Source organism: Oncorhynchus tshawytscha, linkage group LG01, assembly GCF_018296145.1.
Source record: "Oncorhynchus tshawytscha isolate Ot180627B linkage group LG01, Otsh_v2.0, whole genome shotgun sequence".
Classification (NCBI taxonomy): Eukaryota; Metazoa; Chordata; class Actinopteri; order Salmoniformes; family Salmonidae; genus Oncorhynchus; species Oncorhynchus tshawytscha.
Genome location: NC_056429.1, coordinates 39,171,339 through 39,243,427, shown reverse-complemented (window position 1 = coordinate 39,243,427; position 72,089 = coordinate 39,171,339). Strand labels below are relative to the sequence as shown.

Genomic DNA, 72,089 nt, shown 5'->3' with positions numbered 1-72,089 from the left:
AGAGTAAATAACTCAGACACTAGAGAAGCTTAACCAAGTTGTATTCTTCCCAAAAGTTCGTTACAGCTGTAATTCAGACAAAAAAAAAAACATTTCACACGAGCACTGATATTTAACCCTTTCTCCTGTGCTGAGTCTCCTCCTCCACAACTGAACATCCAATGCATCTCTGTGGCTAGACAGAACCTTAGTGATATCTGTTCTTCCTCACTTCATCTAACCTGACCTTCACGCCAAAGTGCTCACTCCTCCCCAACTCAAGGCTGTCATCGTTATTGATACAAGACTGTGTCTCTTCTCCTCCCAGAGTATCCCTGATGGCAAACAATAACATATCCTGACAATGTAAACGTTATACTTTACCCTCTTTCCCTCAGTGACATTGTTAGTTTCCAAGATCTCCACCCAACACATTCCAAAGCCAAGAGATGGCGCGCAAGATGGCGGTCAGTGCAGATAATTTGGTTTTGGTAGGAATTATTGGATTTCCTTACCCAAACATGACCATTTGGTCATTTCTACAGTCATAAGACCCTGTATGAATATGGTTCAGTTTGTTTACCAGAGTAATTGATTACTTTCTGCAAGTTATTCACCTCTAAAACTAAGTTTGCGACAACACTAAAGCGAAGGCGAGCGAAAAATTGTGAATTCCTCATCAAGCTAAAATTGAAGTTCACGGAGGATCTGACCTCAGCCGTCACGTTCTGACCTTTATATCCTTTGTTTTGTCATTATTTAGTATGGTCAGGGCGTGAGTTGGGGTGGGCAGTCTGTTTGTTTTTCTATGATTTTGGGATTTCTATGTTTTTCTAGTATGGTTCTCAATCAGAGGCAGGAGTCATTAGTTGTCTCTGAGAATCATACTTAGGTAGCCTGGGTTTCACTGTTTGTTTGTGGGTGATTGTCTGTTAGTTGCTTGTGTCAGCACAGTTCTTATGATAGCTTCACGGTCGTTATTTGTTTATTGTTTTTGTACATTTTACTTTGTGTTTTTCGTAATCTATTAAATGATGCATTCACACCACGCTGCGCTTTGGTCCGCTTCTTACGACGATCGGAACATCAGCGGACAAAGTGACGAGAGAAACTGTGGCCGATGGTGGCTGCAGCTCGAAAGGCAGGGAAAACTGCATTTTTTTATCGGTGCAAGAGTGCTCATCGATGGGAAAGAAATGCGGCCAAATCAGAACATTTGAGAGAGAGCCAGAGTCTAACTCGGACAAAACTGTCAGGCCAAAAACTGATTGCCAGGTGAAAAGCAGCCTTTTATTATAAAAGAAATGTACACAAACACTTGAATGAGAAAAGGCTGACCTGAAAATTGGTTAACTAAACACTAACTATAGGTGAATAACTGCTTATTGTAAAGTCTACACAAAGTATCCACCTTGTGGAAGTAAGAATACTATGGTAACTTTATGACCAATATTTGTTTAGTTTTTGTTGTTGGAGAGGTTAATAATGGGATGGAAATCCTTTTAGAGTTACATATCCTTAGGATACTATTTTCCTGTATTGCAAACGGTTTAATGCAGACTTCTACTTTCTACAAGAGAATCATGCTTGTTCTTCCGATCTATCTTTTTGTAAAAATCAATGGGTTAACGATATGTGGTTATCATATGGCAACAACCACTCTGCAGGTGTAGCAGTTTTAAGAGGTGCATTTAAAGGGAAGGTCATCAGTAGTAAGACTCACCACTCTGCAGGTGTAGCAGTTTTAAGAGGTGCATTTAAAGGGAAGGTCATCAGTAGTAAGACTCACCACTCTGCAGGTGTAGCAGTTTTAAGAGGTGCATTTAAAGGGAAGGTCATCAGTTTGTGAGACTCACCACTCTGGACGTTGGTTAATTTTAACAGTGAATTTCAACAGTGAAATGTTTTTATTAGGGAATTTATATGCATCCAACAACAAACAAAACAACAGGATATTAATTGAAGAAGAGATTAATAGAGTTATAGGTGTATTTCAGGATATCAAAATTATCTTAGGTGGAGATTTTAATTCTGTATCTAATGTGATTGACAGATATCCCCCTCCTAACAGATCCAGCATTGTTAATCCTGAGTTTAATAACCTATGTCTTGGTCTTGGATTAGTAGATATTTGGAGATCTAAATATCCCAATTAAAAGGACTTCACTTGGCGTAACAAGGTCATGTCCAGACAGTCAAGAATTGACTTCTGGTTGATTTCTAATTCATTAGATAATACTGTAGTCAAGGTATCAATTGAACCATCAATTATTACTGTACATAAAGTTAAATTATCTTTGAATATGAATGGATCTGAAGTTAAACCAAATCGGAGTTATTGGAAACTCAATGGTAGACTGTTGGAAGATGATAATTTCAAGATGGATGCCAAAGATATTATACAAGACAATTGGAGGAAAGCCCAACTATTTAAGTCTTATGGGAAATATTGGGAATTAATGAAGTATGAAATAAGATAAACAGCCATGAAGAGAGGTATAGAAATGGCTGAACTTAACAAGTTTATCTTCCCTCAATCTTTTAAGGAAATACTTTCTCTAATCTCTATGGAGGACCTTGATGAAGAAGGAAAGGGTCCGTTTTTCTCTTTACAACTATAAATGGACTGAATGTATGAAGAGAGCAAAAGGGGCATTTGTAAGATCAAGAAGGAGATGGTTGGAGGAAGGTGAAAAGAAAATCGAAATACCTTTAGAATTTAAAGATTTACATTTTTTTACATCTATTCATGAGCTTAATATAGATGGCAAAAAAAATGAAAACCCCAAAGATATTTCAAAATATGTTTCTGAATGCTATGGTAACCTTTATACCAGTAATGCCTGTCCTACTAGCGACATATCTGCCTTTCTAGACTCTCAAAGACTGTGCAAAATTCACAGATGAAGACTTCCAAAAGTCTTGTGATGAAATTATTTCTATCAATGAAATAAAAAAATGCATCAGCAAGTTGAAAGAGAACAAATTTCCAGGGAATGATGGCATCCTTAGTGAATTCTATAAATATTTTCATGAGGATATTATTGAATTTATATGTAATGTTTTTAAGGAGACAATTTATTTAGGGGTCCTGCCTGTTTCTATGACAAGGCCTCATTTCTGTAATATCTAAACCAAACAAAGATTCTATGATGTTAGAAAATTGGAGACCAATCACATTAATGAACAATGATGGAAAGCTACTTGCATCCATCTTTGCACAAAAACTTAAAGGTCTTGACCAAATCATTGATGATACTCAGTCTGGTTTTATGAAGGGCAGACCTATATGTAATAATATTCGACTAGTATTGGACTTGATAGACTACGATGAGCACATTATGGAAGATAGCTTTATTTTATTTGTAGACTTTTACAAGCCTTTTGATACAGTTTAACATGATTTTCTTTTTGAGACTCTTCTATTTTGGGGTTTTGGTCAATATTTTCAAAGTGTAATTAAGACACTTTACAATAATAGTAACAGCCCATGGAACTTCAGAGATTCGACATTAGACGTGGAATTAAACAAGGATGCCCAATTTCTCCTTTCTTATTGTTATTGGTCACAAGTTATGGCACCTCATTCAAACAAGGATAGTTTTAGGGGTATTCAGACACAAGACAAAGAGAATGTTCACAATTGGCTGACGACACCACCATTTTTTTTTAAAGATCATAATGAAGTCAGGAAAGCTATTGAGTATATTAATGCCTTCTCACATGTATCAGGTTTATCTCTGAATATTAGGAAATGTGGATTATTTGCGTTGAAAAGATGTGACTTAAACCCAGTATGTAATATCCCTGTAAAAGATGTGATCACATATCTTGGTATTAAAGTCAGCAAAGATCAGACAAAGGGCCCATTTAAATGTCTCTCCTATTGTAGAGGACATTGGAAAGGGATTTAACTCCTGGTTATTAAGAGATCTTTCTTCATCTGGACGTGTACTTTTATCACAATCTGAAGGTCCAGATTAGTTTATACTTCCCTTGCCTTGGATGTTCCTCTGTCCGTAACTCAAATGGTTGATACTAAATTATTTAACTTCATATGGAGGAATAAACCTCATTATTTAAGAAAAGCGGTAATATGTCAAACCCAAAGTGAGGGAGGGTTAAAACCTCTAATATAATATTTAAGATCAAATGGATACAAAACTATTTAAGAAATAAGGATTGCATTTGGAATATCATCCCTAATGTAATATTCCAACAGATTGGGGGTCTAGAATTCTTACTAAAATGCTTTGATGTGGGTAAAATCTCTAAGCTTGCAAACTTTCATAAACAAGTACTTCTAACTTGGAACCTCAAACACATTTCCCCCCCACATAGGTATACAATCTGGAATAATAAAGACATAAAAATAAAAACTTTATTTTTCCAGAACTGGTTTGACAACATTATTTGGGTTAAACAATTATTAAATAATGATGGACAACTATATGATTATCCAGCATTATGATTATGTCACGTTCTGACCTTAGTTCCTTTGTTTTGTCTTTTGTTTTAGTATGGTCAGGGCGTGAGTTGGGTGGGTTGTCTATGTTAGTTTGTCTATGATTTTCTGTGTTTGGCCTGGTATGGTTCTCAATCAGAGGCAGCTGCCAATCGTTGTCCCTGATTGAGAACCATATTTAGGTAGCCTGTTTGCCATTGTGTTTTGTGGGTGGTTGTTTCCTGTTTAGTGTTTTTGTTGCACCTTTCAGAACTGTTTGTCATGTTTGTTGTTTTGTCTAGTGTTGCATATTTCATTAAATAATATGAACACTTACCACGCTGCACCTTGGTCCTCCTCTCCTTCCCCAGACGACAAGCGTTACAGATTATATGATTGTCCAGCATGAGAACACACAATGTTACATTCACTCCCGAGGAGTATCAAATTGTTGTTAGAGCTATCCCTGAAGGTGCTATTCTTCTTTTAGGAGAATATAACAGTACTCCAAGTGCAACTATTGAGGAATTTGTAGCTTCAAATACAATTAGAAGGAATTGACATTTTAAACTATAAATGTAACAACATATATATATAAGGAAACTATGTCAATACATTACTATTCCCTCTGCTAAAATGTACTGGAATGCAGCCCTAGGACAAGTGAACTGGAATGCAGCCCTAGGACAAGTGAACTGGAATGCAGCCCTAGGACAAGTGAACTGGAACAAAGTTGTGTGTCTGGTAAATATTGTATATCTAATAAGGTGAAATAAGTATCATACAAACTCATTCATAGAATCTACCCTGTAAAGACCTTTATTATACACAGATTTAAAATCGCTATTGATAACAAATGTGTATTTTGTGGTTGTGACCCAGAAACTCTTGACCATTTATTTTGGGACTGCTCTTATGTCAGAAGGTTTTGGAGTGACTCTATGTTTTATTTTGATCCAAATGATATGGACCCTGATTTAACTTTCATTGTTAATTTGTTTATCTTTCATGGAAGATTCTTTATCCTTAAAATGAAGTGGGTAGAGAACAAACCCCTCTTCACATTATTTAAGATAGAATTAAAATATTATTTTTAAATTATCAGTAAAAACAAAAAAGCAATACACACCATAAAAGTATTTAACAAATTGAAAATGAATCTTGATGTAATACCCCTGTCTGTTAGGTTTATGTACTCTTGTTTGCATATTTCTGTTTTTTTTTGTATTGTGTTCATAATAAAAAATAAAATAAACATTCCAAAGCCATCTGTCCTTCCACAGAAACCATTACCTTCTGACATAAAACCCAGTCTCTTTCACTCCTTACATTCCATGCTTCTGATCTATCATGTCTTTAATATCTCAATGTTCAAAGTAGACCCCGAATCCAACAGGCCTATATTATTTTATTTATTCGTTCTTTCAATTAGTTAATTCTATTCATTTAAATCTTTTGATTATTCATATCTTAATTTTTTCATATTTGTATATAGATTCGTCTCTTCTGATACGTGAGCCGGCTCCCAACGTTCACCTTCAAGACAGGCTCTTAGAGCCTGGTCGTTCGCGAACGACCAATCACTATTTCAGAGTGGGTTTCTTTACTTTTGCTGTGGTGGTGGACAGTTTGGTGCTCTTACGTCGTCTTAAGTACAGACGAAATAGTGGTGTTTATAAATCAAATCAAATGTATTTATATTGCCCTTCGTACATCAGCTGATATCTCAAAGTGCTGTACAGAAACCCAGCCTAAAACCCCAAACAGCAAGCAATGCAGGTGTAAAAGCACTGTGGCTAGGAAAAACTCCCTAGAAAGGCCAAAACCTAGGAAGAAACCTAGAGAGGAACCAGGCTGTGTGGGGTGGCCAGTCCTCTTCTGGCTGGGCCGGGTGGAGATTATAACAGAACATGGCCAAGATGTTCAAATGTTCATAAATGACCAGCATGGTCGATTATTATTATTATTATTATTATTATTATTATTATTAAGGCAGAACAGTTGAAACTGGAGCAGCAGCACGGCCAGGTGGACTGGGGACAGCAAGGAGTCATCATGTCAGGTAGTCCTGAGGCATGGTCCTAGGGCTCAGGTCCTCAGAGAGAGAGAGAGAGAGAGAGAATTAGAGAGAGCACACTTGAATTCACACAGGACACCAAATAGGACAGGAGAAGTACTCCAGATATAACAAACTGACCCTAGCACTGGAGTAATATGATCAAATTGTTTGGTTCTAGTCAGGATTCTAGCAGCCGTATTTAGCACTAACTGAAGTTTATTTAGTGCTTTATCCGGGTAGCCGGAAAGTAGAGCATTGCAGTAGTCTAACCTAGAAGTGACAAAATCATGGATGAATTTTTCTGCATCATTTTTGGACAGAAAGTTTCTGATTTTTGCAATGTTACGTAGATGGAAAAAAGCTGTCGTTGAAATGGTCTTGATATGTTCTTCAAAAGAGAGATCAGGGTCCAGAGTAACGCCGAGGTCCTTCCCAGTTTTATTTGAGACGACTGTACAACCATTAAGATTAATTGTCAGATTCAACAGTGTTTTACTTCGTTAGTAAACTAGCTAGCTACTTGAACACATTTCAAGCCGCAAGCTAGCTTCACAGTTTCTCATGTCATATTACCATAGAAACATACTCCTCCCATAACCTTTTATATTTGAACATCCATTGAAACTGATACGATCCTGATTGGTCAGGAAAGAGATGAATAACCTTGTTTTTGGACTCGTTTGCTTTTCTGGACTGTGTTTGTTTGTCCATAACATAACGTCATGCATTCTCTAAATTTTGAAAATCAAATTTTGGATTTTAAAAAATAACACATTTTTAGCTAACGATAGCTACTCCAGCACAGTAGGTGGCAGTACACTGGGAATAGTTATCCAGGGAGATCTACATTACTCTTAAGAGGAAGCATGGCTAGCATTCTTCTCTCGTGTAACTAATACACATCGTATGAATCAAAATACTAGGTCATTGTTTCACTTTCTTACGCAAGGTGAGTTGCTCTCTTACTTCCTCCCGAATTGCTTTGTAGAGCTTAGCTTGCTAACTTGCATGTTAGCTGTCTGTAACGCTAGTTAACGTTAGCCAGGCAGGTGTAACGTTAAGGTTGAATCAAAGATACTGGTTTGTGGTTTCCCATTTTATTTGAACGCATCTAGCTAGCAACCTGGTACTGTCAATGGTTAAATGTTTTACCATTGGAGGATGTAATGTTATGGTATTGCATTGCATTGCCCAACAAAATAAGTGTCATGGTGTAACAGGGTGGGTATAATTTGTGGAACGTTCCAACAGGAATATGTTCCAAGAACTTCTTAAAGTACAAGGTTGCTAACAAACAACGCATACAAAGTAGCATAATCAATTCTAGTTAACTAGCTGCCGAATAGGCATCAACTCACCACATAGCGTATTGTTAATGTTTGAGAGACATTTTTCGGAATTAACGTGATGAGTGAAAACTTAATGAAATAGCTAGCCCCCTCCCTACCCGGAATCTTATTCGGCCGCTAGACAACTTTGTATGCGTTGTTTGTTGGCAACCTTGTTATTTACAAAGTTTTTGGAACATATTCCTGTTGGAACGTTCCACAAATTATACCCACCGGTCAAGCAATTATATGTATTATTTTTCTTAATTCAAGGATATTGACACCAGTCTGCTACAATGGAAGTGTTGATGCATCACCTTTGGCAGAGAGTCTTGCCCCGCCTACCCAGAACCATGAGCACTCCCTGTAAAAGCGATTTGAGCTGTGCTGCTGGACATGCCCCCACTGACTCCATCTCCCGACCTAGCACACACCTTCCCCCTAGCACACACCTTCCCTTAGTATCCCATCTCTTCCAGCCCTCCAACCTGCGTGATGTGGGCCAGGAGAAGAGTGCTCAGGTGGATATGACCTGCAAGAGCCAGAGACTGATGCAGCAGGCAGGTCTCATTCACCCCTCCAACCCTGGCTGCTACTACTACCTCCCGGCCACCGTGCGCTCCATGGAGAAGCTGGTGATGCTGATCGACCAGGAGATGCAGGGGATCGGTGGGCAGAAGCTGGACATGCCCAGCTTGTGTTCGGCAGAGCTGTGGAGACGCAGTGAGCGCTGGGACCTGATGGGGGAAAGAGCTGTTCCGCCTGAGGGACCGCCACGGGGCGGAATACTGCCTGGGCCCCACCCATGAGGAGGCTGTGACAGAGCTACTGGCCCCTCAGGGAACCCTGTCCTACAGGCAGCTGCCTCTGCTACTCTACCAGGTATAGGACACAGTATGAAGCCTGATTAGTTAGTTTATTCAGAGTGTGGCTTCTTCTTTTCATACACTTGGGTTGATATTATAATGGTAATAAACTGATGTGTTTCATTTGTATATGCAGATCACCCGCGAGTTCCATGATGAGCCAAAGCCTCGGTTTGGGCTTCTACGCGGGCGGGAGTTCTACATGAAGGACATGTACACATTTGACATGAGCGAAGAAGCTGCATACCGCACATATGAATCTGTGTGTCAGGCTTACACCCGCCTTTTCTCTCAGTTAGGCCTGTGCATTGTCCAGGTCCACGCTGATACAGGAAACATTGGAGGTAAACTCTCCCATGAGTTCCAGCTCCCCGCAGACATCGGAGAGGACAGGTTACTGGTCTGTGGTAGCTGCTCCTTCTCTGCCAATGTGGAGACCATGGAACCAGGCCAGACAGACTGCCCACAGTGCCAGGAGGGAACGCTGGTGGAGTCTAAGGGCATAGCGGTAGGCCATACGTTCTACCTAGGCACCAAGTACTCCCACATATTCAACGCCACCTTCAACAACACCCAGAACAAGCCTGCTGTCACTGAGATGGGCTGCATCGGGCTGGGTGTGACCCAGATCCTCGCTGCTGCCATCGAGGTGATGTCCACGGAGGAGGCAATCTGCTGGCCTGGGCTGCTTGCCCCCTATCAGGTCTGTGTTCTGCCCCCTAAAAGGGGTAGTAAGGTGGATGAGGTGGCTGGTTTAGCTGAGGAGCTGGCCCTCAGTCTGGGGGAGGCTCTGCCTAGGCTAAAAGGTGAGGTGGTTCTGGATGACCGGACACAGATGACCATTGGTAAGAGGCTGAAGGACGCCAGTCAGCTTGGATACCCGTACGTGGTGGTAGTGGGGCAGAAGGCTGCCGAGGAGACGCCCAGGTTTGAGGTGATCTGTCAGCAGACTGGTGAGACAACGTTCCTCAGTAGGGATGGACTTGTAGACATACTCAGATGTGTGGAGACAGTCTGAGTTGCACTGATCTTGACATGGAACTGGACTACTGAGTGCACGAGAAAACCTTTTCCCCCTCAGGAGACTGAAAAGATTTGGCATGGGTCCCCAGATCCTCAAAAGGTTCTACAGCTGCACCATCGAGAGCATGGTTGCATCACCGCCCGGTATGGCAACTGCTCGGCATCTGACCGTAAGGCGCTACAGAGGGTAGTGCGAACGGCCCAGTACATCACTGGGGCCAAGCTTCCTGCTATCCAGGACCTATATAATAGGCGGTGTCAGAGGAAAGCCCATAAAATTGCCGGACACCCCAGTTATAGACTGTTTCCTCTGCTACCGCACGGCAAGTGGTACCGGAGCGCCAAGTCTAGGACCAATAGCTTCTACCTCCAAGCCACAAGACTGCTGAACAATTCATAAAAATCTCCACGGGACAATTTACATTGACCCCCCCCGTACACTGCTGCTGTTTGTTTGTTACCTATGTATAGTCACTTCACCCCCACCTACATGTACAGATTACCTAGCCTGTACCCCTGCACACTGACTCGGTACCGGTGCCCCCTGTATATAGCCTCGTTATTGTGTTCATTTTTATTATTACTTTTAATTTTAGCCTACTTGGTAAATATTTTCTTCTTGAACTGCACTATTGGTGACGGGCTTGTAAGTATTTCACGGTAAAGTCTACACTTGTTGTATTCGGCGCATGTGGCAAGTAAAGTTTGATTTGACTAAACTATTTAACTACATGGAAGTCTATTGGTCCTCTGAAATGGGCATGCTTGTGGTTGGGTGGGATGATGACAAGTAGCAAAGAGGCTAGTGTTCAACAGGCCTATACCTACTAGCACCAATCTTTGTCTGATACGAGCTGGACCGAAATATATTATTACACTGAGATGGACACGCAGGTGGTTGGGTAGATGTTTGATGTCTGTCGTGAAAATCAATGAACACATTTGTAATTCTTATTGCCTTGTATCAATGTTTCAACTGGACTCACAGAAAAATATAGTGCAAATTATGGATCTCTCCACTCGAGTCAGATACACACATTGCTACGGAACAATTTAGTCACATTTCTGTTCCCTCTACGGAAGCATTTTGATGTGGCACCGCAACATTCACGTGTAAACAACTTGTATGATTTTCATACGTGTCACTTCAGTAGTCATACTAAAACTGTAATTCAACTAGTTTAATCTTAAAACATATCCACCTTATTTGTAGCGAATATGGCTTCACTAGTACAACAGGGCGATGATAGCGACGACGGCATGGATGACTTTATGAAGAAATTCAAAAAAGAGAAATATAGCAATGCCTTTTCTGAAAATAACTGGGAAGAGGTAAGACGTAACGTTAACTGCATCTCTACACAAACGACTGATAGCACTGACAGCTATTGCTATATATGGCTAACCGTTATGCTGTTATACCGTATATGCTGGCTAACCGTTAGCCAGCAAGCTACAGTTGAAGTCGGAAGTTTACATACACCAGATACATTTAACCTCAGTTTTTCACAATTCCTGACATTTAATCCTAGTAAGAAATCCCTGTCTTAGGTCGGTTAGAATCACCACTTTATTTTAAGAATGTGAAATGTCAGAATAATAGTAGAGAATGAATTATTTCAGCTTTTATTTCTTTCATCACATTCCCAGTGGGTCAGAAGTTTACATACACTCAATTAGTATTTGGTAGTATTGCCTTTACATTGTTTAACTTGGGTCAAACGTTCCAGGTAGCCTTCCACAAGCTTCCCACAAGTTGGATGAATTTTGTCCCGTTCCTCCTGACAGAGCTGGTGTAACTGAGTCAGGTTTGTAGGCCTCCTTGCTCACACACGCTTTTTCAGTTCTGCCCATAAATTTTCTATAGGATTGAGGTCAGGGCTTTGTTATGGCCACTCCTATACCTTGACTTTGTGGTCCTTAATAAATCCTGTTGAGGATCTTGAGTCCCAATTGGGAACCAGCCCTCCCACCGTCAGCTGGAATGTGGCACATGGAACGCAAAAAATATTCTTACAAATATTTAACCTCCACACATTAACAAGTCCAATAGCTCAAATGAAAGATAAACAACTTGTTTATCTAGCCAGCAAGTCAGATTTCTAAAATGTTTTACGGCGAAAACATAGCACATATTTATGTCAAACCACCACCGAAGACACACCGAAGACCAAGCTAATTTCCATAGCCAAATTCAACAAAATATGCAATCACCAAATGCAGGATTAACCTCTTGAGCTTATGGCTCAATACTGCCCCCCGTTGGAGGAAGTGCGTGCCCATAGTAAACTGAAAATATTTTTTTCCAAAATTGCTAATATATGCATATAATAATAATTATTGAATAGAAAACACTCTAAAGTTTCTAAAACCGTTTAAATTATGTCTGTATGTAAAGCAGAACTCTCAGGGCAGCCTTTCTCCCAAACTCTCTCTTGTCAAGAGAAAAGTTGGTCAACTTTGACGTCATCGCCCCCACCCTTCCCAGGCAGCTACCGATCTGGGAACAGTATGTATTTGTTCAGCGCGATGTCTGCTTTCAATTGGCACGTTCATTGTTTGAATTTTGCGCTCCCTCATCCTTTGGCGGGCGAAAATGCCCGGTTCACTCTCACATACATGCACTCTATTGCGCGCGGCCGATTTGGGGAACGTTCTTTTCCAATAGACACCAGTTGAAGCCGGTTCGTTTGTTCGCGATGATCATTGTTTTACATGATAAAAACATCATTTTGCTCGATTCTGCACTTAGTTTGACCAGTTTAGTCAACATATAATATGTAATTTTGAAGTTTGATTGCGCAAGAGTGCGGGACCAGAAGGAGCAGAAGTTATTTTGGGTGCATTTCAGCTGAAGCTGTTAGCATATGCTAATACAAAGACGCACAACTTGAAACCAAACGATGTATTGGGTAAGTATGACTCCTACGTCTTCTGATCGAAGAACATCAAAGGTAAGGGAATATTTATGTGGTTATTTTGGGTTTCTGTGGACTCCAAACGTAGAGGAGACACTGCTAATATCTGAGCGCCGACTCATAGCATAGACTAGTGAACGAATTCTGTAACGTTAAAAATAAATGTAACACAGCGGTTGTATTAAGAAGAAGTGTATCTTTGTAACTATATGTAGAACATGTATATTTAGTCATGTTTATTGCTTGTTATCTGACGTTATCTGTCCGAGCTATCATAATTTCTCCGGACATTTTGAGTAGCATTTTTGAAATGTCGTCATTGTAAACAGAGATTTATGGATATTAATGGCATATTATTGAAAAAAAAAAAAATGTACTGTGTAACATGTAATATTACTGTCATCTGATGAAGATTTTCAAAAGGTTAGTGAATTATTTATTTTTTAATCCTACTTTTAAATTTTATATTTTCTGGGACAAAATGGCCGCCGCTTGCATTTTGTTTCGGTGGTGGTCTAATATAAATGTGTGCTATGTTTTCGCCGTAAAACATTTTAGAAATCTGACTTGCTGGGTAGATGAACAAGGTGTTTATCTTTCATTTGAGCTATTGGACTTGTGTAGGTGTGGAGGTTAAATATGTCTAAGAATATTTTTCACATTTTGCGTTATGCTAATGAGCTTGAGCCGTAGTCACGATCCCGGATCCGGGATGGGTAGCATCAAGAGGTTAAAATTAAAATAATTTCACTAACCTTTTGAAATCTTCATCAGATGACAGTAACATAACATGTTACACAGTACATTTATGTTTTTTTCAATAATATGCTATATATATCCATAAATCTCTGTTTACAATGACGCCATGTTCAAAAAAATGCTACTCGAATGCCCGGAGAAATGCGATAGCTCCGCCATATGCCGTCAGCTAACATGGAATACACAACATAAACTTAGACTAAATATGCATGTTCTACATATATATAGAAAGATACACTTCTTCTAAATGCAATCGCTGTGTTACATTTATTTTTAACGTTACAGATTTCGTTCACTAGGCTATAATATGAGTCGGCGCTCAGGAATTAGCATTTTGGCTCCTCTACTTCGGAGTCCACAGAAACCCATAATAAACACATAAATATTCCCTTACCTTTGCTGTTCTTCCATCAGAAGACCTGGAAGGGTTTATACTTACCAAAAACAGCTTTAGTTTGGAAGTCTGTGTCTTTCGGTGATCAAACACGACATATTCCGGTTGAAATGCAGCCAAAAAGTCAAGTGGGTGCGCACCAAAACGTCGAAATTACATATTATATGTCGACTAAACTTGTCAAACTATGTTCAGAACACAGCATTAGCATGTTATATAGCTTCACAGCAATTCTCAGGACGATCAGAAACACACGAGTCGTTTAATCAATCTTGGAAGAAAGACATCACCGGAGCAGAATGCGCATGAGAGTAACCTGTTTTCTCGCGTGACCGAAAGGTTTCGGCCCGCCAAAACTCTCGTGAGCGCGCGATTCTCACAATGAGAAGCCCCATTGAAAGCAGACATCGCGCTGAAGAGATAGAAACTGTTCCCAGGACTGTAGGTGCTTGGGAAGGGGGGGGGCAATGACGTCAAAGTTGGGCCAACTTTTATGATGACAAGAGAGAGTTTGGGAGAATGAGTGCCCTGAGAGTTCTGCTTTACATAGAGACATAATTTAAACGATTTTAGAAGCTTTAGAGTGTTTTCTATTCAATAATAATTTTTATATGCATATATTAGCAATTTTTGACAGATTTTCTTTCTGTTTACTATGGGCACGCAATCACCCCAAAGGGGGAGGTAATCAGATGAATTTTGTCCCGTTCCTCCTGACAGAGCTGGTGTAACTGAGTCAGGTTTGTAGGCCTCCTTGCTCACACACGCTTTTTCAGTTCTGCCCATAAATTTTCTATAGGATTGAGGTCAGGGCTTTGTTATGGCCACTCCTATACCTTGACTTTGTGGTCCTTAAGCCATTTTGCCACAACTTTGCTTGTAAGTATGCATGGGGTCGTCATTGACCATTTGGAAGACCCATTTGTGACCAAGCTTTAACTTCCTGACTGACGTCTTGAAGCATCTCCACAACATGATGCTGCCAGCCCCGTGCTTCACGGTTGGGATGGTGTTCTTCAGCTTGGAAGCATCCCCCATTTTCCTCCAAACATAACGATGGTCATTATGGCCAAACATTTCTATTTTTGTTTCATCAGACCAGAGGACAAAAAAAACGATCTTTGTCCCCATGTGCAGTTTCAAATAGTTGTCTGGCTTTTTTATGGTGGTTTTGGAGTAGTGGCTTCTTCCTTGCTGAGCGGCCTTTCAGGTTATGTCAATATAAGACTCGTTTTACTGTGGATATAGATACTTTTGTACCTGTTTCCTCCAGCATCTTCACAAGGTCCTTTGCTGTTCTGGGATTGATTTGCACTTTTTGCACAAAGTACGTTCATCTCTAGGAGACAGAATGTATCTCATTCCTGAGCGGTATGACGGCTGTGTGGTCCCGTGGTGTTTATACTTGCGTATTATTGTTTGTACAGATGAACATGGTACCTTCAGACGTTTGGAAATTGCTCCCAAGTATGAACCAGACTTGTGGAGGTCTACAATTTTTTTTCTGATGTCTTTCCTGATTTCTTTTGATTTTCCCATGATGTCAAGCAAAGAGGCACTGAGTTTGAAGGTAGGTCTTGAAATACATCCACAGGTACACCTCCAATTTACTCAAATGATGTCAATTAGCCTATGAGAAGTTTCTAAAGCCATGACATAATTTTCTGGAATTTTCCAAGCTGTTAAAAGGCACAGTCAACTTAGTGTATGTAAACTTCTGACCCACTGGAATTGTGATACAGTGAAATAATCTGTAAACAATTGTTGGAAAAATGTATTGTGTCATGCACAGAGTAGATGTCCTAACTGACTTGCCAAAACTATAGTTTGTTAACAAGAAATTTGTGGAGTGGTTGAAAAACTAGTTTTAATGACTCCAACCTAAGTGTATGTAAACTTCCGACTTCACCAGTATCTGTGGATGGGAGCTAACCACAAGAAATGTTAGCTAGCTAGAATACTACCAAAGATGTTTTAAATAGCCAAACCCTTTTTTTATATTTAAGTTAAAACACAGTTTTCTCTACAATTTGTGATACTGTTAAGTCTCATGTATTGGCTATATAACTAGCTAGTTGGTTATTAGTTAGGAAAAGGCCAGCAATGCCCATATCTGTGTGTAACGTTAACGTTTACTCAACTGAGTGCACACTGCTATGCCCAGAACTGTCCCCTTGGGTTTCAGGGGCCACAGGCTCCAATCTATTTCTAATTCAATTACATCATTTATTCCACTGCACTGCAGGAGTTTGATAAGGTGCCCATGTTCATGAAGACAGCCCCTGAGGAGATTGACCCCATGAAACACCCGGAGCTGGCTGCTATTCAGTCCATTATACACGACGATGACAGACCACTAGAAGGTATGACAGCCATTACTGTACTTTCTACCCAGTGCTGATGTAGGACCAGCAGTCCAGACCTTAGAATCAAGGGGAATGTTTTTCCTCAGAGCAAGCCGAGAGCTTGAAAGATGAGGGGAACGACTACTTCAAGGAGAACTACAAGAAGGCTATCGTGTCCTATACGGCTGGGCTGAAGAAGAACTGCAGTGACTATAATGTTAATGCCATCCTGCACACTAACCGGGCGGCGGCACACTTCCACCTGGGTACTGTTCTTAGAATCTTTCCATCGTTAGATCTCATGATATTTGTCCAGTACAGTGGTTCCCAACCTTTTTCAGTTACTGTACCACCAACTGAGTTTTGCTCTGCCCAGAGTACATTTTAGTGCATTTTACCAGTAGGCATATGGTCTCGTGACTCTTCTCAAGTACCCCTTGTGGATAGGACAAGTACCTCCAGGGGTCTTAGTACCCCTTGTTGGGAACCACTGGTCTTATAGTCTGTCTGAGTCTTTCAAAGCTTGTTCTGGGATGTTTGTTGCAATCCTTCACTCGCATACTCTTGCCTTGCGGGTAACATGCGTTCTGCACTGAATGATGCTGTCGCTGCAAAGAAGTTTAAAAACCAGACCACCTCAAAGCATTAATCAGAGGTTTGTCTATAGGATAAACATCACATTTGACTTTTCTACTGGAAGACAGTTTGGTGGATCTTTGTAATGGAGTCCATATTTTACATAAACCTATGCTGAAATTGTTGTATTTGTGGTTTAAGAGAGCGGCAGGGAGAGATGCAAGGAAGGCAAAGGTCAAAGAGAAGAAGGAGCACAGTGAGAGAGAGGCCCTACTGGCTGCCATCAAGGTGAGTAGGATGGTAGAAAGTAAAAATCACAAGACTTGCATCGTATCTCATCATTCCTGTATAAGTTGATGTTGATCATCATCGAGGTTAAAACCTCTTGCGTCGACCTGAGACGCAGACGTCCCATCTAGGCATCTGGAAAAGCAAATGCGCTACGCCAAATGCTAATAGCACTCGTTAAAACTCAAACGTTCATCAAAACACACATGTAGGGCACTGAATTAAAGCTACACTCGTTGTGAATCTAGCCAACAAGTCAGATTATTAAAATGCTTTTCGGCGAAAGCATGAGAAGCATGAGAAGCTATTATCTGATAGCATGCAACACCCCGAAATACCTGAAGGCGACGTAAACAAAATAATTAGCGTAGCCGGCGCTACACAAATAGCAGAAATAAAATATAAAACTTTCATTACCTTGGACGAGCTTCTTTGTTGGCACTCCTATATGTCCCATAAACATCACTTTTGGGTCTTTTTTTGGATTAAATCGGTCCATATATACCCAAAATATCCATCTATGGAAACTGTGTGATTCAGAAAAAAAGACCGTTTCAAAACGCTACGTCATTTTTTTAAATTAAAAAAGTCGACGATAAACTTTCACAAAACACTTCGAAATACTTTTGTAATCCAACTTTAGGTATTAGTAAACGTTAATAATCTATCAAATTGATCACGAGGCGATGTGTATTCAATAGCTCCACGTCTTCAAATCATCTTCCAAAATCTCTCTTCCAAACATCCTGTCGGAGACCGGATGGAAAGTGGTCTCTCTTCCTCGTTTGACCAAGGAACAACTCCCAGGCAATTGACAAGACTGGCGACATCGTGTGGAAGCTGTAGGACTTGCAATCTCGGCCCTATTTAATTTCGTGTCCCTTGAACAATACATGCAAGTGGCGCATGGATATTTTTTTCAGTTTTCAGTGATCAGTTTTTCTTGCGCTTTTCGACGAAACAGACGCTCTGTTATAGTCACAGCGGTGATTTAACCAGTTTTAGAAACGTGAGAGTGTTTTCTATCCACACATACTAATCATATCATCATGATGCATATACTATATTCCTGGCATGAGTAGCAGGACGCCGAAATGTTGCGCGATTTTTAACAGAATGTTCGAAAAAGTAGGGGGTAGGATCAACATTAACTTGCCTTGTATTTGCTTTACAGGAGCGTGGTATCCAGTTACTAATGACTCATCAGCGTCCCAAGCGCAGGTCTGACAGTGAGGATGATGGAGGCTCCTGTAGAGCCATGGCAGGGCTGGACCTGGATGGTCTGTGTTCTACCGAGGCCACAGGTGTGAAGGTGTTCCTGGACGAACAGGGAATCATGCACTGGCCAGTTCTCTTCCTGTACCCCGAATACCAACAAACAGACTTCATCTCAGCCTTCAGCGAATCCTCCAGGTATGATCCCCCCTTCGCTCTCTCTAAACAGAAGGTTGGGTTGGTAAGGTCTACATAAAAGCAGACATTACATGTAGGTGTGTTGGTTCTATAAATCATCCAATACTCTACAATCCCAACCCCAACTCAACCCAAATATGACTACAAGTAGTGTCTAAATGAGACCAGCATTACATTGCTAAGTAACAAATTACTCAATAATATGTAACGTAGCATAATGATGAACATGACATTTGCTTTTCAGCTTCCTAGATCACCTGACACTCATGTTTGGAGAGGAACTCCCACCCTGGGACATTAACAGGAAGTACTCTCCCCAAAACCTTCAGGTTAGTATATTTTACTTTGATGTGTTGGTTTCATTCAACAGTTTTTGGGTTATACTGTCTCTGAAATTGTTTCCCTTAGTTGGTTCCAACTATTTTGCCATTCTGAAACCTCTATTCCTTAGCTGTTCTTTGAAGACCATGAGAAAGAGTCATTACATCAAGTCAACCCTGAGAAGCCTCTCATTACAATTCTTCAGCATAAAAGGTACAGAATGTATTTTTTCTCAGTTGTTTGAACTCACTTGTATACTGTGACTTGCTGATTGTTTTCTCACGGCTCTTCCCTGCTTATTTGACAGGTGTTTTATAAAGGCAGGAACTCCCAGCTTCGTCATTCTGGTAAAGGGGTCACCGTTCTGCGAGAAGTTCTTATCAGAAAGGAAAACACAGCTTTTAACACATTCTCTACATCAGTCAACCTAGACCTGTCAATCAAATGAGCAATGAACTCTCTCTTTCACCAGTGAATACACAAATTGAGTTAAATTACATAGAACAAGAGACAGTGTTGCAAGCAGCATCCCCATGGGATTGAGAATGTTGCAATGCTCATTTTATTTTACCTTTAACTAGGCAAGTCAGTTAAGAACAAATTCTTATTTTCAATGACGGCCTAGGAACAGTGGGTTAACTGCCTGTTCAGGGGCAGAACGACAGATTTGTACCTTGTCAGTTCGGGGATTTGAACTTGCAACCTTCCAGTTACTAGCCCAACACTCTAACCACTAGGCTACCCTGCCGCCCCTCATGAGCTTTGCATACTCTACCTAGAGATCAAATTGTATTTTAGAGTGGGCGTAACCTGTCATACAATCTTGTAATATTGTCACTTTAACTAAAAGGCCTTAATGGAATGTACACAAAGTTTCTGGCTGTCGTTTTCTTCTCACTGTCACAACAACATGTAGTTGCACGTGCGCTTGTCAAACTTCAGTAGCAGTACGAACCAATAAACTGTCTGTCCTTGAAAATACTGTTATTGTTTTTTCCCCTTTACGTGATTACACAGAGAGGGGTAATAATCGAGTTTAATTGTCATGGGAAGATTTATTTATAGGTCTGTAAAAACCCCTGGGACAGATTAAATCAATAAACCATTGAATCGCCCAGCATTATCGTTGAGTCAAAATTAGCTGTGTGATTATCACCATTGTCGGGTATGGTTCATCACTAAAGTATTAAGTGTGTCCTCATTGCTTACTGAATGAATCAGATGTAATCAGCAGTTTGTCTTATAACTCCTTGAATGACTGAGTCATATTCAGTTTGTGGGTTGATTCAAGTAAGACAAAATAGATAGAAACAGGGGTTCCTGAAGAATATGAACATGGCATGTTTAGTGCAAAGTCTTTTGACACAAGCCAAAATCTTCATTGGAACAAGGAAACGGTAAAACGGCTCTCTCTTCTTGCAAGACTGGGAACACTTTAGAAAAGGAACCTGTCAGTTCCAATCAACGTTTGATCTTTGGTTCTCCATCGACATAGCTCCCACTTCCCAGGGACAGAGGCTAGACTTAGCCAGAGGTCTCTTCCTAGCCGTCCGGTTAGACTGCACTGTCACCTCCGGTGTAGGCCCTGCACAGGCTCTTCAGCTCAGGCCTGCACTTCATTCTCTGGGTACCTCTCCTGGGCCCTCTGTACCCACACCTCCAACTGACTGATGGCTGGTCCAGGGTTGGGGCCGCTCTGGGTGAACAGTCCCAGCAGGGACTTCAGAAGGCACCGTCAAGCCGCGGTGTCCCTGCTCCCAGGCCGCTCCAGCTCTAGTGCCCTCTTTAAGCAGTCAGCTGCATTCTGCTCATCGTCCAGGGTTGGGGCCGCTCTGGGAGACAGCACCCCCTGGTGCAGGAGACAGCACCCCCTGGTGGAGGTTTGGGAGGCTGTCCCCCAGGTCACACTACAGGGCCTTGACAGAGACACCAGGGCTCTGTTCAACGCCACCTCATCCACCATTCGGCTCTCCTGGAGGACACCCACACCCATGTAGTAATACACCTGGTAAGATACACACAGATTTGTTATACTTGTGTGGTGATGTACCTGTAGTAACACCTGCATTCATTCATGTTTGCCTATCGGAAACACAGTGAAACATTGTTTCACTAGACATTCTGTTTTTCCACCCACACACCGTATTTCTACACACCCGATGTGACAGCTGTCGTAGTGCTTGCAGTGTGTTGTCAAACAGCAGAAAGCCGGCAGAACAATCCCCACTCACCTGTCCCATCTCCAGGTGTGTGTAAACGGGTGAAAACTAAGCACCTTCTCCAAGTCCACCTTGGACTTATGTCTGTCAGGGAGCCCTCCCTGACCCTGTTTATCTCTCTCCAGGTCCCTCATATACAGTGGGGCAAAAAAGTATTTAATCAGCCACCAATTGTGCAAGTTCTCCCACTTAAAAAGATGAGAGGCCTGTAATTTTCATCATAGGTACACTTCAACTATGAAAGACAAAATGAGAAAAAAAATCCAGAAAATCACATTGTAGGATTTTTTATGAATTTATTTGCAAATTATGGTGGAAAATAAGTATTTGGTCACCTACAAACAAGCAAGATTTCTGGCTCTCACAGACCTGTAACTTCTTCTTTAAGAAGCTCCTCTGTCCTCCACTCGTTACCTGTATTAATGGCACCTGTTTGAACTTGTTATCAGTATAAAAGACACCTGTCCACAACCTCAAACAGTCACACTCCAAACTCCACTATGGCCAAGACCAAAGAGCTGTCAAAGGACACCAGAAACAAAATTGTAGACCTGCACCAGGCTGGGAAGACTGAATCTGCAATAGGTAAGCAGCTTGGTTTGAAGAAATCAACTGTGGGAGCAATTATTAGGAAATGGAAGACATACAAGACCACTGATCTCCCTCGATCTGGGGCTCCACGCAAGATCTCACCCCGTGGGGTCAAAATGATCACAAGAATGGTGAGCAAAAATCCCAGAACCACACGGGGGAACCTAGTGAATGGCCTGCAGAGAGCTGGGACCAAAGTAACAAAGCCTACCATCAGTAACACACTACGCCGCCAGGGACTCAAATCCTGCAGTGCCAGACATGTCCCCCTGCTTAAGCCAGTACATGTCCAGGCCCGTCTGAAGTTTGCTTGAGAGCATTTGGATGATCCAGAAGAAGATTGGGAGATTGTCATATGGTCAGATGAAACCAAATTAGATCTTTTTGGTAAAAACTCAACTCGTTGTGTTTGGAGGACGAAGAATGCTGAGTTGCATCCAAAGAACACCATTCCTACTGTGAAGCATGGGGATGGAAACATCATGCTTTGGGGCTGTTTTTCTGCAAAGGGACCAGGACGACTCATCCGTGTAAAGGAAAGAATGAATGGGGCCATGTATCGTGAGATTTTGAGTGAAAACCTTCCATCAGCAAGGGCATTGAAGATGAAACGTGGCTGGGTCTTTCAGCATGACAATGATCCCAAACACACCGCCCGGGCAACGAAGGAGTGGCTTCGTAAGAAGAATTTCAAGGTGCTGGAGTGGCCTAGCCAGTCTCCGGATCTCAACCCCATAGAAAATCTTTGGAGGGAGTTGAAAGTCCGTGTTGCCCAGCAACAGCCCCAAACATCACTGCTCTAGAGGAGATCTGCATGGAGGAATGGGCCAAAATACCAGCAACAGTGTGTGAAAACCTTGTGAAGACTTACAGAATGTTTGACCTCTGTCATTGACCACAAAGGGTATATAACAAAGTATTGAGAAACTTTTGTTATTGACCAAATACTGATTTTCCACCATAATTTGCAAATAAATTCATAAAAAATCCTACAATGTGATTTTGTGGATTTTTGTTTCTTGTCATTTTGTCTGTCATAGTTGGTGTACCTATGATGAAAATTACAGGCATCTCATCTTTTTAAGTGGGAGAACTTGCACAATTGGTGGCTGACTAAATACTTTTTTGCCCCACGGTATGCCATCGTGTATACTCTCAGATCAACATATGTCCTTTTCTGTACATTTTGTGTGTATCCTGTGATTGTCATGCATCTCTCCCTGAGAGTGTCATGTTCTCTTGGCTTAGATGAACTATTTGGTTTAGTGACATTGACATTAGTGAAGTGGCATTGCTTTGGAATAACAATAGTGTCAAGTGTATTAAACTAAGTTGAACATTGTGCTTAGACGTGTTAGGGTTACTGCTGTAGGCCTACTGTACCTTGGTGCGGGTTCAGTAGACCTGCCAGTTGAGTTCAGGGTCAGGCAGCAAGTTGAGAGCCATGTTACAGATCCCCGTGGACGTCTTTTGTTTCCTCAGCAGATAGAGAACCTTGGCCAGCCTGTTCAGGATGAACACATTGTCCGTGGCTAGTTTTATGCCCTGCAGTCAAACAGTCAATAATACGTTCTCTTTTACATTAACTTCAATAATGACCGGGGATGCTCTCTTGTAAAACCTGGCAGGTGCGTAAAAACCTACGAGACGCAACTAGAGGTTATGGAAAGTTTTCAACCCCACACAAGGGTGACTAGAATATAACCCCTCTCAGAAGCTGGCGCCAAGTCTATAGCCCTTTATATTTGTTCAGGAAGCAGGCAGATAAATGAGCTCTTATTTCAGCTAAGCATTATACAAATGTGTCATGAGGCTTTACTGCTGTGGCTTTACTGCTTGTTCTAGTGCTCGGTAACCACTCACGGTTAGGGCTGTGGGGGAAAGGGGGAGGCAGGTAGGAATATACTGAATGATGAATCCATACACTTAGACACATCACTCATCTTGTGGGTTCAGATAAAGAGTGAACGAGAGAGCAATAATCATTTATAAATGTTTTCCTTTCCTATACTGAACAAAAAATATAAATGCAACATGCAACAATTTCAATGATTTTATTGAGTTACAGTTACATATGAGGAAATCAGGCAATTGAATTGAATTCATTATGCCCTAATCTATGGGTTTCACATGGCTGGGAATACAGATATGCATCTGTTGGTCATAGATACCTTTAAAAAAAAAAGAAAAAAAAAAGGTCTGCACAATAGGCCTCAGGATCTCGTCACGATATTTCTGTGCATTCAAATTTCCATTGATAAAATGCAATTGTGTTGTCCGTCGCTTATTCCTGCCCATACCATAACCCCCCCGCCATCATGGGGCACTCTGTTCACATTAGCAAACCACTCGCCCACATGATGCCATACAAGTGGTCTGCTTTTGTGAGGCCAGTTGGACATACTGCCAAATTCTCTAAACTACATTGGAGGTGGCTTATGGTAGAGAAATTAACATTACATTTGCTGGCACCAGCTCTGGTGGACATTCCTGCAGTCAGCATGCCAATTGCACACTCCCTTAACTTGAGACATCTGTGGCATTGTGTTGTGTGACAAAACTACGCATTTTAGAGTGGCCTTTATTGTCCTCAGCACAAGGTGCACCTGTGTAATGATCTTTTTTAGTCAGCTTCTTGATATGCCACATCTGTCAGGTGGATGGATTATCTTGGCAATGGAGAAATGCTCACTAACAGGGATGTAAACAAATTTGTGCACCACATTTGAGAGAAATAAGCTTTTATGTGCATATGGAAAATGTCTGGGATCTTTTATTTCAGCTCATGTAACATGGGACCAACACTTTACATGTTGCGTTTATATTTCTGTTCAGTATACAGTATATGCATACCTTTCTGATATGTTTTCTCTGACTTCAGGGTCTCTGTGAGCAGCTTCAGTCCTTTATTGTAGTGAGACTGTCTGGAATCCTTGTCCTTTTCAATATCTAGTCTACAAGGAAAGATTGATTTGCTTTACATTGTTCTTACACATTAACTTGTGATATTATCGACTTTGAAGCATTCAGGACTCAAGACACAATTTCACTTATAGATTGTTGCCATTTTGAAATACCATCTCTTTTCTTCTGTGATATATGAATATCATATTATAGGGATGGGCATAGATAGGCCTGCCCTACCAGGCATCAGGCCGCAAAAAGCCTGGACTCTGCTTGAGTCGCCTCACCATAAGCTGGGACACCTTCTCTATGCACACCCCTGAATCCAGCATTCTCTGGTGCTCATGAAGGCCTCCTTGGCCTATTCCAGGTGGTTCAAATGGATGTCCAGGAGACCCAGGAGGTTACGGACACAATAATGGAGGTACCTGTAATGTTGTGTATTAATCATCGTACCAACTGAGGTACTTCATCATTCCAGTTCCATGTTTACTCCAGCACTACTTGAGGTAGTGAACAACAACATATGCGTACACCTATGCTTTTAGGGAAGTTCAATGAACAATATCAGACATCCCAACCTCCATTCTTAACCATAAGATTGTATGTTTACAGTACCCAGACTCTGCCTCGAGCTCTGCCCCCAGGGAGTCCACCTTCAACTGGGTATCCCTCCTCCGCAGCTCCCCCAGCCCACTGGGGTCACAGTTCAGGTTGAGGTCCAGGTGGAAGTGGCCTGGGATGTACTCCATGCCCTTGGTGAGGGACTTTATGTCCTCCTGTGTGTTGGCTTCCTCCATGGCTTCCTCCTATTTATTTATTTATTTAATATTTAACCAGGTATTTCATTGAGAATGGACTTCTGTCCCCTTACACTACTTCAAACTGGCAGAGTCAACTGACTGGCTGTCTTCTTCCCCCAGGGACAGACATGAAATACAGATTGGGTTAGGGACTAGGGAGGGCCTGGGAGGGGAAGGAATAAGGAATGGCATGCAGTTCTGTACTGTCTATCTCATACCTCACTCATTGGAATAGGACATATTTCAGATGCTTATGTATATATATATATATATACTATAACTCTGCCAGTTTAAGTGTTCCCTTCATTTTTTTGAGCAGTGTATGTGTATGTGTGGTTGTATGTAAGAGAGAGAATTTTCATGATTTCTTCATGATTTCATTAAGTGCATGAGAGTTATAGTTTGTAGTGTGATTTCCTTTACGGTCCATATTTAAAACTGTTAATCTCCCACCATAATAATAGTCTTGTGTTGCTTGTAGGTTTGATAAATAATTATATACATTTTCAAAGAAGCGTGGATCATCATTATTTGGACCGTGTAAGTTCGTAAGCCATATCTGTTTATAGTCCAATAACATATTTAAAATCATCCATCTACCTTGACGATCTGTTTGGACAATTTGGATCAAAATTACTGTTCATTAATATCATCACCCCTTTTGAATTTCTTTGCCCATGGCAAATTATAACAGGCTATACTTATTTCACCATTTATCATAATGAAATACAAGTTTAAAATCTATTTATCATCATATACACTACCATTCAAAAGTTTGGGGTCACTTAGAAATGTCCTTGTTTTTGAAAGAAAAGCAATTTTGTTTTGTCCATTAAAATAACATCAAATTCATCAGAAATACAGTGTAGACAATGTTGTAAATGACTATTGTAGCTGGCAGATTTTTTTCATGGAATATCTACATAGGCGTACAGAGGTCCATTATCAGCAACCATCACTCCTGTGTTCCAATGGCACGTTGTGTTAGCCTTTTAAAATGATACACTTGGATTGGCTAACTGATCATTAGAAAATCTTTTTGCAATTACGTTAGCACAGCTGAAAACTGTTCTGATTAAAGAAGCAATAAAACTGGCCTTCTTTATGTAAGCGATGTGAAATGGCTAGCTAGTTAGCGGGGTGCACGCTAATAGTGTTTCAATCGGTGACATCACTTGCTCTGAGACCTTGAAGTAGTTGTTCCCCTTGCTCTGCAAGGGCCGTGGCTTTTGTGGGACGATGGGTAACGATGCTTCGTGGGAGGCAGTTGTAGATGTGTGCAGAGGGTCCCTGGTTCGGTGCGAGGAGAGGGACGGAAGCTATACTGTTACATTTAGACTAGTTGAGTATCTGGAGCATCAGCATTTGTGGGTTCGATTACAGGCTCAAAATGGCCAGAAATAAATAACTTTCTTCTGAAACTCGTCAGTATTTGTTTTTTGAAATTTAGGCTATTCCCATGCAAAAAGTGCCAAGAAACTGAAGATCTCGTACAACGCTGTGTATTACTCCCTTCACAGAACAGCGCAAACTGGCTCTTACCAGAATAGAAAGAGTGGGAGGCCCCGGTGCACAACTGATGAAGAGGCCAAGTACATTAGTGTCTAGTTTGAGAAAAAGACACCTCAAACACCTGTCTCAACGTCAACAGTGAAGAGGCGACTCCGGGATGCTGGCCTTCTAGGCAGAGTTCCTCTGTCCAGTGTCTGTGTTCTTTTGCCCATCTTAATCTTTTATTTTTATTGGCCAGTCTGAGATATGGCTTTTTCTTTGTAACTCTGCCTAGAAGGCCAGCATCCTGGAGTCGCCTCTTCACTGTTGACGTTGAGACTGGTTTCTGTTTCTGGCCATTTTGAGCCTGTAATTGAACCCACAAATGCTGATGGTGCAGATACTCAACTAGTCTAAAGAAGGACAGTTTTATTGCATCTTTAATCAGTACAACATTTTTCAGCTGGCTAACATAATTGCAGAAGGGTTTTCTAATGATCAATTAGCCTTTTAAAATGCTAATCTTTTGGATTAGCTAATACAACGTGCCATTGGAACATAGGAGTGATGGTTGCTGATAATGGGCCTCTGTACGCCTATGTAGATATTCCATTAAAAAATCAGCTGTTTCCAGCTACAATAGTCATTTACAACATTAACAATGTCTACACTGTATTTATGATCAATTTGATGTTATTTTAATGGACAAAAAATGTGCTTTTTTTTAAAAAAACAAGGACATTTCTAAATGACCCCAAACTCTTGAACGGCAGTGTATGTTTGTAAACTCACCTTTTTAAAAGTACCATAGTGATTGAGTGTCCATATACCATGATATTTGCATTGCTACTAAGTTAAACTCCAATTGGTCCAAACTATTCCACCTCACCCCGAGTTGGGTTGTCATCCCAGCACCGGCAGACTACACGGGACCCATCCTTTGAAAAGAGCACACAGCTAGTGCCACCCACAGAATAGAAGCAGATCAGCTGCCAAAAGCATTTCCATCGCCCTCATTTAACAATTAATATTTGTAATAACGTAGGTAGTTTATGCAAAGGATTGATACCACTTACCAGTATTGCCGTTCCAAAAATTACATTTTGGCAAGCAATTATTATTTTAGCGAAAAATTGTTGTGATTCATCCTATACTGTTCTAAACATATTTACTCCCTAGCAACAGTTGTGGGATGCACACACACACACACACACACACACACACACACACACACACACACACACACACACACACACACACACACACACACACACATACATACACAAACACTCATACACACTCAACCCCTTTCCTCCACAAACAACCATACACTTCAGATGCTCAACAGTTGTTCCATCCCAGAGCCCAACTCAAGAAAGGCCTAGATTTACGACTGCATATACAGTTGCAGCTGTATGAGAAGGCATGAGAGTCTTGGCAAAGAGCCCTTCGACTTGGCACGTACACTGAGATCAAGAACAATGTGCAGATCCTCCAACTGTCAATAAACATGATAATCTCTCTCTCTCAACACTGATGATATTTTTTTGTTGTATTACGATCTGTCCAGTATAGATTAGGAGTTTTTTTCCTTCTTCTTATGATACCACCAGTTGTTTTCTCAACCATTTATGTGAGAGTCCTCTTCTCACCACCAGAGGGTGAACATGCATTAATATACTGTGTGACAAACTCAGATTGACTGTGTTCTGTGTTGACACAACACTGTTGACGTAAAACTGAAACATCTGACTATAGCGATGAATTAATGTCAAAAGTGATAAAATAGTTTAGATTATATTTTGGAAGTTCTCTTTTATCCTTTAATTGCTTCAAGAGCAGGAATTGTGATCTTTGCGAACCCTTTGAGACAATAGTACAATTTGTAATAGTACCATTTCTAAGAGGCCAAGGTTGTAAAGTGTGTTAACAGACATCACATCGGAGCCCTTTCTCTCCTGGTCAGACATTTTATCTTTCGTCAGACTCCCTCCACCTCTACCGCCAAATGGTTATGCTCACCTCAGCTGGAAAATCTGAGTCTATTGTGTTTTTTTCCCCATCTTATTTTTGCCTTCCCTTTTCTGTTCTTTTTCCCTCCATAAATGACTTTAACAGGAGGGAACCCACCATTGTGCTGTCTGCAGCTGCTTGGTGACGTCATCAGCCCAGAACAAGGACCAGGGAGAACACCAAGGTGAGTGTTGACAGAGAGAAAATCTCAATTGCATGCTCACGTCCTCTCTCTCTCCTCGGCCTCCATCTCAAAACCCATTTGGGATGAGAAAGTCAAAGTCCCCTCCAATGGTTTTGACAAGGAGGCGAGGAGAGAGGACGCAAGGAGTATGCAATTGAGATTCAGAGAGGATGAGCGGAAGGAGGAAGAGAAGGAAGAGGGATAGAAGGGATGGGGAAGGATGGGAACACACGTCCCACTGGGCACAGAAGTCAATTCGACGTCTATTCCACATTGCTTCAATGCCATTTCTTTGAAATTACGTGGAAATAACGTTGATTCAACCAGTGTTTGCCCAGAGGCATTTGTGCATGAAGTCATTCTGAAGTCAGTTTGATCCTTAGTCTGTCATGTAACTGTAGTCAGGATTTCATGGGGATCGTTTGTGTACTGTAGCGATCTGCTGTAATTTACCTGTTATTAGTCTGTTGAACAGATGTGCATGAAGTCATTTCTGTTCCTTACTTAGTCGTGTAATCTGACAGTCAGAGTTTTCTTGGGTTTCTAAATGTATGTCTGTGTTGTAAAACCTCAAAGGTACAGCTTTTTTGGTGGGCAGATTTGTAACTGTGACGGTGTGGGGTTGAATTGTACACTTTTACATGTTCTAATTTCTTTGTACTTTCCATCGTATTCACCCGTCCTCGAGTGCCAGTGCAATTACTAAAATTGCACATTATAGTTTTTGAGTCATCAGTACAGTTTTAACATTAGATTTTATACTTCATCAGCCCCAAAGAGGCCTCCTACAAACCGAGACAAATGGGAATGGCAGAGGATAGGAGAGATGGTAACCCAGAATTTTCCATACTCTGTCCTCGGTATCCCAACGGTTGTACGTTTTGGTTTTTGCCCTAGCACTACACAGCTGGTTGAAATGATCAAAGCTTGATGATTTTGATTATTTCAATCACCTGCGTAGTGCTAAGGCAATAACCAAACCGTCCACCCATTGGGGTCCCGAGGACCGAGTTTGGGAGACCCTGTGTTGACCCCTAATAATCCCAAGAGACTTTCCCAGTATTGGAGGATTATGACGTGTGTCCAACATACTGTAAATGTTAATGACCGATGTTGGGAAACTAAGCCCCAGTTAGCCCAGTTATCAATCGTAACTAGGTCTGTCCTGACACACACACACGGAGCTCTCCAGAGGTACTGGCTGACTGCAGATTACAGATCTAAAGATCTCTCTAGTGCCAACTGGCTCACTGCCTGTTCGTGGACTGGACCTTTAAGTATGGGACTACCTAAACTTGTCCATTAAGAAAGGCTTGTTATCACTTTCCATTGCAAAACATTTTGCTATGGTGTGCTCTAATGAATATGACTATGTTGAGGAATAGGCACTAAACTGCCTAAACACCTCACCCACAAAATGTTGGGCAGTGGGTGTTGTAGGAAGATATGTAGCTATAGCTAGTGGCATGAAGTCATCTGGCCAGCAGCTGTGTGTGTGTGTGTGTGTGTGTGTGCACAAATACTGCACATTTGTGGGTGTAGCCCATTTGTGTGAGTGCACACATTCTTGTGATTGAGAGATGTGATTTGATGGTACGATTTAGTATGGCATATCAGATGGTGAAGAGAAAGATAAACCAGATGAATGACTGAGTCAGTCTTAAATTACATTGAAATACTGTATGTCCCACTAGATTAGACCCAATCACCCTCTCTCCCACACTGTATCAAATTGCTGTACATTTTCAGCAAAACAATTAGTTAGCTACTGTAATTTGCTTGTTAACATATTTTGAGGTGTGCCTTGTAAATGGCTAGCTACAGTGCCTTGCGAAAGTATTCGGCCCCCTTGAACTTTGCGACCTTTTGCCACATTTCAGGCTTCAAACATGAAGATATAAAACTGTATTTTTTTGTGAAGAATCAACAACAAGTGGGACACAATCATGAAGTGGAACGACATTTATTGGATATTTCAAACTTTTTTAACAAATCAAAAACTGAAAAATTGGGCGTGCTAAATTATTAATGATCATCAGCATAGCTGTACAAACCTAGCTCTTACAAAGCTGGTTAGAAGGATTCAATACACATTGAAGATAAGAGGATCAAATGGGAAAAAAACACACTAAACTTTTGCACACTAAACTTAGTCAATGACTATGGATTTAAGGAGGGGTGGTTCTGCTCTCTCCTTTCCTTGCGATGTGGCGGAATAGGTCACTGGTAACTTGGCCAAGTACTTGCTATAGAGGTCATTGACATGTTTCAAGAACTGTAAGGAAAGAAACAAATCATGATTAACCATTACCTGAGGTCTTCACTAAGTCAGACTTAGCATAGCAAGGACATTGACTATGTTGCCCCTCAGCAATCTGGCAGTCAGGCTGACATTCGGAGAGATATAGACAGCAAAATACAGACTATTTACATTTCTTAGTCAGCAGGCTGGATAACTACTGTACTCCCATTTGTTCCCTCCTCCAATCTTCCATCCAAGCTAGAAGATCCCTGAAAAAAAAAGATTTGAAATTTTAAAAAGCAGTTGAGAGTTGTAATGTTAGAATTAATGTTGAATGAATGTTGGTGGGGAGCAGAGACAGGCAAAATGTATTGGATTGTCAAATACAAAATACACAAATATAAGGATCCAACCATCTCTCTCTCTCGCTTGCTCATTTACACACAAAACTAATAAATCAATCAATTGAATCAATGTTTCTCTCTCTCCATCCAGCCATCTTTCTCTCTCACACACACACACACACACTTACTGTCATTAACTAAACAGATATCAACATTTCAAAACGTTAGCTAGCTAGCTACAACAGGTAAAATTGAAAACGTATGTCCATGGAGAATTAGCCAGTGAGCTAACGTTAGCTAGATAAAATTAGCCCCCCCCCAAAATTCCTTGACGTTCTTCTCCCCAACAAAAAACCACCTTACTTACAAAAGTAAAACATGCAGGATGAATCTTTTCGAAGTTTAGAGAAATTGTCATTGTTTTCCAGCACTGTTGTTGTGTAGACTACTGGGCGCTCTGTCCAAACTGTTGTATGGTATTTTGACCAGTGCACTTGAACAAGCAGGCTGCCTGCACACAGATCTTATTGCTCTGTGTTTTCAATCCAAGTTTTAGCTGGAGCTGATATGCCTACCTCTTTATTTAGCTACTGAAATAAAAATACAATTACTACACACATTATGTTAGTTGCTTAAAGGCTTTAAGGGAAAATATACTGGTAATATTTTCACTGTAAAATTCAGGTGTAATAATTTTTGAATAATTATTGATGGAAATACATGTGATGAAAAATTGGGGTTTGTAAAACCTGATGGACTGTAATAGACTATTATAATAAATTACATACTGAAGGCCTACGTGGTATTTGTCAAATTCTCAAAACAAATTGAGTTAGTCATAGTAGAACATCAAACAAGCATTCAGTAGAACAGAAGAAAATGTGCAGCACAATAAACAGTGCAATTTACTAACACAGACGAATGATTACCATTAGAAGCAAACACACACAGCAAGCTACCAGATACCATTAACTAAACAACCATTATTTCATTGTACTGCAGTTTTATTTTGGATGATATTCTTACATTTTGGTAGCCTAGAACAAATGTTATGGAAGTGAATGTGCACTTTGCAATGGGGTGGACTGCAACAATGAAAAACACTGCCATAGCCTGTAGTAAAAGCAAAAGCATTTATAGCATCGGAGACACTCTAAATTAGGGACTATCTCTGATCTCTATAGGACCTCAGACTGTCACAGATTTGAGCTTTTATTGACCTAGCAAATTCGATGACTTGGAGGTGAAATAGATCAAATTCATTTATTTTTTTGAAATTGGTATTTCATCACCTGCCAAATAAAAACCTCAAATGGCCCTACTCCTGAAAAAGTTAAACAGCCAGACAGGGCCAGCTCTAGCCTTTAGAGGGCCCTAAGTGAGATTTGGTTGGCGGGGCCATGCCAAATAGTGTCCCCCTCTAAGTCACAATGGGATTCAATGAGTTCTAGCTTATGTTGCTAGAACTTGCAACATTCTGACCGGATTACGTAATGAACCAAACTGTCCGTTGCTATGCTGGTTGCTTGGCTCTATTTTACCTCATGGCGGTTGCGAAGGAAGGAGAATGAGGGCAGTTTTAGATCTATTTCACCCCATAAACGCTTGCTCAGTCCACACAAAATTATTACCTCAGAATTGCTCTCCAAGGACGGTGTTTTTGACAGTGACAACCTGCCTACTACCTGCTGCTTCAGAGGGCCGAAACAACTGAAAATATAACACTTTCTTTACCATTTGGGCAGACTTGATACATTTTGAACAGAAATACAATGGTTCATTGGTTCAGTCGGAAACTTTGCACATACATTGCTGCCATCTAGTGGCCAAAATATAACTTGTGCCTAAACTGAAATAATACATTGGCTTTTCTCTTGCATTTCAAAAGTTGATGGAACAAAAAAAAAACGCATTATCTTTTACCAGATCTAATGTGTTATATTCTCATACATTAATTTCACATTTCCACAAACTTCAAAGTGTTTCCTTTCAAATGGTATCAAGAATATACATATCCTTGCTTCAGGTCCTGAGCTACAGGCAGTTAGATTTGGGAATGTCATTTTATGTGAAAATTGAAAAAAAGGGTACGGTCCTTAAGAGGTTTTAAAGGCCAGTACCCTGTCTAGCCTGCCAGAAGTTTGAGAGGGTAAAGACTGGCTGAAGCCCATCAAAGTTGTTTCACCATGGCACATGATCGGTAAGTGTCCACATTAAAATGTTGTAGTGGTTTCTTTATTTGACCACAGCAGAGTTCAATATTATAGAATGTGTGTGTGTGTGTGTCAGTATCCGTACACACATGAAAATCTGCATACTATATGACACAGATACGGGTAAGAATAAAGTAATCTCTCTAACGCTGGAACAAGGTACGGATGTTATGTTATTCTGTCACCAATGGTTTTGTTTTATTTATTTTTTACAATTAGTTTTTCCATGGTACATAATCAGACATATTTCAATATCTTACATTGTTTATAAATATCACTTTTCTACCCCCTCCTCCAGATTTGGTGAATGGACCAACCAGACCCTCAAGACTGCCAATGGCAAGTCCCTTGATTGGTTCCAAGAAGGGTGGGAGAACTACCTGAAGGTAATTCTTTTTGCACACAACAGCAGAATCCATGCCGAGTACGGACGGGAGCCGCAGCTGTTGACCGAGGCAAAAAAAATGTGGTAGTATATACAATTATTGCATATACTGTAGTCTTTCAAATTTGTGATTGACTTAGTGTTTGTCTATTGCTATTTTTGTATAACGTACTTTCAGATCACTGAAACCCCACCTGATGTGGTGGAAGTTGTCAAACCAGATCAGAACACGTTCGAGTACTACCTTCAGGCACGGACTGAGAAGGATGTGGAGGTTTTTGACCAGGTAAAAATGATTGCCCGCTGTTCATTTATTTTCTTGCCCTCCAAGAGATATGTAAGAAATGTATTTGTAACATGAAATATAATTGCATGTATTCCTGTCATCAATCAAGTTGAGACTGAACATGGACAAGGCGCAGGAGAAACAGAAGGGGAGTTACCGGAGCAGAATCAAGAAGGGGACCAAGTGCTACGACATCCGAGCGAATTACTTGGTTTGGAAGAAGGATGAAAGGAAGGCGAGACCCGGGAAATCTCGCTGCTTTTTCTCTCCTAGCTGAGGTCACCATCTGTTAAAATGAATATAAAAAAATCTTGATAATAACTATATGCATTTGCACACAAAATAACCTGAAGCTAGTTTCAGTTTCATTGTCATTAACACTGATATTTTTCTTTGTCTTCCTAGGGTTACCTCGGTGGAAGCCAACAATCTTCTACAGTTGGAGCAGTTGGACGGTCGACCACTGGAAGCACTGACGCCCTACACTTCGGTGAAGCCCAATAGACAAAGTATGTTAAGCTTTGGTTGACATTTGAGAAAGTATACCTCTTCAATTTACTTCTCCAAATGACTTTAGGACCATCGACTATCCGAGCCCCCCAGGAGGTAACCCATCCACCAGAACCAGTGAGTTTGGATCAGTCTGATTCTCTGTGATCTGAGTCAGAGGGGGACCAGCTTGAGGTAGGCTATACCTTCCAAATGTGTTGAAAAGTACATATCTCCCATTTATAACACGGCACTAATCCATCAAATTTTCTCACAGTAAAGTGTAACCTGTGTGTTTCCTTGTTTACGTCTCTGTCTCCTACCCTGTTCCCTTTAACTCTGCTCCTGTTCTCCATGAGCTAGGGGTTCTGCCCAACACCCAGACGTGGATCCACCTGATGTCCTCCATTACCAACCACCCTCCAACTTTCATTACATCATGTACAGCTACTGTTGTCATTATCTGCTAAGTAAGAGCAAGAAAACTATCATACTGGGCACATAAAATTTGAGAAACACAGATTATCTAAAAACACTAGCACTGCAAACACTCAGAGCAAAGAGAGCAGCCGCGCCTGGACTCCCTGCAGTCTCCCTCTTCAAGTCCCCCTTCTGAGACTGGCTGCCTGTTGAGAACAAGTGACAGGCAGAACCTCCCACCCACACAGCACCCACCTCTTTATTCCACACACCAGAATTAAGTATTTTAGTCTATGATTGCCATGTGAGTGCACAGCAAATCTGTGAAAAAATATTAATGACACAACTGCACCAAAAACGATCAAAGTTTATGTATTTCAAATCTTAAATATTGTCAGGTTGGTTTCTCAGCTATTTCATAAGGTGTTCATTATTGTAAGTTGTATGGTATCCTTTGATGGTATTTATTTGTTCCACATTATTCATTGTTGTATCCTAGGACCTACAATAGATACATATATATTCAACCACAAGGTTCATACTAATGAGATATGCCAGACAGAAAAAAAATGATCATAATAGAGGACAACTGAATTTATATTATTTCAGTGTAGATAAGGGAAGGATAGGTTCGAATTAAAACATGGCCGCCAGACATGGATTTCATGTTGTAAGGTTCACAAGGTACTCCAAAGTTGTTCGAATTAATGTTTCCATTTTATTAGCTTAACAAAACTTGTTCAACAGCGAAATTGTCGCAGAAATCAGCCTTGTTTGCATAGTGACGATGAAAAGATCGTCATTTAGACTGAAATGATCTCCAAAATTTGAATCATTAGGTCATCCCACCGTTGATATAGCAATGGACGCTAACAGTTTATCGAAATCCATTGTGACGTAGAGGGGGCACTATTTGGCCTGGGGACATTATTTGGCATGACAGGCCCCCCACATCGCTACAAAACATTTTACTGGCCCCCATCTTGACAGTGGAGAGAGAATGTCATGTTTTAAAATACATTTCCTGCAATTCTACACATTTTGCCATGGGGCGTAGAGAATGTTGCAGTTTTAAAGGTCCAGTGCAGTCAAACTTGATTTTCTTGCATTTTAAATTTATTTCCACACTGAGGTTAGAATAATACTGCGCCACTCAGGAGGCCCCATCCACAAAGTTTTTAATGCTTATCAATTTGCCTTGCATAAAGTATCAAAATACTAAAATACTACTTAAACAGGACTCTTAATTTTTTATAGTTTTTATTTGATCACGAAAACAATGAGGAAAATATGGAAAAATAAATAAATAATGAAATGTTAATTATATAAAGCAGCCCTTGTAATCATCTGCCAGAGAGTAGCCACAATCGGCTCGAGGCTCAAGTAATACATTTGGGCCAGATAACTCACATCGGAATCGTCCCGAGCCCCTAGTAATACATCTGGGCCAGATAACTTACACCAGAATCATTCCGAGCTCATTCCCCGCATCCTAGCCGTAGGTAATACTGCCAAGGGTGGACAAGACTCGGGCCACATGACGTCGGCCGAGTGCCCTGACTCTCAGCCGGAATCGGCCCAGATCCACTGTGCTAGCTGGGTTCAGATCGACGGAGAGACCTAAGGTTAGCTAGTTCGCTACAAAGTCCAGATGGTAATTCTAGTAATTAAATGTATTTAAGGTAGCTAGCTAGGTAATTTGAAAAATTCTAAACAAGAATATACATAAGAAATACAGGATATCAAACTAAAAAGGCTATAATATCTACTTGACAGGTTACTGCATGGTGAAATATGCGACAGGATGTGTAGTTCTGTATGATAGCCACATTAGTGGCTCATTAGTGTTTCATTTTTGTGGGACAATTACAGACAAATATATTGATATAAGTTATCTTGTCCAAGAGAGCTTTGCACGGTTATCAATACATCACTCCAGGGTAAGCCTACACGAAACACAGACCTTATATGAAGTAGTTAAAAACCTCATACGCAAAAAAATGAATGGTGAAAAAACAATTGGAACTACTTCTGAGTTTTACCGCTAGGTTTTATGGGTATTATGACTCATACTGTGGTACTCAATAAAGATGTTTTACAGTAGGCTACTTATGGCAGCTAAGTTGTGCGCTCCCTTCTCTCTGCGGCTGTCAATGTCATCATGCAGGTGGAATCTGGACTCCTGGATTCAGCTCTCTGTTGCATATTTCATGAATAGCGTAACTAATTACTAGCCTTACCCAGAAAGGACTATTCCATAGTGAGAACTGAAGCAAAACCAATCGTCTGGACTACAGATAAGTGCATGCTATTATTTCATAGGTTTATGCAACTGTTTTTTTCTGAGAAAGCTTCACATTATTATAGATATACCTCCACCGAGAAGCAATGTACTTTTTGTCCAATTCCAGTGGGAATTTAACATAATACAGCCCAGTGAAAGTGTATTTATTTCAGCTGATGGGCACATCAATTCAACCCACTAAGCAATTGACTTCAGGCAACATCTTTTGGACATATTTTTGGGTGCGATTAGAACCGGCCTTGATTTAGGCCAAATATAGACATTATGTTTCACAAGTTTGGACAGCACAGTACAGTAGAGAACAGCAGATTACAGTAAAGTAAAGAAAAGTATAGAGTATAGTACAGTAGAGAACACTAGAGTACAGTAAAAAAAAGTAAAGTAGAGTTTACTGTACTGTACTCTTCTGAACAAAACTTTACTGTACTAAATTAAACTCAACTATACTGTACAATACTGTGCTCTAATGAATAAAACTACTGTCCTGTACCGTATCATACAGTGGTTCTTCCTGTAAAAGTTGCGTCATACTGCATCACAACTTGCGGGCTGCCGCAGAATTCTGTGGCACGTTGTTTAATTGTCAGCCATTGTTGCCATTAATGCTAGTTAGTGCTAGTTTGAACACCAGAGGGCATCTTTGAGAATCATTTGATAGTCTTCAATATTGGCTGTACTAGAAAATGTTTTTTTGTAAGAATGGGAATGATTTTAAGGGATTGACTTTAAGTAATGTAGCTTAATTAATTAGATTAATATTATGGTGTTTCTATTCCACGACAAACAAACCCCTCAGGGTTTCCGCTAGGAAAATATGGCGCTGTATAACATGACGGTCGGGAGTAGGCTACAGTACTAAGGGCATAACATTTCCACACCCTAATTGTAATCTAACCAATATCCAAACGGAGATTCAGTGAAAATAAAATCGAATTGATTTATCAAGACCAGTCCTCATGCTTCTCAAAGCAGCGTGAAACGGTGCTGAAATAGTTGACCCCACGCGGGTAGGCTATTGCTTCAAATCCTATTGCTTCTAACTTCAATATGCTTTTTAAATAAATAAGACCTACACCACTTTTAACAGCATATTACTCAACACTAGTGAGACTCATGTCGCCTACGGTAGGCTTACAGTATATGTACAAATATTTTTTTCAATGATGTGACTCTCCGCCAATAATTACATTTAGAGAATGGAGGATTCTAAATGAATATCTAAGGGGAATTTTTTGTAAGGGCAAATCTGATCTGTGACAATATCTAAGGCTTTTATATAATTCTAAATTAATTAATAATAATAATCACTTTGTTTAAAAAATGACGATATTTTGGAGATTTCATTTTCAAATAACCGAAAGTGAGCGATTGTAATCTGAATAAAGGCCAAAATAATATTTATAAAGGCCAAAATATTTATTTCCGTTTTTAGAGGGAGAGAAACCAAAAGCCCACCGTGCCTATTTTTTGGAAAAGGACATCCCGGCCAGCCAAACCCTCCCCTAACCCGGACTATTGTGCACTGCCCTATGGGACTCCCAAACATGGTCAGATGTGATACAGCCTGGATTCAAACCAGGCACTGTAGTGACGCCTCTTGCACTGAGATGCAGTGCCTTAGACCACTGTGCCAATCAGGAGCCATGACTAATATGACCAATATATATTGTCCTACTCCTAGAAATGTTTTTTTTTTCTTCAGAATTCACAGCCTACTATGCTTGTGAAAAACAGGGTTAATAATACTTTTCCCCCCTTCCACTTGTTAAAGGTTCCAATTTATATATTTTTTTAATCAACTTGTATATTTGAGTTTAACCACTACATTTGTTTATTATTTGTTCTGTCTTTTCTAATGGATTAAACTGAAATTGCAACCAACTTTCTATGGTTTGTTTAAAAAATAACGATATTTTGGAGATGATTTGGTTTTCAAATAACCGAATGTGAGTGAGAAAAAGGCCATTCTTAAACATGAAGTGAGACATTCTTACTAATAGTGTAAATAAAGTCCGTTTGTTATTTAGAATTATTTCTGTTTTTAGAGGGAGAGAAACCAAAAGCCCACCGTCGCTTCATAAACCCTTTTTGTAAGAACATAGTGTGTGGGATTGATTTGAAGAAATGTAGCTTAATAATTTGATTAATATTATGGTGTTTCTATTCCAAAAACAACTAAAAACGAAACCCTCAGATTTCTGTTAGGAAAATATAACTCTGTACAACATGACCTTTAGGCAAGTCAGTTAAGAAAAAAATCTTATTTACAATGACGGACTCTACACTGGCCAAACCTGGACAACGCTAGGCCAATTGTGTGCCGCCCTAAGGGACTCCCAATCATGCCCGGTTGTGATACAGCCAACCTAACTAAGACATACATTTTATGAGACAATTTTCCCCATACCCTCCTTCTTGGCAAGAGTCCATTGTCCTGCTAATAGCCCATAATGGCGCTGTACAATGTGACCGGTCGGGAGTAGGCTACAGTACTACAGTAAGACCAAAATAATCATAACATTTCCACACCCTAATTGTAGTCTAACCTATACCCAAACGGAGATTCAGTGAAAATAAAAGAAATCTGGTTAATTTATCAAGACCAGTACCCATGCTTGTCTCAGAACAGCGCTATCTTGACCTCTGAATGCTGTCTTTTCCCCCTTCCACTTGCCTCTTCCAATAAGTTTGAAAGAGTATTTTCCAGTAAGCAACCATTTGTTTACCTTCATTAGCCTACTTTGTTCCAATATTTCTGTCATTCAGGGATATTTATTCCCATAGTAATTCGTTATGGATCCATATGGAAAGTGACATGCGCAAGAGACGGTGGTAATATTTTTCCTTTTAGAGACATGGTGTCCAGGTCAGGATAACCAAAACATTTCTTTATTAAAGAATATCAGAAAGAATCTTTATCCTTATTTATTTTGATCCAAAGCAATGAATGAGTGAGTCACTCAGCTTTATGTAAGTGCCAAGGCTATTACTGCACCATCAACTATAAGAATATCATGGAATATAATTGAACATTTTAGTTTCTCTGGGTATAAAAACCTTAGTGTTACTGACGAGTAGAAAAAAAACCTGTGTATTTTTCCTGGGGTGTGCGTGCAGGACAGAGGAATAGCCATTCTTACACTGTTCTAAATTCAATCACCTTATTAATCCTCATCATTCAGTTCATGGAAATGATTATTTTTTTATTTTAATTTTTACCCCTTTTTCTCCCCAATTTCGTGGTGTCCAATTGTTTTAGTTGCTACTATCTTGTCTCTTCGCTACCACTCCCGTACGGGCTCGGGAGAGACGAAGGTTGAAAGTCATGCGTCCTCCGATACACAACCCAACCAAGCCGCACTGCTTCTTAACACAGCGCGCATCCAACCCGGAAGCCAGCTGCACCAATGTGTCGGAGGAAACACTGTGCACCTGGCAACCTTGGTTAGCGCGCACTGTGCCCGGCCCGCCACAGGAGTCACTGAGCGCGAACCCAGAGTCTCTGGCGCTGTACTGGTGCTGCAGTACACCCGGGAGGCGAAATTACATTTTGAAGTTGTGCACAATTATCAGTTTCTATTTGGTTTATGTCGCCCATTCATTGTCAGTTAGTGACATATTAGCACCTTGGGACCCAAAAGCATAATCAGTGCTCTAACTCCCCCTTGCGCTGGTCTGGAGCAATGAAGCAGTGACGAAGGGTACCGTACTAAACCACAAATTTCCTCTGAATCCAGCAGCATAATCTCAAAACGTTTAGTTGAGCAACCACTGTACCGTATTGTACTGTACATTGTCTTCTGTGTTCTACTATGCTCTACTGTACTAAACTGTGCTGTACTGTGATGTTCCAACTTGTGAAACATACCCGAGGTCTATGATTAGTTCAGATTTGGATCTGGTCCGCAACAGCCAAATTTGTACTTATTTGGCGGTGGAAGACATTAGAATAATGTCCAGCATGCTTTGCAAGTAATAAAAAAAACACATTTGCATTTTTGTAATTCAGCAGATGGTCTAATCCAGAGTGCCTTACAGTCAGTGCATTCAACTAAGCTAAATAAATAACAACATATCAGTCATAGCAATAAAACATCTGTAACCGTTACTCAGAATGTTATTGTATTTGAAATGGTCTGTTGGTTTGGTCTGTTGTATAGACTAATCTGAAAATAATTGCTGCACGTTTCAAAGGTTTTGAAAAAGCTAACATAAGTGCAAATAGATGGAAGCAATCTTTAATTGGGTTCTCTTTGATATTAAGTATAAAAAATTATTGTTGTGATAATTGAGAATGTATAGTAGTTCAAATTTGGACATATGATCAATTATGGAAAAATACTATTTTCAATATCCTGTAGATTACATATTTTCAACGTCTGGAAAATAGGTCTTCTAACCTTTAATTCAGCATCTGAAATGCACTTGATGTCAAAGTTCTGGAACGTCATTTTGCATACTGGGAATAGGCTATAACAGCACTAACTTCACCATATCGACGTGTTTGCAATGGTAATAGGTTATGTTCTACATCCATGAGCTCAACAGCAGTATAGTCTATTAATGTTTCCAGAGTTCGGCATATTTCAAAAAACTATAAAAGGACCTGGTGCATTATTTATCCTATTATCTCTCTGGCGCATTGATTGTGGAGGAGTTGTGTAGGTCATAGGATGCCAGACATTACACTTACAGATTTCTGTTATTGCAGTTTAACAGACAAGGATATCCAAGAAACACAGCTGAGGACGTAGTGTACTTTTGATTTAACAAAGAACGGAAGATTATGGATGAAGGCACAGTTTCCAACGACTCTGTTCCAGATTTAAAAGATTTGGAGGTGAAAATCGGACGGAAGACACCGGAGGGTTTGCTAAAGTGGATGCGGGAAGAGGCGTCAACGCAACGCGGAGATGCCAAGTTGAACTCGCCGGAGACCAAAGACGGAGACATCACAGAGAGGAAGAGCCTAGATGAGAAGATTCGAAAACTAAAAGTCGATATGGTAAGGATTTGTATGGGGGCTATGACTTTTGTAGGCCTACCTATATAGTTATATACCTGTTGTTTTATTTTGCTGTTAGAAAGATTATGAGCAGGCTCCAACAGTTGCTCTGCTTTTGGGCATGTAATATTAAATATCCCCTAATAACTCAAGTATATTGTTCGTGGTCAGTAGGCCTACGGTGAACAATATATTTATTACTGTTCATCTTAGTCCTAAATCCTCTTCCTGAAAATAAGGCATCCATCCAATCAATAATTCAGCTGGTCTTTAACCTAACGTCACCTGAGTGGAGACCCCAAATACGTTTTCAGGGTAAACGGAAGTTAAGTTGTAAATACGGTATCCCTGAAACCCGGAAACCATCCGTTTTAGTACGACTAAGGAGAGTGGCCCTTCACCATGCAAACAGCGGTAGTTGGCTGAAGTTGCGAGGAAGTAAAGCATAACTTGGCCCTTGGGCTACAGACCTACATACTGCTATGAACCATGAAGTTGTGGTTCTATTCATTCTTGCTGACAGGTCATGATTGTTTGAGACCTGACCTGTTAATAGGTCCAAGGATGGAGTTTTATTCCTGGTGAATTACTATTCTATTAGATAATGGCAAACATCTGTCATTCTATTTAAATTACAATCGAACTATCGATTACTTAGCCTATTTCTCCCAAGCCTATTACAGGCCTGGCCAGCCATCTTTCATTGATAGGATACATTCCTGGTTTACCATAACAGATGCCATCACAGCTCTCCCCCCGGTGCAAAACAGGACTCCAGCGGAGAATTTTGGGCTTGCTGTTGTTTTCCCCTGTCTTGCATTCCTATGGTAAGGGGCCAGGGTTCCGGTCCTATAGTTTTGCTTCGGTACTGCAGTTTATCTGACGCCCGGTCCAAAAATACCATTTCCATACAAGGCCACATGGAGAAGGCAGATTTGGAAATTCCTAATAAGACATTTTGGTCATCACTTTTGTGCGTAAAATATCAATTGAACTATTCAAATAATTGTCCCCGAGGCCGATTTGTTTTTCTTCATCACTCACAGCTGAAGATATTTTAAATTCATCCAATGTCTGCCATGTTTTTGGATGACGTGATGACGTCGTCGTTGCTCGCGCTTCTCCCTGTGCGCACTGAGTGCAAGTGCGCATGTGATGTTGGCCTGTTTAAACCGGATGCCAGTGGACCAATGATGTATATAAACCCTGGATTGTTGATGCTATGTATTGGCCAATGACAGGCTTTTAAGCTGCTGGTCGGCATATTGGCACTCCTCAGAAAATCAGTCCTCCAAAGGAATTAATGGAATTCTACAGTATTTCAATTAAATGTTTCAAAGACAAAATTACATGTAACATTAGTCCTTAGTACTTTCAAAAAAATATATACTTTCAGGATTTTTTTTTATACATGTATATATATATATATATATATATTTTGGTATGTTTAGCTCCCATAATGTAACGTAAAAGTATTCAGTATCTAGATTAAACATGGCAAAAACAAATGTAGAAATTATACTGAACAAAAATATAAACGCAGAATGCAACAATTTCAACAATTTTACAGTTAATTTAAGGAAATCGGTCAATTTAAATAAATTCAAAAGGCCCTGATCTATGGATTTCACATGACTAGATAGGGGCGCAGCCGTGGGGAGCCAGGCACAACCAATCAGAATGAGTTTTACACCACAAAGGGGCGTTATTACAGACAGAAATGCTCCTCAGTTTCATCAGCTGTCCGGGTGACTGCCAGGTGAAGAAGCCAGATGTGGAGGTCCTGGTCTGGCTTGGTTACATGTGGTCTGTGGTGGTGAGGCCAGTTGGACGTACCTCCAAATGATCTAAAATTATGTTGGAGGCTTATGGTAGAGAAATTAAGAGTAAATTCATTGGCAACAGCTCTGGTGGACATTTCTGTAGTCAGCATGCCAATTGCACTCCTTCAAAACTTGAGACATCAGTGGCATGCTGTTGTGTGACAAAACTACATTTTTTAGAGTGGCCTTTTATTGTCCCCAGCACAAGGTGCACCAGCTTCTTGATATGCCAAACCTTTCAGGTAGATGGATTATCTTGGTGAATGAGAAATGCTCACTAACAGGGATTATAAGAACATTTGTGCACAACATTTGAGAGAAATAAGTATTTTGTGCATATGGAACATTTCTGGGATATTTTATTTCAGCTCATGAAACATGGGACCAACACATTACATGTTGCGTTTTGATTTTTGTTCAGTGTGTATATACAGTACCAGTCAAAAGTTTGGACGCACCGACTCATTCAAGGGTTTTTCTTTATTTTACATTTTAGAGTAATAGTGAAGACATCAAAACTATGAAATAACACATATGGAATCACATAGTAACCAAAAAAGTGTTAAACAAATCAAAATATATTTTATTATTCAGACTCTTCAAAGTAGCCTTGATGACAACTTTGCACACTCTTGGCATTCACTCAACCAGCTTCATGAGGAATGCATAGTCACTTTAACTCTACCTACATGTACATATTACCTCGATTACCTCGACTAACTGGTGCCCCTGCACATTGACTGTACCGGTACCCCCTTGTATATAGCCTTGCTATTGTTATTTTACTGCTGCTCTTGAATTATGTTACTTTTATTTTTTTACTTAACACTTTTTTTCTTAAAACTGCATTGTTGGTTAAAAGGGCTTGTAAGGACAAAGAAATTGATAGCCGTGCCATATAGATTGCAAAATAGTTGGGAAGACATTTTTTACTTACCGATTCCATGGCACATGGTTTATGAACCGATATGTAAAACGACGCCTGATTCAAAACGTAGGATTTTTACATTTAAATTATTCTAAACAATTTTTGCAACCAACAGAATGTTATTTATATGGGGGATACTATTATGACACAAGGCGAGACCCAAATGCAGATGGTTGGAGTCTTACAATATTTATTAATCCAATAGGGTAAGGCAAGAGAATGGTCGTGGACAAGCAAAAGCATCAAAACCAGTTCAGAGTCCAAAAGGTACCAAAGGGCAGGCAGAATCAAGGTCAGGGCAGGCAGGATGATCAGGCAGGCAGGAAAGTAGTCCAGCGTCAGGCATGGGTCAAAACTGGGAAGATTATCAAAAAGAGAATAGCAAAAGGAGTACAGGAAAAACACACTGGTTGACTTGAACTGGCACTGAGAGACAGGAAACACAGGGATAAAAACACGCTGGTTGACTTGACTAACATACAAGACGAACTGGCACTGAGAGACAGGAAACACAGGGATAAAAACACGCTGGTTGACTTGACTAACATACAAGACGAACTGGCACTGAGAGACAGGAAACACAGGGATAAAAACACTGGGGAGAATAAGCGACACCTGGAGGGGGTGGAGACAATCACAGGAACAGGTGAAACAGATCAGGGCGTGACAGATACAACCTTCCCAGCTCTGCAGATTTTGCTGCGAAGAGGCAGAATTATTAGATCATTTGTTTTGGTACTGTCCATATGTAGCTGTTTTTGGTCACAAGTCCAGGAATGGCTGAAGAATTGCAATATTTTCCTGAAGCTAACCCTGCAGATAGCATTACTGGGCGATCTGAAAAGTCATAGTCAATCGATCAATAATATAATAATATTTTTAGCAAAAATGAGACTCGATCTGCTCTAACAGGTACAGATAGCGCTAAAGCTAAAAGAAAATTGTAATTAACTTGTAAATAAAGAATCATAATAGTCATGGGAGCCTGGGAGCTGATAAACTGGACATCTACATCCAACAAGAGTCGGGCAAAGCGATACAATAGCTAGAACCTTCTCATCATGGATCTGGTAGGACAAAAAAAGCATGATGTTGACTGGCCAATTTGATCGTTTCCCTCAGGTTCCACTGTAGGTTACAGGGCGACATGTTGTGTGGACTAAAACGACATAAAACCGTGTGTATCATAAAGCACAATCAAATTAATTAGCCAGCTACAGTAATTTTGAAAAACATTGAGAAATAGTTTGGTAGATCTTTTGTCAAATTAGCCAGTTATCTACCTTTGATAAGTAGATAGCTAAAACAAAAATATACATGCACTACAGAGGGCTGCATTGGTCCACTAATAGAGGACTAGTTAAGGCTCAATGTTTAAAAAAAATATATATATATTTTAATGGTGCTGCAGCCCCCTCCGTACCCCTAATTCCCACGGCTGTGCTCTTTCGTGACCCTGCTGCTCATTCTGAATAGTATAATCTAATCTGTTTTAAACCAGCGGCAGCCAGTGAAATTGGTGTATTTAAGCTCTTGTTCAAATGCACAGATTGCTTTATATATGTTCTCAAATAAACTACCATTAGTTCGAAAATGTGGTGTCATATTTCTGTCATGCTGCTTTGTTGACAACTTCAACCACCCTGCGCCCCGGGTATTCAACCAATTAGTGGCCACCACTGGTTCTGACAGCATATCAATGTGGCATTGGAAAGCTTTTACACAAAAGGCCCCGATGGATGTGTCCTTCTAAAAACCGAAACAAGACACGTTTGGCGCCTTGGTTTGAATTGAAAACACACAAAGCAGTTTACATATACAAAGGATCTTAATTTGATCAAACTTTCGTTGCCGAGAGTTTTCCTGCACCACAGGAAAAGCAGAGCAGAGCTTCGTGATTTACATAAATTCACTGAAAATTTGCAGTGACACAAGGCTATATTAACAGTATTGCACTTTTCATGTGGCCAGATTTTTGGCAGCTAATAGCCTAACCAAAGATCAAGCAACATTATGGACTAAACCTTCAAATCCTGTTGCTGCAGGATTTTTTTGCTCCAACAATACTGGTCAAATTAACATCTGTACCACCCATGAACAGACTGGTCTTCCCTCAGGTGTCATTTTGTCATCTGCTCTGACCGGCCTGACAATGATCACAGACTACCGCCAAGATACTTGCAAAAAAAACTTCATAAAATGCCATATGTTGTAGGAAATGTACCCATAACAATCCAGTCTATAATGTTAATCCAAACTTTCTTGCTTTGCCAGCAATATATTCGATAGGCCTACCTAAAGTGAATAGACAGCCATTGTATGATTTGAGTGCTGATGGTACTTTACACAGTGCTGACATGGTGGACCAATAGTGAGTGGTTTGATCAAACTAAATAGGGAGGGTTTGGAGGTTAGAGGGCATGAAGAGGGTCATAAATCTATGGGCGGCCAGCATCACATAACAACCCCTTGATATCATCAACCCTGCTGAGCCAGAGGATGCAGACAGAGGCTGTGTCCTAAATGGCATCCTTTCCCTATATAGTGTACTATCTCTAACCAGAGCTCCAGTCAAAAATAGTGCACTATATAGGGAAAGGATGCCATTTGGGATGCAGCCATGAGGCTTGAGTGATTAAGAGCTAGCGTACCTCTTAGCCAGTACAGGGCTTGGCTGCTCTGTGTTGGACCTGTATTTCATCTCTCTGAGCGGGGCTGGGTAGCAGGAGAACAGAGGGGTACCGGACATTGCACTCTCATCAGAATTCTGCATACACAGAATAGGCTACACACATGCTTGCACATGCTCTGTCACACTCTCACCTTCTCACTGGCGACGGTGTCCTTTGTCGCCATTTTTCACCTACGCTCCTGCCCGCTGATTGTCTTTTCACACACACACACACACACACACACACACACACACACACACACACACACACACACACACACACACACACACACACACACACACACACACTCCCACTCATAGGGCGGTAGCGCCGTCCTTTGTTGCGTTTTCTCACCTTCTCTAACTGCCCTCTGATTATGTGCCCGGATTTAACGCAGGGAGCCGGCTCTCACCTGTGTCACTGCATGTGTGCGTGCCTGCTCGGGCATGTGCGTGGACAGAACACATGGATAGATGGACAATCATTGAGGACTCACCAGATACTACCACCAGAGCAGAGTGAGAACTGCTAACACTTTAACACAGGGCTCTGTTATGAGCAGACAGCTAGGGAATCTTTCCTTAATAAAGACTATTCTGTTTATTTAGCCCAAGTATCAGAGAGACTCCTAAAAGTCTCTCCATGATGGATTTCAGTTAAACACTCTGAAATGGCCTGTTTCCACGATAGGATTATAAATGCAGTGTGTGTCTGTGTCTGTGTCTGTCCGTCCGTCCGTCCGTCCGTGTAACCCTCTCCCGCAGAGACGAAGCGTCTGTCTGTTTCGTTTGGAGGTCACAGGGAGGCTAGCTAGGACAGTAAGAGAATACCACTCCATAAATATTTACATTCCTTACGTGCGAACTTTCTGTTATGTCTCAATAATTTAGACACAACACGAGCGATCTATTACCATGTGAGTCTTTCCCCCCCCCTCCACTTCAGTCCAATAGTTATTTTGAACGTACGTCATCAGTTGATCATATTGTTCAGACACACATGGCTTAGTTGAGACAGACTGCGACACATTGGAAGGTGAAGACAGACCGAGACGCAGATCATTCTCAGAGTCTGGTCTGAGACTGTTATGTGCTCAGTGTCAGGCTGTCTGATTACTGTCGGACTACTTTCCCTCCAGAAGGTCCACAGCTGCTGCCGAATCTCAGCTGTCTTTCTGAACAGCTTTATTGAGTTAAAGTTAACGGACGCTCCGTCCTCAATGACGGGCAGCCAGCTCCCTGTCATAGGGACTAAGACATATAGACGAGCCTCTTGTCTATATATCAGACAGCTACGTAGCTGCCTGTTTGGCTTCGACTGTATTTTCAGTCTGGAGCTCAATAATAAAATACTTAAAATAAAAATTAATAAAATAAAAAATACTTATTTCGACGTTTATGTCCACGTATAGGCTACTGTCTGCCGACTGTACCTGTGTGTGTCCTATTAAAATGACAAGTCCTGGAATGTGATTGCTGCAAAGCGTTGTCGTAGCCCAGTGGATGACTCACTCCCTGCCTCTCCCTCTCACTGACTGCTGCTGTGCTGCACAGATGGAAGTCACAGGGGAGAGACGGTCTGCAGGCAGATAAAACAGATTAAACAGCCATATCCCTAATAGATATGGGAGTTTATCAAGACGGGATTTGTTTTCACATTTTTTTGTGGATCTGTGTATTCTAAGGGAAATGTGTGTCTCTAATATGGTTGTACATTTGGAGGAGGTTAGGAGGTTAGGAAGTGCAGGTCGTTTCCCACTTCATTTGGTGGGCAGTGGGCACATAGCCTGTCTTCCCTTAAGAGCCAGGTCTGCCTATGGCGGCCGCTCTCCATAACAAGGCCATGCTCACCGAGTCCGTATATAGTCAAAGCTTTCCTTCATTTTGGGTCAGTCACAGTGGTCAGGTATTCTGCTACTGAGTATTCTCTGTTTAGGGACAAATTACATTCCAGTTTGCTTTTTTTTTGTTGATTCTATCCAATGTGTCAAGTAATTATCTTTTTGTTTTCTCATCATTTGGTTGGGTCTAATTGTGTTGCTGTGCTGGGGCTCTGTGGGGTCTGTTTGTGTTTGTGAACAGAGTCCCAGTGCCAGTTGGCTGAGGGGACTCTTCTCCAGGTTCATCTCTGTAGGTGTAGGCTTTGTTATGGAAGATTTGAGAATCACTTCCTTTTTAGGTGGCTGAAAGAATCTTAATTGCTCTTTTCTGTATTTTGATCATTTGTGGGAATCTTCCTAATTCTGCTCTGCATGCATTCTTTTGTGTTTTAAGTTGTACACGTAGGATGTTTTTGCAGAATTCTGCATGCAAAGTCTCAATTTGGTGTCTGTTCCATTTTGTGAACTCTTGGTTGGTGAGTGGACCCTAGACCTCACAACTATAGGGGGAAATGGGTTTTAGAACTGATTCAAATATTTTTAGCCAGATCCTAATTGGGATGTCAAATTTGATGTTCCTTTTGATGGTGTAGAAGGCTCATCTTGCCTTGTCTCTCAGATCGTTCACAGCTTTGTGGATGTTACCTGTGGTGCTGATGTTTAGACCGAGGTAGGTATACTGTAGTTCTTCTCTTCCCTTTGTCTGTCTGAGAGAGCGAGAGAGAGATGGAAAGATAGGGTGACATTGTGCAGACCAGAAGGTTGGCTGTGGCGAGAGGCCTGTTCAGTCTCTAAGAGCCACTGGTTTTCACAGAGATGGAGCGAAAGAATGCGAGAGAGAGAGTGATGGCAGGACAGACCGACTCACAGGAAGCAAGAGTGTTTAGAAGGGAGAGAGTCAATGTATATCGAGGGGTGCAAGTCTGTGGAGACTGACATGTACTTTTCCATGCCAGAGAGAAAGTGGGAGGTATCGATAGAGGGAGAGAAAGAAACAGAGCGGAAGGGAGTATGCAAACAGATGGAACAGCGGGGGGGGGGGGGCTGGGTTGAGAGGTCACCCTTCTGCTGTATCTGAACGTGCTCTTATTAGAAAGAAATAGAGGGAGAGAGATGGATGGAGTTAGATAGAGGTAGTATCCCCCTGCTCAAGGATGTCCACTTCACTCGGTTTGCAGGACAATAGAGAAAGAGAGAGCGAGAGGATGTTTTTGCAGAATTCTGCATGCAGAGTCTCAATTTGGTGTTTGTTCCATTTTGTGAACAAACCCCACCTTCTTCAACATATATATACACTGCTCAAAAAATAAAGGGAACACTAAAATAACACATCCTAGATCTGAATGAATGAAATATTCTTATTAAATACCTTTTTCTTTACATAGTTGAGTGTGCTGACAACAAAATCACACAAAAATGATCAATGGAAATCAAATCAACCCATGGAGGTCTGGATTTGGAGTCATACTCAAAATTAAAGTGGAAAACCACACTACAGGCTGATCCAACTTTGATGTAATGTCCTTAAAACAAGTCAAAATGAGGCTCAGTAGTGTGTGTGGCCTCCACGTGCCTGTATGACCTCCCTACAATGAGGTGGTGGATGGTCTCCTGAGGGATCTCCTCCCAGACCTGGACTAAAGCATCCGCCAACTCCTGGACAGTCTGTGGTGCAACATGGCGTTAGTGGATGGAGCGAGACAGGATGTCCCAGATGTGCTCAATTGGATTCAGGTCTGGGGAACGGGCGAGCCAGTCCATAGCATCAATGCCTTCCCCTTGCAGGAACTGCTGACACACTCCAGCCACATGAGGTCTAGCATTGTCTTGCATTAGGAGGAACCCAGGGCCAACCGCACCAGAATATGGTCTCACAAGGGGTCTGAGGATCTCATCTCGGTACCTAATGGCAGTCAGGCTACCTCTGGCGAGCACATGGAGGGCTGTGCGACCCCCCAAAGAAATGCCACCCCACACCATGACTGACCCACCGCCAAATCGGTCATGCTGGAGGATGTTGCAGGCAGCAGAAGGTTCTCCACGGCGTCTCCAGACTGTCACATGTGCTCAGTGTGAACCTGCTTTCATCTGTGAAGAGCACAGGGCGCCAGTGGCGAATATGCCAACTTGGTTTTCTCTGGCAAATGCCAAACGTCCTGCACGGTGTTGGGCTGTAAGCACATCCCCCACCTGTGGACGCCGGGCCCTCATACCACCCTCATGGAGTCTGTTTCTGACCGTTTGAGCAGACACATGCACATTTGTGGCCTGCTGGAGATCATTTTGCAGGGCTCTGGCAGTGCTCCACCTGCTCCTCCTTGCACAAAGGTGGAGGTAGTGGTCCTGCTGCTGGGTTGTTGCCCTCCTACGGCCTCCTCCACGTCTCCTGATGTACTGGCCTGTCTCCTGGTAGCGCCTCCATGCTCTGGACACTACGCTGACAGACACAGCAAACCTTCTTGCCACAGCTCGCATTGATGTACCATCCTGGATGAGCTGCACTACCTGAGCCACTTGTGTGGGTTGTAGCGAATGCTACCACTAGAGTGAAAGCACCGCCAGCATTCAAAAGTGACCAAAACATCAGCCAGGAAGCATAGGAACTGAGAAGTGGTCTGTGGTCACCACCTGCAGAACCACTCCTTTATTGGGGGAGTCTTGCTAATTGCCTATAATTTCCAGCTGTTGTCTATTCCATTTGCACAACAGCATGTGAAATTTATTGTCAATCAGTGTTGCTTCCTTAGTGGACAGTTTGATTTCACAGAAGTGTGATTGACTTGGAGCTACATTGTGTTGTTTAAGTGTTCCCTTTATTTTTTTGAGCAGTGTATATATAAACAAATTGGCGACAGAGTGAAAGAGCCCTCTTCAACATATATATCCATGAATTGGTGAGGGTACTAGAACAGTCTGCAGCACCCGGGCTCACCTTACTAGAATCTGAAGTCAAATGTTTACTGTTTGCTGATGATCTGGTGCTTCTGTCCCCAACCAAGGAGGGCCCACAGCAGCACCTAGATCTTCTGCACAGATTCTGTCAGACTTGGGCCCTGAATCTCAGTAAGACAAAAATAATGGTGTTCCAAAAAAAGTCCACTTGCCAGGACCGTAATTACAAATTCCACATTGACCATAATTATGTTTTACATGCACAGTAATAATTTGATAATACACTGATTATGGCAGGAGGCAGATGATGCAATAGTCATGTAAACACCTTACTCTGCTTATCTTATTTGGCGTAAGTCAAAATCGAAGTAAGCATAGGCCAATTAAAACACCTAATTATTTGAGCAATCTTTCTAATTATTAGGACATGTAAACACCTTAATCGGCGTTCCAGCACACGTGCTAGCACCAACCGAGCAAGCTTCCTCTTTAGCTTGAGTAAAGTGAGTTCCCAACATCTAAATGTATGCATCTTAGAAGTGGTTTTCACATACAAACTTTGTATGTCTGAACTCAGAATCAAATATGCTTCCCAAAAATAACAGGGTTGCGGCGGTAGAACGTTTATTTTGATTGGCTATTCTCTGCATTTATCAGAGTGCCTTATTTCAGATGTGTCCATGTAAACAGGATTATTAGGGAAGTCATTCTTCTTGCAAAGCATGTAAACGTTTCAATCAAACTATTATATTCATCTGATTATCCACAATAATCACATGGTTGTGTGCATTTAACCATACTCACTGTTGAGTAGAGCACAATAAGCTGTACCTACCTCGCCCTAAACATCAGCACCACAGGTAACTTCCACAAATCTGTAAATTTTCATTTTAATAGGCAAGTCAATTAAGAACAAATTCTTATTATAAATGACGGCCTAGGAACAGGGTGCTAACTGCCTTCTTCAGGGGTAGATGACAGATTTTTACCTTGTCAGCTCGGGGATTTGATCTTGCAACCTTTCGGTTACTGGCCCAAAGCTCTAACCACTAGGCTACCTGCCGCTACAAGAGAAGGCAAGAAGGGCCTATGTCATCAAAAGGAACATACTAATTGGAGTGTCAAATTGTATCTGGCTAAAAATACTTGAGTAGGTTATAGAACCCATTGCCCTCTATGGTTGTGATTTCTGGGGTCCACTCACCAACCACGAACTCACAAAATGGGACAAATGCCAAATTGAGACTGCATGCAGAATTCTGCAAAAACATCCTCCGTATACAACGTAGAACACCATATAATACATGCAGAGCAGAATTAGGATGATTCCCATTAATTATCAAAATCCCTTCAGTCAGCTGGTATTGGGACTCTGTTCACAAAAACAAACAGACCCCACAGAGCCCCAGGACAGCAATACAATTAGACCAAACTAAAGAAAAAGAGAATCACTTGTAACATTGGAAAGCAACAACAACAAAAACAGCGCAAAGTGGAATGTTATTTGGTCCTAAACAGAGAATACACAGTAGCAGAATACCTGAGCCCTGTGACTGACACAAAATTAAGGAAAGCTTTGACTATGTGCAAACTCAGTGAGCATAGCCTTGCTATTGAGAGAGGCCGCCACTGGCACTCCTGTTTCTTAAGAGAAGACAGGCTATGTGCCCACTGCCCACAAAATGAGGAGGAAACGGAGCTGCACTTCCTAACCTCCTGCCAAATGTAGAACCATATTACACATATTTCCCTCAGATTACACAGACCCACAAAGAATTTGAAAACAAATCAAATCTTGAGAAACTCCCATATCTACTGGGTGAAATACCACAGTGTGCCACCACAGCGGCAAGATTTGTGACCTTTTGCAACAACAAAAGGGCAACCAGTTGTGCACAAAAGCCATTGTAAATACAACCTATATTTATCTGTTTATTTATTTTCCCTATCATACATAAGCTATTTGAACATTATTACACTGTACATAGCCAATAATATAACATTTGGAATGTCTATATTTTTTTTAAACCTTTTTTAGTTCAATGTTTACTGTTCATTTCTGATTGTTTATTTCCATTTTTGTTTATTGACATTTCACTTGCTTTGGCAATCTAAACATATTTTTCCCATGCCAATAAAGCCTGAGAGATTGAGTTTGTTGTTTTATTCCCCTGCAGGGCTACAGCAGTGCGCCACGGCACCTGTTTGCAGTGTGACATTGCCAGACTGGTCTCAGCATTGGAGCGTGTCTATGGTTCATTGGTCTATAGGGTCAGCTGTGTGTGCATTCAAGCTAAATCATAACACTGTGTGTGTTTGTGTGAGTGACGTGCGCGTCTAGATTTCTGCTTGTTGAAATGGCACATCAAGCCTGGAAATCTGATTTTCCCCTAGAGTAAGAGGTTCTATCCCTGGCCCTGTCGATAAAGTTCCATCTCAAGAAGCATCGAGCGCTAGCTTGTCATTTTGGGATGAAGGCTGAGGATACTAGAGTGCTAAAAGTGCTGCGTGCGTACACCCACCCACACACACACACACAGAGTGCTGTTTATTCGGTGTGAGTTCAGCTGAGCGTGGCATGGTGCATGAAATACAAGCCGAATGCCGGTGAAAGAATTTCCAGAATCCTGTGGATTAGCCGGGAGCTGTCTGGCCCAGCGCCTCCTTCGGAAAACTGGAGTCTTTTTGGCTGTGAAAACACCTCTACAATCCTCAAGGCCACTGAGGGCTAAACTCCAAAAGGCAATAAACTCCCTTCTCCCCATCCTACTGCAGACTGTCCGTAAGACAGCCCTATATGAAGGTTGGTATTGATACTGGCACACAGGCGGGCATTGAGAGAGCATACAGATGGACACTCAGCCAGACCTGAGCCTCTTCAGCGACATGGCATGGTGTGTCTACCACTGCAAATCAAATCAAAAGTTTATTGCAGATTTGTAGATGTTATTGTATGTGCAGCGAAATGCTTGTTTCCAGCTTCAACAGTGCACTAAAACCTAGCAATAGAAAACAATACATAATCCAAAAAGGTAAAAAAAAAGAAATGAAGAAATGTCGGAACGAATATAAATAATATACACTGTATGTATGTGAATAGAAAAGGTGTGTATAGCGGTAGTTATATAGGATCAAGACTAAAATAATCTATATAGAAATAAAGTGGGGGAAACGGTATGTAATCATTATTAAAGTGACCAGTGTTCTATGACTCTTCTGTTCATAGAGCAGTGGTCTCGAAGGTGGCCTGGAGACAGAAGCTATTCATCAGCCTCTGGGTCCCAGCTTTGATGCACCTGTACAGTCTCCGCCTTCTAGATGGTAGCGGGGTGACTAAAGCGGGGGGGGGACACAGGCCGTGGCTCAGGTGGCTGGGGTCTTTGATGATCTTCTTGGTCTTCCTCTGGCACCAGGTCCTGTAGATGTCCTGGAGGGCCTCAGTGCCGAGCCATGGGAATAATATTTACAGCTATGCTCAGCAGTTTATCACTCAGCTTCTAGAGAAACCGCCAGCTAAAACCCCAAACCTCAATCCTGAACAAAACCCAGCCCTGCTGTCTACACTTACAAAAAAAGTGAACCTGAGCTGGCAGGAGTGCATACATTTTCTATTGGAAAGTATAGGGCCAAAGAAGTTGAGTCTAAGGCAATGTTATCCCACTTCCAATCCCTTTGTTTCCCTGGATGGAGAATAGTTCACTGAAAGGGCACTCAGTCACTCAGTGGAAGGTTGATTGATGAAACAATATCCATTGTGTTTTATATTATCGCCAGAGACGTATGTGACAGGTGTCACGTTCTGACCTTTATTTCCTTTGTTTTGTCTTTATTTAGTATGGTCAGGGCGTGAGTTGGGGTGGGCAGTCTGTTTGTTTTTCTATGTTGGTTTTTGTGTTCAGCCTAGTATGGTTCTCAATCAGAGGCAGGTGTCGTTATTTGTCTCTGATTGAGAATCATATTTAGGTAGCCTGGGTTTCACTGTTGGTTGGTGGATGTTTGTTTCCGTATGAGTGTTTGTCGCCACACGGTACTGTTTCGGTTTTCGTTTTCATCACATCGTTTATTGTTTTGTATTTCAGTGTTCAGTTAGTTTTTAATAAATTGTCATGAACACTTCCCACGCTGCATCTTGGTCCGATCCTTACTCCTCTTCAGACGAAGGGGAAATCTGCCGTTACAGCAGGGTCTACAGACAATCACGGATTGCAAAAGGAAAACCAGCCCCGTCGCGGACATCGATGTCTTGCTCCCAGACAAATTAAACAACTTCTTTGCGCGCTTTGAGGGTAATAGAGTGCCACCGACACGGCCCGCTACCAAAGACAGTGTGCTCTCCTTCTCCGGGGCCGACGTGAGTAAAACATTTAAACCTGTTAACCTTCGCTAGGTATCCCTAGCCGTGTCCTTAGAGCGTGCGCAGACCAGCTGGCTGGTGAGCTTACGAACGTATTCAATCTCTCCCTATCCCAGTCTGCTGTCCCCACATGCTTCAAGATGGCCACCATTGTTCCTGTTCCCAAGAAAGCCAAGGTAACTGAACTATATGACTATCGTCCCGTAGCACTCACTTCTGTCATCATGAAGTCCTTTGAGAGACTATTCAAGGATCATATCACCTCCACCCTACCTGTTACTCTAGACCTACTTCAATTTGCTTACCGCCCCAATAGATCCACAGACGATGCAATCGCCATCACACTGCCTGCCCTATCCCATCTGGACAAGAGGAATACCTATGTAAGAATTCTGTTAATTGACGACAGCTCAGCATTCAACACCATAGTACCCTCCAAACTCCTCATTAAGCTTAAGGCCCTGGGTCTCGACCCCGCCCTGTGCAACTGGGCCCTGGACTTCCTGACAGGCCGCCCCCAGGTGGTGAAGGTAGGAAACAACATCTCCACTTTGCTGATCCTCAACACTGGGGCACCACAAGGATGCGTTCTCAGCCCTCTCGTGTACTCCCTGTTCACCCACAACTGCGTGGCCATGCATGCCTCCAACTCAATCATCAAGTTTGCAGACGACACTACAGTGGTAGGCTTGATTACCAACAACAACGAGACAGGTAAGAGGTGAGGGCCCTCAGAATGTGGTGTCAGGAAAACAACCTCTCACTCAATGTCAGAAAAACAAAAGAGATGATCGTGGACTTCAGGAAACAGCAAAGGGAGACGGTCCCTATCCACATCGATGGGACAGCAATGGAGAAGGTGGAAAGTTTTAAGTTCCTCAGTGTACAATCACAGACAAACTGAAATGGTCCACTCACACAGACAGTGTGGTGAAGAAGGCGCAATAGTGCCTCGTCAACCTCAGGAGGCTGAAAAAATGAAATGTAGCTTGTCACTGAAAACCCTCACTAACTTTTACAGGTGCACAATTGAGAGCATCCTGTCGGGCTGTATCACCGCCTGGTACGGCAACTGCACCGCCCACAACCACAGGGCTCTCCAGAGGGTGGTGCGGTCTGCACAACGCATCACCAGGGGCAAACTACCTGCCCTCCAGGAAACCTGTAACACCCGATGTCACAGGAAGGCAAAAAAGATCATCAAGGACAATAACCACCCGAGCCACTGCCTGTTCATCCAGAAGGCAAGGTCAGAACAGGTGCATCAAAGCTGGGACCGAGAGACTGAAAAACAGCTCTCGGCCAGCAGATTGTTAAACAGCCACCACTAGTACAGAGAGGTGGCTGCATACCTACAGACTTGATATGATTGGCCACTTTAATAAATGGAACACTAGTCACTTTAATAATGCCACTTTAAGAATGTATACATATCTCGCATTACTCATTCCATATGTATATACTGTATACTGTGTCCTTCACTATCTATTGCATCTTAGCCGTTCTGTCACTGCTCATCCATATATTTTATACTTGTATATTCTCATCCCATTCCTTTACTAGATTGTTAGATATTATCTATTAGATAATGCTGCACTGTCAGATCTAGAAGCATAAGCATTTCGCTACACTCGCAATAACATCCCTGTGTAGGTGACCAAAGAAATTGGATTTGATTTGATAAACAACATTGTCCTCTATTACGTCTGTGCTTCCCATATTACTCTAATGATCACATTTCTCTTATTTCCAAATGAGTGTTTTGTGGTTGTAGTTATGATGATGCAGCCTGACCAAGATGAATGGCGGATCTATATCCACATGATTGATGTATTGCTCTGTCTAAGGGATGCAGAGACCTGAAGGTACAGCCGTTAATACTATGTAGTGACCATGTTTTAAGGCTCTAGAAATCCATCAATAGGCTTTTTCATTGGCTTGACCTGCAGGGTCATGGTGGGGGAGTACACAAAGACTGCAAAAGATCAGAGATCTTGTGTGCTTTATGTGTGCGCGCTTAATCCACTGTCCTGGAACTGTAGACTTTAGGCTATGAGACTCACAGTTGCATTCTAAGAGTGTGATGTATTCAGTTGGCAGTTGGTTCTGCTATCCCTGGGGCCAGTCCAGAAAGCACAGTATACTTTGGAGGATCTGCAGAGACAAGGAGGCACTCATTACTACAGCAAAGTCAGTGTGACTTTGCCATCAGCAGAACAACTCTTATACATGTGAGAGAGAGAGAGAGAGAGAGAGAGAGCCTAGCTCCTGACTGGACTGGAGCACATCTCTGCTATTGTGTTCTGTTGGATTTCCCATCTTGCACTGCTTTTTCTCTTCTCTCTCCCTTTAGCTTATTCAACATCCCTCCTACACGCATTAAAAAAGCAGTGGTGCCTCCTTATTTCCATAAGTAGACTCGTAAAATAAACCCTTACATTTTTTTATTTTATTTACTGCTGTTGGCAACTTCTTTTGTCTGTGAGGAATGAAACTTACCCCTAATTATATTTTCTCTTCTTGCTCCCATCACCCTGCTACTACATTCATCTTCCACCCTTCACCTTATATCTTTTTTCTCTCTTTCACATTATTTTTATTAAGAAAAAGTATATCTCCCCCAGAGGAGGCTGGTGAGCTACAGGAGGAAGGGCTCATTATAATGTCTGGAATGGAATGAAAAGAACGGTGTCAAACAGAAGTATTTTCAAAGTTGAGAGAAGAGGGGAGGAGGAACAAATGAAGCCAGGAGGGCAGATCAGATGAGGCTGGTGGGAGGAGCATCTTTGACTCCTTTCCATTGATTCCATTCCAGGCATTACAATGGGCCCGTCCTCATATAGCTCCTCCCTTCAGCCTTTTTCACGTCTTTCCATAGATTTTCAAGCCGATTAAGTCAAATCTGTAACTAGGCCACTCAAGAACATTCAATGTCTTCTTGGTAAGCAACTCAAGTGGATCCATGGCCTTTTGCTTTAGGTTATTGTTCTGCTGAAAGGTGAATTTGTCTCCCAGTGTCTATTAGAAACCAGACTGAACCAGGTTTTCACTAGGATTTTGCCTGTGCTTTGCTCTATTCCATTTTTTAAAATCCTAAACTCCCTAGTCCTTGCTGATGACAAGCATACCCATAACATGATGCAGCCATTGCCATGCTTGTAAAAATGAACAGTGGTACTCAGTGATGTGTTGCATTTGCCCCAAACATAACTCATTGTATTCAGGACACAAAGTTAATTCCTTTGCCAAATTCTTTGCTGTTTTTCTTTTGTGCCTTATTGTAAACAGGATGCATGTTTTGGAATATTTGTATTCTGTACAGCCTTCCTTCTTTTCACTCTGTTTTTGCCTCATGGTGAAATCCCTGAGCGGTTACATTCCACTCTGGCAACAGAGTTAAGGAGGAAGGATGCCTGTATCTTTGTGGCTGGGTGTATTGATAGACCATCCAAAGTGTAATTACTAACTTAACCATGCTCAAAGGGATATTCAATGTCTGCTTTTTTTACCAATAGGTGCCCTTCTTTGTGAGGCATTGGAAAACCTCCCTGGTATTTGAGGTTGAATCTGCTTGACTGAAGGAATTTACCAATAATTGTACGTGTGGGGTAAAGAGATGAGGTAGTCATTAAAAAATCATGTTAGACACTATTGCACACAGTTCATGTAATGTATTATGTGACTTGTTAAGCACATTTCTACTACAGAACTTATTTAGGCTTGCCATAAAGTGGCTTAATATTTATTTTCAAGACATTTCAATTTTTCATGTCTTATTAATTTGTAAAAATGTTGAAAAACCTAATTATTGGTATTGTGTGTAGGCTAGTGACACAATCTCAATATAATACTTTTTAAATTCAGGCTATAATGCTTTTTAAATTCAGGCTATAACACAACAAAATTTGGGAAAAGTCAAAAGGGTGTGAATACTTTCTGAAGGCATTGTATATATCCGGACACTTTCATTTCTACTCTCTTCATCCTCTTCTCCCTCTGTTATTCTCTCACCTCTCTCTTCCCTCTCCTTGTCTTCCTCTTACCCCTCCATCCTTACCCATACCTACCTCTTCTATCTCTCCCCTAACTCTCTCACACCTCCCTCACTCAAAAAAGTAGGGGTTCAACAACGGTTCTTCTAAAATCCTCAAACTTCCTTGTAAAACCTTTGTTTTTGGCACGGAAAAATGCCCCTCAAAAAGTCCTTCCAAGAACCCCATAGGAGGTGGGGATTCTTGCTGGAACCTAACTGCCCAACTGAAGGACAGCAGGTGCAGGCACTTAACAGAAACATTTTAAGATCTCCTCAATTTCAGGTAAGGTTCCTCCCTTTACGATCTAAATGTATATTGTTTTATGATGATACCATCTATCTTTTTATATTTGTGCAGATGGTTGTGTTATTCGAGACTTTCTCCCATTTCTAAACCAAAAAATGAACACAATTCAATGGATGTGACTCAACAAAGAGGTAAGAATATGTTGAAGGCTATAGCACAGATGACTGAATTGCTCACTTATTTGTGTGTGTCTGTTTGCAGGTATACTGACGAGGAGGCACACAAAGGTATGAACAATTGGTATTGGTTTGTCTGATAATGTTATGCACATGTATCATCTACAATTCATTTGAATGAATGGTTTCTCTAAAACCTTATACGACTCAGTCACAGCAGCCATCTTCCTCCTCCATTACCTTTTCAATGAAGATCCCAGAGGCCTTCACATTATGGACAAGGTATGTGTATGAAAACCGTTGTCAAAAGTGACGATTTTTTAATTTGCATAATTTTTAACTACAAAAACCAAGATATTACTACTGTCATGTGCACATTTTGTTAATCATCTGTGTAATGGTATATATTTTTGTTGTATTCACAGACTTCACCCTGCCTACACCTTTGATGAATATAACATGAAACCTGTTCGATCACCATGCACTGCAAAATCATTCTGGCTATGGGTAGCCTACAGAGGACTTCAACATCAACACGCTAGAGGATATACCAATTGGACTTGGGGCTGGCAGTGTACCTCATTTTTAGATTTTTAGATTCTGCTTTGCCACCAAAATCCTAATAAACACTGACAAGTAAAACATTGTGTTATTGTTGTTATTTTTGTGCTGATTGTTATGATTATTAATAATAATAATAACGGGGGAGGGAGAGGGTGGTTAAAAAAGGAACCCCAAAAAGGTTGTTTCTGGAACTGTTAATGGGGGTTCTTCAAATAAATTATAGGGGTTACCCCTAGTTTCAATTTGAAGAACACGTAAAGGATCCTCCAGGAACCTTTTCTTTTTAAGGGTTCTCCTCTCTCCTGGGTCCATTGATTTCCTCCCACCCTCTCTCCTCTTTTCTCCCACCCTCTTTTCTCCCACCTCCTCTTTTCTCCCACACTCTCTCCTCTTTTCTCCCACACTCTCTCCTCTTTTCTCCCACCCCTCTCCTCTTTTCTCCCACCCTCTCTCCTCTCTGCTGGATCAATAAAGTACAGTCATCTTCTTCTCCATAGGCCCACCTGCGCTCGGTGGATGTGAAGATCCTGCAGCAGCTGCTGGCGGTGCACGAGGGGATCGAGGCATGCAAGTGGCTCCTGGAGGAGCGCGGCACCCTGGCCAGCCGCTGCAGCAGCCTGACCAGCAGCCAGTACAGCCTGGGAGAGGGCCCTGGAGGAGACACCTCCTGGAGAGACAGCTGGAGCAGCCTGCAGGACCCCCTCAACGACAAGCTGGATAACATCTCTATAGGTAGCTACCTGGACACCCTGGCGGACGACATGGATGAGTACTGCCCCTCTAGTTCTGAGTATGCGCTGTGTTCTACTCCACTGGGGACTGAGATGCCCACTCGGACTGGCGAAGGAACAGGTGCTGGGGTAGGGGCGGGGAGAGGTGCTGGAGCAGGGGCAGTGTCTGGGGCAGGGGTTTTGGCTGGGACAGGAGGGGCAGGAGCTGAGTTAGGACCGGGCACAGGGGTCAAGGTAGTCGTTGGGCCTGGGGCTCCCCAAGTCAAGCCAGAGATCCCCAAAGAGGAGCCTCCCATTTGGACTAAGGCCAAAAAGGTAGTGAAAGGAACCACCATCACCAAGGACTCCAACCAAATGCAGCAGCCCAGTAAGAGCAATGGCGTCCTGGAGAAGGCAGTCAGGCAAGCAGGAGGACTTGCTGACTCGGCCCGGGCCTGCCTGGCTGAGAAGCTGGGGAAAAACCAGAGCCCCAAACTCAAACCCTATAAGAACGGCAAGATAGACCTGGATGGCTGCAAGATGAACGGCACAATGCACCTGGAGTATGACGCCCATTGGCGATGGGTGCAGTCGCAGGATGATGTTACATTTCTGTGAGGTGGATGTATTACGCCACTGAGACGCTTAGCCTGCTCCCATATGATGACCAAACAGGTCAAAGGTTAAGAGAGAGGGGTCTTGGACTGGTGTTGTGGTTGATTGCAATTATTATACAAACTTCTACCATTGCCATTGTGCAAGACATCAGGTGTGGATGAGTAGGAGAGTACAACACCATTACATTATGTTCTATTCACTCTAAATGTGACTGCACTAACTTTCTAGAACATTGACAGTATTATATTTGGGATAAAGTTGATATTTTGTTTACCCTCTCTTCCTGTGTGCATTGTAATATACAGTACCATAGAAGATTAACAATTTCCAAAATAAAATATATTTGTTACACATACACATCTATAGAACCTAGTTAATGACCAAAGTTTGCCCTTTACTGATCAATCCCATGTCAAAATGATTGTAAAACACCCTATCTATGAATTATAGACACCTGAATCCTTCTCATACATACTATACCATAGCATGCAAAGAGCATCTAGAATGTTCCTACTGTTTGCACACAATTGCTATTGTGGATGTCCTAAAACTACCTAAAGTACTTAACCAGTCAATGCAATATGTATAATCAGTGAATCGCAATGCAATTAATCTGTGCATCAGGTTCTTATATGGGTGGATGTGTTAAAATGTGTCAATATGGCTGAGTATTAATATTGTTATTTTGTGGATTATACAGTATTTTTCATTTGGAAAGCAGATGTTGTCATCGGTGTAATCCTAAACTATTATGCCTGTATCTCCCATTCCAAGATAACTGCACTGTTTTTCTGATAATCCTGATGGTTTAAATGACTGATTTGCCCTCTTTCAGTACTCTGCTGTCTTAATGAGTCCAACTGTCTCTGTTCTTTTACTCAGTGTTGAGTGGTGTGAAATTATTACAGTAATTTGGGTGGGTGAAAATTGCATGTCATGTGCTGACTGGTTTATTGGTAAAAAAAAATCACCATGAAAAATGTGTGAAAAGCTTAATACAATCATCAGGGAAGGAAAGCGATATTCCCTTGAAGCCTTTTGTATTCGGTTAAAAACAACCCACTCTCACACAGAACCATCACCACTGAAAGCTAATAATATCTCAACACTCCACGGGAGGGGTTGCCAGGACAACTGAGAGAGGGTGAGAGAGAGAGAGAGTTCACGTGCGTATGTACATGTCTGCGTGTGTCCGTGTGAGTGCACGTGTATGCATTGATGTGTGTATGTACATGTCTGCGTGTGTCCGTGTGAGTGCACGTGTATGCATTGATGTGTGTATGTACATGTCTGCGTGTGTCCGTGTGAGTGCACGTGTATGCATTGATGTGTGTGTGTGCACATATGTGTGTTTACAACTGGCTGCTGTGCACAGCTGCTCTGCTAGATTTAGATGAGGATGGAGGCGTCTCAAGGGGCTGTTCTTTACTAGGCTATCCCCTTCTTTTTCATCATGGGAAAACAACACATTTCACTGCACCTATCTGTTCTATGTAAGAATCAAACATGTAAAAGAAATGAATAGTAATTGTCTCACCCCATCACCCTCTCCCATCCCATCCCATTCTACCCTGTCGCCATTAGTCATATAATGTACTGTATTTGTTAGATAATGGATACCAGATAAGGTTTGTGTATTGCATAGGCATTGTGAATGTTATCAGATCTATTCTGCATATCATGGAATGTGATTAGTGTAACAAATCAATTTAGGAAGGAGTGTTTTCAATTTAATTAAGTTAGGATTTCCCTTCGTGATGTTTTGAATTCTGTATACTCATGCCTTTACTTCCTTGTTAGCTGTCTTAGTCCTATGGTTTTAGGGTGTCTGTCTCTGTGTGATGTCTTTGCTTGCGTGGCTCCAGTTCTGTACCACTCAGCACTCCTATCAGAGCAACCTTTTAATATGTTTCAGATGAGTTTTCACTTAAAGACCTCAGCGAGACTCCGTGTCGGGCAGGCAGTGCTTACCCTGTGATAGTCTAGTAAAATAAAAAGCTGTTGCGAAATAATTATACACGCTTAAAAGTCAAATAACTTCCTAAAACTGCATCAAAACCTCAGGAAAGGAACCAGGGTATCCATGCTTTTCCATCCATCAAAACCATTGAAATCCTTGACGTGCACTGCCTTTCCCGATTCCATCCCAGTCACTGTTAATGGACAGGTTCAGCTTTGCCTAGTTTGAAGTAGCTTCATTGAAGACAGATGTCATATTTTGTGCGTGCATAGTGCCTCAATATGTTGTGTGGGTATTGCCCTGGGGTAAGCTGTGCATATTTGGCCATGTCCATGTGATGAGTGTTACATTTCATCTTATATAATTACACAAAATCTGAAAAGTTCCCATGTCTGATATTAGTGTACATTCCATGTGTCGTTGTAAGGGTATTTTTAATGTCTCACACTTCCTTTTACTTCTGCATTCCCCCTCAACATCCCCTGGCCCCCTTACCTCTTCCCTGTCTACTGTATCTACAGTTGAAGTCGGAGGTTTACATACACTTAGGTCATTCAAAAAAACGAGTCATTAAAACTCATTTTTCAACCACTCCACAAATGTCTTGTTAACAAACTATAATGTTACAAAGTCGGTTAGGACATCTACATTGTGCATGACACAAGTCATTTTTCCAACAATTGTTTACAGACAGATTATTTCACTTATAATTCACTGTATCACAATTCCAGTGGGTGAAAAGTTTACATGCACTAAGTTGACATGCCTTTAAACAGCTTGGAAAATTCTAGAAAATTATGTTGTTGCTTTAAAAGCTTCTGATGGGCTAATTAACATCATTTGAGTCAATTGGAGGTGTACCTGTGGATGTATTTCAAGGCCTACCTTCAAACTCAGTGCCTCTTTGCTTGACATCATGGGAAAATCAAAAGAAATCAGCCCCCCCAAAAATGTAGACCTCCACAAGTCTGGTTCATCCTTGGGAGCAATTTCCAAACGCCTGAAGGTACCACGTTCATCTGTACAAACAACAGTATGCAAGTATAAGCACCATGGGACCACGCAGCCGTCATACTGCTCAGGAAGGAGACGCTTTCTGTCCTAGAGATGAACGTACTTTGGTGCGAAAAGTGCAAATCAATCCCAGAACAACAGCAATGGACCTTGTGAAGATCCTGGAGGAAACAGGTACAAAAGTATCTATATCCACAATAAAACAAGTCCTATATCGACATAACCTGAAAGGCCGCTCAGCAAGGACGAAGCTTGCTCCAAAACCACCATAAAAAAAGCCAGACTACGGTTTGCAACTGCACATGGGGACAAAGATTGTACTTTTTGGAGAAATGTCCTCTGGTCTGATGAAACAAAAATAGAACTGTTTGGCCATAATGACCATCGTTATGTTTGGAGGAAAAAGGGGGAGGCTTGCAACCCGAAGAACACCCTCCCAACCGTGAAGCACAGGGGTGGCAGCATCATGTTGTGGGGGTGCTTTGCTGCAGGAGGGACTGGTGCACTTCCCAAAATAGATGGCAACATGAGGAAGGAAAATTATGTGAATATGTTGAAGCAACATCAGTCAGGAAGTTAAAGCTTGGTTGTAAATGGGTCTTCCAAATGGACAATGACCCCAAGCATACTTCCAAAGTTGTGGCAAAATGGCTTAAGGACAACAAAGTCAAGGTATTGGAGTGGCCATCACAAAGCCCTGACCTCAATACCATAAAAAAATAGTGGGCAGAACTGAAAAAGCGTGTGTGAGCAAGGCCTACAAACCTGACTCAGTTACACCAACTCTGTCAGGAGGAATGGGACAAAATTCATCCAACTTATTGTGGGAAGCTTGTGGAAGGCTACCCGAAACGTTTGTCCCAAGTTAAACAATTTAAAGGCAATTCTACCAAATACTAATTGAGTGTATGTGAACTTCTGTCCAACTGGGAATGTGATGAAAGAAATAAAAGCTGAGATAAACCATTCTCTCCACTATTATTCTGACATTTCACATTCTTAAAATAAAGTGGTGATCCTAACTGACCTAAAACAGGGCAGTTTTACTGGGATTAAATGTCAGAAAAAAATGAGTTTAAATGTATTTGGCTAAGGTGTATGTAAACTTCTGACTTCAACTGTATTCGGAAGAGTTAGGTTACTGTAAAACTGTCCCATGGAAATCATTATCAATTGTATATGTTAAAACACTTCTAATGAGTTTATATGTTCACTGACAGTGTATTATAATGGTCTTCCACCGATATATTGTGATATTGTGATATATACTACCGTTCAAAAGTTTGGGGTCACTTAGAAATGTCCTTGTTATTGAAAGAAAAGCAAAAAAAATTGTCCATTAAAATAACATAAAATTTATCAGAAATACAGTGTAAACATTGTTAATGTTGTAAATGACTATTGTAGCTGGAAATGGTTGATTTTGAATGGAATATCTACGTAGGCATACAGAGGCCCATTTATCAGCAACCATCACTCCTGTGTTCCAATAGGACGTTGTGTTAGCTAATTTAAAATGTATCATTTTAAAAGGCTAATTGATCATTAGAAAACCCTTTTGCCATTATGTTAGCACAGCTGAGTTGAAAAGCAAAAGCCATATCTTAAACTGGCCAATAAAAAGAAAAGATTAAGTTGGGGAAAAGAACACAGACACTGGACAGAACTCTGCCTAGAAGGCCAGCATCCCGGAGTGACCTCTTCACTGTTGACGTTGAAACTGGTGTTTTGCGGGTACTATTTAACGAAGCTGCCAGTTGAGGACTTGTGAGGCGTCTGTTTCTCAAACTAGACACTCTAATGTACTTGTCCTCTTGCTCAGTTGTGCACCGGGGCCTCCCACTCCTCTTTCTATTCTGGTTAGAGCCAGTGTTTCGCTGTCCTGTGAAGGGAGTAGTACACAGTGTTGTACGAGATCTTCAGTTTCTCTGTACGCCTATGTAGATATTCCATAAAAAATCAGCTGTTTCCAGTTACAATAGTCATTTACAACATTAACAATGTCTACACTGTGTTTATGATCAATTTGATGTTATTTTAATGGACAATTTGTTTTGCTTTTCTCTCAATAACAAGGACATTTCTAAGTGACCCCAAACTTTTGAACGGTAGTGTACATATCACAATATACAATTTCCTGTCATTATCAGAGAATAAAAGATCAACATCAACCTTGATCCTTTGGTCATATGTATGCCAATCAAAACACAACGCAGAGACATTCTACACCGGTTACATCTACATAATTTGGCACTCGCATCTTCCCCTGAACTGAACAAAGCTAGCTAGCTAACAAAAACAACATGTTACCTGACAGATGGACACTATTGCACCTCAAACTATTTTCCATGTTGAAGGACAGACATATGTACTTCATTTACAAGGTAGGACTAAATTTATTTTCCTTTGCAATTTGCAGGTTAGGCTACTGTTGAATCATGAGAATAGACAACATCGATTTGAGTGCATTTGATTTATCAAGCTAGAGTTTTGTTTTGATGAGACACTTTTTAAATGTTTTGATCTGCATTTTTCAGTCATTTCGATTGTTGATATGGACATTTCGTTAGAACCCTGTTTATTTTATATGTGTGTGTAATAATATTTCACATAATAATATTATTATGTGTGTGTGTTTGCGCACGCCGTGCATTGGACGAATTGTAAATCCATTGTGAAAGACTATGGAGTTTGCGTTGCAAATTATTCTGATGAAATGTGCCAATATTGGTATTTTAGTGCCACATTTCAGTTGTAACTGTGGATGCTACATCGGTCTATGGCTGAGCTGAGTTGAGCAGTGTGTTGTTTTATCGGATGTAATTTGAATATGCCGCCATCGGAGACTATCGCTTGTGCACCGTGGCTACATTTGTATTTACATTTGGTGAAAATTGTTTTGTCAATTTTGGTTAATAACCAATGTCACTCTGGTTGTTGGAGCTATATGTTGTATGGTGAACTTGGGCTTCATCAAGGTTTATTTGTGAGTAAATCTGGCTTTGATAATAGCCAGTCCTTACCCAGCCGCTGACCTCACCACACGTCACTGGCCACACTTCCACCCACCCGTCCCTATTTCCATCCCCCCACTCCACCCCCTTCACTTTAAAACGCTGTTTTTCTTTCTCCTCCTCCAGTTTTTTTCATCCTGCTTTCCACCACAATGACTTGCTGGAAATACATGTCCAGTGCCAACATGCACATTTATGCTCGTCTACTCAAGGGCCATGGTACGATAAGGACTGGAAGGGGGATACAATGGCCATAACTCAATCCTGGGGATGAGGAGGGGGGACTATGCCAAAACTGGCCTCCAAATTTATGTTTTGCCTTACAGACCCATGACTGCATCATTTAAATCCCTATCGTCTCCTTTGTCTCTCTCTCTCTGTCTGGGCCTATGGTAAGAAATAGAATGTGCATGCCTGTAAGTAAAGTAATAGACTGTCCATGGTTAGATGTTGGGTGTCCCGTTATGTATGGTATTTAACAGATGGGTTGGCTTGTACTAAGTCATGGCATGCCAAAGAGTCAGTGTTTCCCTCCTAGTTTGTGGATTTCTTCTCAAATTAGCCCACCCCAAATGGAGGAAACAGATTCTTAGTGTAGGAGCACATGATCATCAAACATGTCAGATCATATATAAATACCAGATATTTTCCTAATGGTTTAACTTGTATTACAGACTGAGACAAGACCCACGGTAAGAATATATATGAAGAGTTTAGTTCCAAAAAGCTATATACACACACATTTTTCACATTTGTGTTTTTTCATCAGAAATGATTGCTTACCTTAATGTGTGTAAAATATCACTGTTCTTAGATTTTTTTATGAATAGATTTTAGATGTGCATTAAAATGAGGTTTGTTGCAAAATGCTATATATCCATTGTTTGGATGGAATGGAATGTTCGTATCCTGTATATTTGACTGCGATATGTGGTTGTCTCACCCAGCTATCTTAAGATGAACGCAATAAATGTAGTTTACGGAAGTTCAATCAGTAAGGCTGTTCTGAATGGCTCGTCACTTTTAATTGTCTAGTAAGCACAATATAATTCACATCACTTCCTATCACACAGTCATAACAGATATTCATGTGGTAGCATTTATAATGTTACCTCATTATCAGAGCAGGTATTTTTATGGTAGTGTATAATGCTATCTCATCAGCATAGCAGGTATGTTTATGGTAGTGTATAATGCTATCTCATCAGCATAGCAGGTATGTTTATGGTAGTGTATAATGCTATCTCATCAGCATAGCAGGTATGTTTATGGTAGTGTATAATGCTATCTCATCAGCATAGCAGGTATGTTTATGGTAGTGTATAATGCTATCTCATCAGCATAGCAGGTATGTTTATGGTAGTGTATAATGCTATCTCATCAGCATAGCAGGTATGTTTATGGTAGTGTATAATGCTATCTCATCAGCATAGCAGGTATTTTTATGGTAGTGTATAATGCTATCTCATCAGCATAGCAGGTATTTTTATGGTAGTGTATAATGCTATCTCATCAGCATAGCAGGTATTTTTATGGTAGTGTATAATGCTATCTCATCAGCATAGCAGGTATGTTTATGGTAGTGTATAATGCTATCTCATCAGCATAGCAGGTATGTTTATGGTAGTGTATAATGCTATCTCATCAGCATAGCAGGTATGTTTATGGTAGTGTATAATGCTATCTCATCAGCATAGCAGGTATGTTTATGGTAGTGTATAATGCTATCTCATCAGCATAGCAGGTATGTTTATGGTAGTGTATAATGCTATCTCATCAGCATAGCAGGTATTTTTATGGTAGTGTCTAACATTGCCTAATCAGTTTAGCAGGCATTTACATGGTAGTGTTATTAATGTGACCTCGTCAGCATAGCGTCACGTCTCTCCTCCTTCACTATTAGCAAGCGTGCAATGTCATTCACCTATTAACTTCAGCCTATGAGCATGGCGCACTAAGGCAATTCCACCACGCTTCCTGAATAATTTACTCGTGAAATAATCCCTTTCCGTTCATTCAACCAATAGGCATACGTCTAGGAGTATTTCTATGTTAACTCCCCCCTTGTCTCTCACTCATCACTCACCGTTTGTTTCTGATTTCCAATGATCATCCACCAACCAAAGGTCCGTCATCAGATTCCCTCTCATCATTACTCTTACGATACGTGTTTTTGCCGTCATGTGCATTAGTAGCACAATTTAGAACTCATTTACATTACTTTTTACTTACACTTGTATGTTGAGTTCTCCATATTGATGTTGGTTTTCAATTTTGTCTGACTTTTCTTAGCAGATGTACAATCATCGTGAAGTGAATTATGGGGCTTTCAGGCACCGGAGTGAAAATAATTGTACACTCGCACACTCGATCGCAAACGAGGACTGAGGGGTTTACTTTGCCAACTTCCCTTGCTTGGCTAATTGTTTGGACTAACGGCAAAGATGGCCCCGGGGATTCCCCAAAGGGCATAAGGTGAGGGTGAGTGGAGGAGGGTGTGTCTTTTATGTGTTTGAAACACAGCCTGGATTTCTAATCTGGAATGTGGGAAATACTGTATGCAACCCGATGCTGAAAGGCTACTGGTTAAACGCTTCC

The 72,089-nt window shown here is 41.2% G+C and overlaps 2 protein-coding genes, 1 long non-coding RNA gene and 1 pseudogene across 3 annotated transcripts; 3 read left to right on the top strand and 1 right to left on the bottom strand.

Moving 5' to 3' along the window:
* Nucleotides 1-8,163: 8,163 nt before the first annotated feature.
* LOC112260453 (probable proline--tRNA ligase, mitochondrial) lies at nucleotides 8,164-9,694 on the top strand. The gene is given in 3 exon segments (XM_024435580.1): nucleotides 8,164-8,553; nucleotides 8,555-8,692; nucleotides 8,813-9,694. Coding segments are annotated over 3 exon segments (1,410 nt in total).
* Nucleotides 9,695-10,917: 1,223 nt separating this feature from the next.
* Nucleotides 10,918-19,144, top strand: LOC112260447 (annotated as a pseudogene).
* Nucleotides 19,145-30,865: 11,721 nt separating this feature from the next.
* On the bottom strand, nucleotides 30,866-43,725 carry LOC112250529. Its single transcript, XR_002953537.2, has 3 exons — nucleotides 43,336-43,725; nucleotides 31,350-31,429; nucleotides 30,866-31,193 (listed from the first exon to the last, which is right to left on the bottom strand). It is a non-coding gene; the product is annotated as an uncharacterized LOC112250529 (long non-coding RNA).
* Nucleotides 42,056-64,354, top strand: LOC112250520 (leucine rich adaptor protein 1). The gene is made up of 2 exons (XM_024420744.2): nucleotides 42,056-42,607; nucleotides 62,673-64,354. The coding sequence occupies exons 1-2, from the start codon at nucleotides 42,389-42,391 to the stop codon at nucleotides 63,501-63,503; spliced, it is 1,050 nt and encodes a 349-aa protein (XP_024276512.1). The 5' UTR covers nucleotides 42,056-42,388; the 3' UTR covers nucleotides 63,504-64,354.
* Nucleotides 64,355-72,089: the final 7,735 nt, after the last annotated feature.

Bases quoted from the DNA above. Each gene is read 5' to 3' on its own strand.
- LOC112250520 (XM_024420744.2), top strand. From the start codon at position 42,389: ATGGATGAAGGCACAGTTTCCAACGACTCTGTTCCAGATTTAAAAGAT. The intron at 42,608-62,672 runs GTAAGGATTTGT...TCTTCTCCATAG, and splicing joins GAAAACTAAAAGTCGATATG to GCCCACCTGCGCTCGGTGGA.